The 72,089-nt window shown below is 38.6% G+C and overlaps 1 protein-coding gene and 1 long non-coding RNA gene across 2 annotated transcripts; one reads left to right on the forward strand and one right to left on the reverse strand.

Moving 5' to 3' along the window:
* Positions 1–28,038: 28,038 nt before the first annotated feature.
* LOC131648963 (uncharacterized) lies at positions 28,039–29,847 on the reverse strand. Its single transcript, XM_058918697.1, has 2 exons — positions 28,692–29,847; positions 28,039–28,535 (listed from the first exon to the last, which is right to left on the reverse strand). The coding sequence occupies exons 1-2, from the start codon at positions 29,845–29,847 to the stop codon at positions 28,039–28,041; spliced, it is 1,653 nt and encodes a 550-aa protein (XP_058774680.1).
* Positions 29,848–32,288: 2,441 nt separating this feature from the next.
* Positions 32,289–34,186, forward strand: LOC131646125 (uncharacterized). The gene is made up of 3 exons (XR_009297299.1): positions 32,289–32,616; positions 33,746–33,838; positions 33,923–34,186. It is a non-coding gene; the product is annotated as an uncharacterized LOC131646125 (long non-coding RNA).
* Positions 34,187–72,089: the final 37,903 nt, after the last annotated feature.

Consider the following 72,089-nt stretch of genomic DNA (forward strand, 5'->3'; position numbering starts at 1 on the left):
CAGGATGTAGAGATGCTCTGGGACATTCAACAATGTTCTGATACAATCTAGCATGCAATGATTCAAGAATAAATTCAAAGCTCTGAAGCTGTCCTATGGAAGCAAGAAGCAGAAGCTCTGAATGTTCTGAAGTTCTAGACATATGTGAACGTCTCAACTGAAATGGAAAATACTCAGGGAAGTCCTTTATTTATAATTTTCTTCCAGTATTTATTTCAGGGGGAGATTATTTATCTCAGGGGGAGATTATTCATCTCAGGGGGAGATTGTTATTTTCAGGGGAAGACATATTCACACACTATGTTTATATGCTTATGCTATAACTGTGTATTTGTCTTTAGCCATCTGATATTCTGATTGCAAATTCATATCAATTATATATGTTTTTGTCATCATCAAAAAGGGGGAGATTGTTAGAACAAGAATTGTTCTTATCAATATTCTTAGTTTTGATGATAACAATGTATATGAATTTTGCTTGAGATAATGTGGTACTCTAATCCTATGCAATTTCCATTTCAGGAAATATATAAAGAGTATGCACAAAATCAGCGCAAGAAGCACTGACTCAGAAGGTTCAGCATGCAACATCAGAACATGGTCTGGCAAGACATCAGAAGATGGTCAAGCAGAATCAGAACATGGTCTATTGAAGCATCAGAAGAACTTGAGATCAGAAGCAGAAGCACTGAAGTTCTCATGGTATCACGCTAGAAGCACTTCAAGGTCAGAAGACAAGAAGATGCTCTGCACTAAGCTGCTATGACTCTGATATATTCCAACGTTGTATCTATAAAGATCAGATCAGAAGCAAGTACAAGATGGCAGGCTACGCTGACTGACAAAAGGAACGTTAGAAGCTATTAAAGGCAAAGTCAGTTAAAGCAGGAAAAGCAAGGCTCGAGGTAGTTGACAAAAGAGTGAAACATTAAATGCAATGTTGTACGGATCACGCAACGCATTAAATGCTCCCAACGGTCATCTTCTCAAACGTCTATAAATAGAAGTTCTGATGAGAAGTTGAAGACAACACTTTGCGAAAACATACAGAAATGCTGTCAAATTCAAAAGCTCTCAAACTTCATCTTCAACCTCACTTCATTACTGTTGTAATATCTTAGTGAGACTAAGCTTAAACTTTAAGAGAAATATCACAGTTGTGATTATAGCTTTTAAGAGGCATTGTATAACTCTTGTAAGAATTTGTTTACATTCATTTGTAAAGAACTAGAGGAGATCAAGTTGTGATCGGATTCTCTAGAAAGTCTTAGAGGGTATCTAAGCATTGTGTTCCTAGAGTGATCAGGTTGTGACCAGAATGCTCTAGAAGACTTAGAGGGTATCTAAGTGGAAAACCATTGTAATCTTGTGTGATTAGTGGATTAAATCCTCAGGTGAGGTAAATCACTCAAGGGGGTGGACTGGAGTAGTTTCGTTAACAACGAACCAAGATAAAAATATTGTGTTCATTGTTTTTATCTTAAGAATTTTTAAAGTCACACTTATTCAACCCCCCCCCCCCTTTCTAAGTGTTTTTCTATCCTTTAATTTCTTCGCCTAATAGATGTTTAAGGGGCTCCAAAAAAATCTGCCATACGGCCTATTTGTGAAGATATCTTTGGGTATGTTTCTACATTATCCTGGTTAGTCTTGGCAATGTTTGTTATTAAAGGAGAAATAATTGAACCCATTTCTCGAGCAAGGACACCCACCATATTGTGATTTCTAGCATCCATCTCAGGCCTAAATGCTTATTGATTATTTGTGGTTAAGGTAGGCATTTTGCCTGATGGTCCTGGGTTTTGTACAATTCGACCTACTGAACCGGCGTTAGGCGAAAATGTTGACGTGCCAGGTTGAGTGTAGGTAGGTCCTGGACCTTGTAATCCTTCCATATACGATGGTGGCATTCCATAAGGGAACCAAGGTCTCCAACTCTCGAATGATGATGATGGCCTTGGGGTCTTAATTGACTTGCAAAATTTGTCGAAAAATGTGGTATTTCTGTTGTGCCCGTAAAGGGAGGCACGGTAGTCAAACTAGAGACTAGCATTGTCCCTGTTGGCCCTGATGTATTTTCGGGCATGGCCTGAGAACTATTCGCGGCTGCAGAGCCTGTCGAAGTTGGTATCTCCTGTGACTCTGGCATAAAAGTCGAAACATTTGTAGTATTTGCCGCTACAGTTCCTAACCCTTGTGGGGGATCTTGATTTCCCCTTCCACTGATCGAATTGACAATTTTCTTGTTGTACCTTTGTTTAGGAATCGGTTGCTCACTGTTGGTTAATTTACCGCTCCTAAGGTTCATACAAGGTCTTGATATATTCTAAACAAAAACAAACGACAAATTAATGACAAACTGTTTGACACTGTCCCACTGGGCGTGCCAATTTGCTTACGGTGATTTCCGGTAAACAACCGCTAGTCCTCCAAACTATAAATATACTTTGGTTACTCGCAGGATCGACTAGATTGATCCTTGGACATAGTCAAATAGTTTTCTTTCGAGATAATTTGGTTCATGTTCGTTGGTCTTTTGTTTTGCTTAGAAAACTTGTTTATGGTATGAACATATAAATGACTTGCGAAAATAAACTAACAAAATACACAACCGAAAGTAAACTGTTTATGAACCTAAATGTAACTTTGACAAGAATGTAACAGAAATGTAAACTTCAGAAATGTAAAGTGCAAGAATGTAAAGACTTATTGAAGAAAGTAAAGAAACTTAAATTAAAAGAAAGACTAGGCAAAAAAGTAAAGGAAATTTAAAGATACTTTGATTTTGTAAATAGAAATACGAACATATTTAAAGTGTGGTGTCATACGTACATTTCTCAGCGAACTCTTTCTCTTAACACTTGATACTTGAGTGATTTGTACAAAATGAACACACTGGATCCTGATACTAAGACCCTTATTTATACTAATTCGACCCTAACGGTCCTACACTAGCGAAATGCCACGTTGCTCACATGCATGCGTTTCGAATCCCTGGGGCGTCATCTGTCCTCGTTAGGTTATACAGAATATTTCGAATTTCAAATCCTCCCGCCTGAATCCTCTTTCGATACGTGGCAACGTGTTCTTTAGTGAGAATGCAACGAAATACTACAAGTTTCAGTACTTTTGTATTTCAGAAAAACACTTAAGTCTCGAAGATAACCTATCTCGATTCAGCTTCGATTTCAGCCATCTTCATCATAAATAACATTCTCGGTAACGGCCATTGAAAGCCAATTTTCTTCAAACTCTAACTCTTCGAGAAACATATTCTCCAGTCGAAATCTCCAGCTAACAGTTGATACATTTCATTTCTGTGTACAATTGGCCAACCATCATCATTAAAGTCATTAAAACGTGGATGAGAAATGGAGTGGTAATTTGGTGAAAAGAAAAGTGGTAATTGTTGCTTGGAGTACTTGTTGCAAAATCCTAAAGGAAGGTAGCGATGGTATAAAGTCAATCAAAACTTTCAACCATGTCTCAAACCTGCATATCTGTTGAAATTCTTTTCAAGCAAATAATAGTTGGTCCTCTATCCTAGCAGCTAGAGTCAGAAGAGATAATTGTACCATTAAATATTCTATCAAGTACTCCATTTGGAGCAACATCAAGGATTTCTTCAGCATTGTTAAAGACAATTCTAATTGGTTGGTTGGCAATGGCAAGCTCACTGACTTTTTGCTTGACCCTTGGCTTGATAAACCTTTAGCTCTCAAGTTCAAAATTCCATAAAACTCATACAAGGTGAGTAATTTCTTTAAAAAAAGATTTTGGAACATCCTTGTGAACTTGTTAACTATTTTCCCTAATCTGCAAGCTTTGGTTTCCAAGGTTCACACTGCTGATAGAGATATGGAGGACTTGATTACCTGGTCAGCTTATGAGAATGACCTCCTTAGCTTGAAACAAGCTTATAATGTCTTGGATAAACCTAAGTTATGTGCTTATTGGTATGTTTTCCCTAGAACAGCAACATACCTCCCTTCAGATCTTTGCTTATTTGGAGATTCCTTCACATAATAATCCCCACATATGATAATATGGTTATTCGTGGCTTTGCCTTTCCGTCCATGTGTGATTTGTGCAGAGTCCATGTTGAGTCCTCAAATCACTTATTCTTTGATTGTGCTTTTGTTAAGAACATTTGGAGTTGGTTCAAAGCTACTTTTGACATTTAATCTAACATAGTGAATTTCTTGGACTGTAAGTCAGTTATTATGGGTTGCTAGAAACTTTATAAGCTAGATATGAAGATAAGAAAACTCATTGTAAAAGTTGCATCTCCAACATATTTATTCAAGTTAAGCTTGCAAGAAACCTAACCTCTAAATCTTCCATCTCCAATTTCATTTTGTTGAAAAAAAAAATTTTAATTAAAATAAAAATACCTAACCTCTAATTCTTGGTCTTCAAAATCTTTGAGACGGCCGTGACCGTTATTGTATTGTTTTCGTTAATGTATTGCTTCTTTTGCTTAAAAATAAAATAAAAATTATAAGACAAATGATATTATGTATAATATAAAATAATATTTAATTTTTAAATTTATCATCTTTTACACGATATGATGATGACTGAAATGGATTTTATTTTACTCCACACATATTGCACAAGAACTATTTATATCCTATTGAAGTTCTTAAGTTATGGAAGATATATGTGATACGCATTATTGATATAGAAATGGAATGTTGTGTGTTCTCTTTTTGTTTGTGCAGTGTCTTGATGGCATGACTTACATCACCCTCGTCAACATTATGATGGGTCCTCTTTGTAGGGACTAGAGTTCCAATCACACTAATATGTAACCAAAGTTGATTGGAGAGCAGAGGTTGATGGGTCAATTTGTTGCAAGCTGGTTCCTGCGTTGTATACTTCTTATCATAGTATATAGAATTAGAATTGGTCCTATGAAATGTTTATGTCGACAATTAACACCCCCAATATTGATACAATACCGTGTACTAGTATGGTTTGTTTAACTTTTTATCTCGTATCTTTGGATTGTGCATCTGTATATGTATTTTATAGATAATTGTGTAAAATCTTTTACATAAATATTTAATATTTTAGTAAAGAAATTGGATATGTAGGATGTCTTGGGCTCTTGTGTAGGGGTCGTTAGAATGGATTATATATATATATATATATATATATATATATATATATATATATATATATATATATATATATATATATATATATATATATATATATATATATATATATATATATATATATATATATATATATATATATATATATATATATATATATATATATATATATATATATATATATATATATATATATATATATATATATATATATATATATATATATATATATATATATATAAAAACTACCTCGTCTTTATTTCATTGATCAATGATCATCATGATTACTTTATCTCTTTTTTGATGAATTATTCTATCTTTGATTCTCAAACACAATAAATCAACTTGGGAAATTAAGATCCCCAAAAATTATATGAACTAATCTCGGATCATGTCTGTTGAGCAATTCAAGGATATATAATGATCAAGAATATGATGAAGAAAGTATTTTGTGATAAGGTGAGTTTAATAATAACAAAAACTTGATAATAAAATAGACAGTTGTTTTTTCTATTAACTCGAAAAATTATTTTTATAAAAACTGAATATTCGGGCAATTGCACAGACTTATTAATTTTTTTTATGTGTGAATAGTTAATTTAGTATTAATTTTTTTTATAAAAACTGAATATTCGGGCAATTGCACAGACTTATTTCTCGAGTCAAGAGGATCACGGATTCATTTCTCGAGTCAAGAGGACCACAATAAGTGAAAAAATCCTTCCTAAAAAAATTTTAAATTGCTGTGTTTCTAAAATTTGATTTGAACACACGATTTCTGATTAAGTTGTATGAGATATCTTATTATATTATGCAAGTGGTTTTGAATTTAATATTAATTATGAGTAGACAAAATATTAGATATATCAATGTGATATATTATTTTTGACCTCTTTTTTCAATTTTGAATCAGAAAGGAAGACTTTCAAAGGAGAAAAAATAAAAGAAAATTTTTTTTAAAGAATGATAGATAATTATTTATTATTAATATACTTTTAGTTTTAAAACAAAATTATAACAATATTGATTAAATTCGAAAATTTTATCTAAACTTTTCTTCAATATACTTTTATTTTTGAAGAACTAAAAAAATTATTTTGAAATAAAATTTTGAAGGATTTTAAATAGTTTATATAAACATTTTAAATTCAATTTTATTTTACTATAATACTTTGAAAATCAAAATTATATTGATGATAAAAAAATTATTTATTATTCTCTAACAAAATTCTCTTTTAAAACTACCCCGTTTTGAAACTATCATTTTTCTTTTCCTCTAAACATACAAACACAATCTAAATATTTTGAAGGAGATGAAATGTCTTAGTTTCAATAGAGAGGTAGTGGTTCCCGGATATACGATTTAAAATATGGGTATAATTACTATTATAAATTTTGCTGTAAAGTTTGAACTAGAAAAATTGATGGAAGACTCAATTTTGACTTGAAAAAGTTCAAGTTAAGGATCACTATGTTAGATTTGGGCTTTAACAAAGCTATTTAACAGTGGTTATATGTGATTACTTCTCTGACCTTTGTGATGGAGAAGCATTCTATCAAAATTTAAAAATGCACTCTTAATTTTAGTAGTACATTTTCGAACGCATTAATTTTACATTAAAACACGTTTTAAGTTAGACACACCTTTATTTTCTTAAAAATTAGTCTAGAAGTGTATCTATAGACACACCTTTTTAATGATTTTGTTCATTTAACAACTCAATGACAAATACGGAAGTGTAATTTTGTATTTTTTTAAGCGGAAGTTTGAAAAAAGATATCACCTTGCATGTATTTTTTATCTCAATGACTATTCTAGATGTGCATTTCCAAAAATGTCAAGTGGGAAATTTAATAAAACACCACCTTGCATGTTTGCTTCACTCATGATCGAAAACACCATTTCATGTTCAACCCTACCTAAACCTCCTTCCATATGCAATCAACTTTTCTACTTGAAAACAACATTTGTGTCTTTTTTCACATCAAAATAAACAATAAAAGCTGGAATTTAAGGTAATGTATGTGTATTTTCTTCTTCATTACTTACATCAATCTAGTTTTAGGTCGGAAATACACTTTTGAATTTATGATTAATGTCATCCGAAACTAAATTTCTAGATTTGTTCAGAGTTAAATTTGCTCAGTTTTTGAATATTTTTTGTTATGATTGGCCTTAGATATGGTGCATCCTAATGTTGCCCACAAACTTATTGTGTTTACGAATGTCAAACCGCTTAATGCCAAGGTAGATGTGGATAAACAATTTACAAATGAACATGAGCTTGTTGTTTGTTATCATATACTTCAATGGATCCACATGGAGGCTACCTAATTGGTGTTCGGCACTGTAATCGGAAGGTAAGATATTGGTTCAGATAGAAGACATGTGTTTTGACACTAAGATGTGAAAGAAGTGGAAAGTACATAAATTTTATCCGGAAGTTGAAACAGGAATATACCGGTTCAAGGAAATGTGAGTTTCCTTTTAAGTTGCATGCATAACTTATGGTGAATAATACATGGATATTTAATGTGATTTGTGCTATAAATAACCATGACATGTGTCGCAAGTTAGATGGTCATTCTATTGCATGTCGCCTTAATGATGAAGAGAAGAGAATTGTTTCTGGGATGAAATTGGACATGGTAAAGCCAAAAAATATACTTGCCACTTTGAAATGGAAAAGACCTCAAAATATCTCAAATATCAAACAAATATACAATGTTCGGGTCCGAAACAACAAGGCGATAAGAGAGGTTAGAATTAAAATGCAATAATTTTCTAAGCTTTTGGATGATAACCACTATTTATCTATGTAGAAAGTGTGTGAGGATGGAGAAACCATTGAAGATATAATTTGAGTTATCCTTATTCCATAAAGTTGTTCAACATATTTCTCACTGTACTCATTATTGATTCAACGTATAAGACTAACAATCACAGACTTCGACTATTGAAAATTGTTAGTGTTACTTCTACAGAAAAGACTTTTTTGGTTGGGTTTGCATTTTTGGAAAGTGAAAAAGATGACAATGTTACTTATGCATTAGAAATATGTTGGATCATTTTGAAGGACCAAGAGAACACGCCAATGGGCCTTGCCGCTGATCGTGATACCACAATAATGAATTCGGTTATAAAGGTGTTTCCTACAACATATGCGTTACTTTGTAGGTAATGTAACACCCCCAAATTTAGAATTTGTATTGTTTTGACGCATTGTGGAGGATAATTGGGAATGTCGATGTTTTGATGACGTTTGTTGAGGGTTAGAGGTATATGTCCTTGGGATGAGAGGGTAGTACCTTGGATTAAGTGGTATGTTGAGTTGATTAATTAAATATAGTTTAATTAGTAATATTATTGTTGGGTTAAATAATTAATTAGTTATGTTTACTAATTAATGGAGTATTTTATTATTAGAGAATAATAATAATAATAATAATAATAATAATAATAATAATAATAATAATAATAATAGAAATAATAGTATGGTGTAGAGACTATGAGGGCAAGGTAGTCGTTTGTGAAGTGTAAGTGAGAGCAAGATAGGAAGAGCATAGAAAGGGTCCAAGGGTTAACTAATGGAAAAGAGTTTAGTTGTTTCATTCTGTACGATCAAAGTTTAGAGAAGAGGAAAAGGAGGGAGAACTAGGGCAAGAAGAGGAGAAGGAAGAACCAACCATAGAAATTGGAAAGAGAATCAAGCTAGCCAATAATCTAAGGTAAGGGGAGTTATCGTAATTCTTATAATTGATCTAAGGTTTAGATAATTGTAGGTTGGGTTTGTGTTTGAGATTTTATAGTGAATTTGATCATATTGATGAACTACCATGATGGATATGATCTATGTGATGTATGATATTGTTGATTGTTATATTGGTGAATGATAACATGAACTAGGGTCAAATCCACCATTGTTGAGGATTTTAAGGTTTAGGGCTTGATGAAGAATGATGAACATGTGTGTTTTTTTATTAGAATGATTAATCCATGTTAGAAGTAGGTTAATAGAACTTAAATCGCAGAAAATTATTGATTAAAATCAATTTTTGGGCAAAGATTTGGGTCTGGTATGATGCAGGTCGCACAGAAGTTTTCTGCAGAATTTTAGAGCTCGCTCTGAAAAATAATTTCCAGAAGAGGGCGTGCTTATTGCAATATATTGGTGCTTAGTGCGGTCCCCAAAAATGAAAATTTATATTTATGAAAAACGATTTCAGAATATGGTAACTTATATTTTATTATAATTTCTGAGAATTTTCTGGAATTTACCGTGCACGTTTGGGTAGGTAAGGAGGCATTTTGTATGTAATTCGGTACGGTGAATCCTTGTGTTTTGTGCTTGAGTTTGGTGAATGTTGTTGTGTTGATTGGTAACATGATTAATTGATGTCTTTGTGTTGTGTTGACTATGATGTTTATGAATTTTGTATAATTGGAAATGATTATGCTTTGATATAACATAATGTATGCTTTCTATGATGAGTTGAATTCGTTATGCCAAGGATGATTATATGATGATATTTGTATGATGATGATTATATGATGGAGAATGTGTGATGTTTGAAACAACTGATATTAAGCATGCCTTAATGCACATAAATGCTATGTGGAATATGTATTGTAATGATGATTTGTGTAATTGAGATGACGACATGACGTTGCTGAATACAAGAATAATGATGCCATTTTGACTAGTCGTGGTCATTGATTTGTGTGATGTTAAGCATCATGCATTCATAGCATGTTGTAGGACGAAAGTCCAGTGATGTTGTAGGATGAAAGTCCAGTGATGTTGTAGGACCTTTGGTCCAGTGTTGGCCTTAATCTCATTGTGCACATTAAATATGTTTTATGTTAGGCTCCGGTTCCAAGTGAGAATAAATCCTATGATGGGAATCTTTGGAGGTCAATGACAGAGTTGTCAATGATTAATTGGTACCACATGCATGAGTCAATGATGTTGCATTGCATTCTTTGTGACATTGCATGATTTAATTATATTTGATTAATTGTGAATTTAATGATGTTTGATTTATTATGAATTGAATGATGTTTGATTAATTGTGAATTGAATGATGTTTGATTTACTGTGAATTGAATGATGTTTGATTAATTGTGAGGTGAATGATAAATTAAATGGTGTATATGATTGAATAATATGATGATGTTGTAAATGGATGATAATGTGCTGGTGTGAGTAAATATGAGTATGAAACACTGTCGGTACTTGAGTTTTTTTATAACTATTCATTTTCAGGAGTTGGTTTGAACTAAGTGGGGGAGAGGCATTTGCTTCTCTGAGATGTTTCTATGGTGAAGTGTTGGTTCGGTGTGCCGATGATTTCAAGAATGCAAGTGTTGTTGAACCGAAGTTGTTTTCGAACCCGAAGAGAGTACAGATTTGTGATTCTTGCTTGTCGGTCAAGTTGGAATATCTTTGAGGGAGAAAGATCGGGTATTGTTGATGTTTGCTTCTAGAAGGATAGAGAGAAATGTGACGGCTAGTGGTATGCTAATTATGTGTATTACCTGATGTTTTTCCTGAATATATCTGCGGCTTACCTCTAGAGCGTGGATTTGAGTTCGGTGACAGTGGAAGACTAATGTTTTTATCGGCTAAGCGAGCGGATGATTTGTGAAGGATGGAGTGATGGTGGTTATGGTGTTGCTTGGTTGGATGCTAGGAGTAAGGAAGTATTTAGTAAGTTACATGTTGTATGTGAATTTCTATGATGTACTTCCAGATGACATAAGTGGTAGACCTCCAGAGCGTGAGCTAGAGTTTTCATAGAGTTAGTACCTAGTACGAGATTGATGTTGATGGCTCCTTATAGGACGTCGGCGTCAGGAGTGGTTGAGTTGAGGTAACAACTGAAAGGAGTATTTGAGAAACAATTTGTTTGACCAGGTGTTTCTTTGTAGGGTGCTCCTATGTTGTCGTTAAGAAGAAGAACGGATGTGTGAGAATATGTGTGGACTCCAAGCAGTTGGACAAGGCGACTATTGAGATTGAGTATCCACTTCGAGGGACTGATGATTTGATGAACCATCTAGTAGACAAGTATGTCTTTAGTGTAATTGAATTGAAGTCGGGTTACTTTCAGATTCAGGTGAAGAGTGAAGATAGTTAATTGGAAGTTTATAGAACACGATGTAGGCATTATGAATACTTGGGTCACTTTATTGCAGTGTTTATCATCAACCGGAGGTGGGGATGGTATTATTGAGATTGTGATTGGAATCAAATACGAATGTGAAGGCACTTAACAATTTGTATATTATCATTTGTTGAGTTAGGAGGCACTTAATAATTGCTCGATGCTAGGAAAGTGTGAAGTAGACCATATGATGTGTTTGGGTGATGATGTCTCGTCGTTGAGATCAAATGAGAAGAAATTATGGAAACATTTGTAAACCTCAAATGAAGATTTTTGGACCATGAAGGACGATAAATAAAATATATCTATCTTGATATGTTTCGACAACGGCGCTGACAGTTACAATCAATGGAAAGTGATTCAAGAGAGATTTTTGAAAGTCGATGACAACATGAAACTCCACATCAAAGAACAAATGAGAAATATTGCCTATCCAAAAACCATATATTTGAAACCATCGTCACAACCAGTAAAAATAAAAGGTTCTCCTAAGGTCAAACCAACACCGAGTGACAATTCAACGATGGGGTCTCCTTCCTAGTTTGAACATGTTGACACACTTTTCTGGATTCTCCAAATTCAGAACCTCAAAAAAGCATTTTCAAAGGTGCTCGCATTAGCAATACATCTCTTACACCACCTTTAACAAAAAATCAAACACATTGAAGAAATGTCGGTTTTTATACACAAATACATTGAACGGATTATAAATGTTGATGGTGACGACAATTGTGGTTATCGAACTATTTTAGTTTTGCCTAGTAAATAAGATAAGAATCATACATTTATCATCTAACATATTGTTAAATAGTTGAATGCGCATAAAGAATCATACACAATGATATACAGGAAAAAAGAACATTTTAATGCAATCCATGAATCTCTTATTCCTTGCGTTAGCAGACCGGCGTCGGAGGAAAAGTAGATGTGCTTCCCTAAAATGGGCCATCTTATAACAAGTGCATATAATAAAGTGTGTAATGATCTGATAACATACAGGTTCTCGAAAAAAATTCTACTTCAAAGTGACCCACCTTAAAATTCAACCATCGCATTATGTGTATTAGATGGCTTTCAAAATCATTACAGTTTGTTCAAGTTTATTTGAAACCGAAATGCCCTATACCTCGGACATCACCGGAGTGGACAGCTCATTCAAAAAAGGAAGTTGAAACTTGGCCGAATCATTTTTTGGATAGGATGGAAGAATCCAACAAGTTGAGCGAGATTGAAAGAAAATTAAATAAATAAAAGTCAAAGACGAAACCAGTTATAGATGTAGATTTAGGTGGCTACACATGTTTTAATTCATTTTAGTTTTTTTTATCTAACAATGTATTTAGGTGATGACACATCTTTTGTATGTAATGTTGGATTGATATTGTCATACCCCAATTTTTATCCTAAGATATTGTTTCTGTAGAACACTTTTGATTACCTGCCAGAAGAAGATTCCAGCGAGGTCACATAGAAGTTTGTGATTTGTAGCTATAGGGATTTATGCAGCATAGCTGATGCAAGCTCAAGAAAGTATGTGTCTTGCTTATATCTCAGTTGGGAGCCCTATTTATAGATGCTTGAGCTGTGATTTCTCTCATTGATGGAGGAACCTTGGATTCTCTCCATAATGCACGAACTACCGTAACTCCCACCGTTTTGGTCTTTAAAGAACTGTAACTTCCATAACGGTGAATACCCTTATCGTGAAGGCGTCGGTTACGGACATCCTGGGTTGATGACGTCGGGCTTGTTTGGTTCCTACGTCCTCCAGGCTATATGGACTATCGGGCTTGGCTGAGTGTTCGAGTAGGCTTGTGGAATCCCTCCGTGGTGGTGGGTGATACCAGACTGATATCTTTTTTGGATCTGCCCTATCCTTTTGCTTTGGACCGGCTTGCCTGATCGGCTCAATCACTCCAAATATGTACAAGCCCCTCGAGCTATAGTTCCATAGGGGCACATAGTTCAGTTCGAATAATCTATTTTGGGTCGGTTTGGCAAGTCGGACTCCCTTTGTTCATCCAACGGTCGAAACTTTTTTCTCTTAGCGTGCGTCAGTAAGTTTCTCCTTCTAAATGCCTAATTAAATCTAAATGTGCCCCTAATGATGAGCATTTATGGGGAACATAAACCTACTTTATTAGCCCAGCTTGATTATTTCAAAAACATAAGCGTTCGCTCTTCTTTTCTTCCATTTTCACGACTACAAGGTTCCCCAACGTAGATTTGTGCAGGAATGTTTTTGTTTCCACTCTCTTCATCAGGTAACCTCCTTTCTCTTATTCTTCTGTTCTTTAGCATGGTCATTATTAGGGAATGTGATGAGTCGGGGAATGTCATTGTTCCCCATACTACCGAAGAGAGAAAGGCTCTCTGGAAGCAATGTATGGAACCGTTCAAAGACCATAAGAGTAGGGTTCACTTTAATCAAATCATACATGAAGTGTATGGAGACCTCTATGAATCCTTTAGTGATACTGATTCAGATTCTGGGTCGTCAGGTTCAGTAGAAATTCTTATGGAGATGGGAGGATCCTTTATTGATACGGAGGTGCTAAAGTATAAGAAGAGTTGTCGCACGCTCGCGAAAAAATGAACAGAGTCGCCACCAATATATTTATCCCATAAGGGAAAGGAATATCAGACAACCTGGAAAAGGAAGGAATAGGGTCTTGCGACCAGAGAATCAAGGTACGGGAGTCGGTTACGCAAGGGGAAGGTATTAGCACCCCTCGCGCCCATCGTACTCGATGGTATCCACCTATGTTTGTTTCTATCTAATGGGTGTATCTATGTCTATGTCTACATGCGAATGAATGCAAAAGAAAATACGGGGAAAAGAAGGAAATATTTACAATTGTGCTCGTTCAAGCCCCGCGACTTGATGCCTACGTATCCTTTTCAGGAATCAGAGCGCCGTAGTTCGGCTCCATAGTTTTTGTTTGTTTTTGTGTTTTTTAGTTGGGCGGAGTTAACGCTCGCGCTCTTGCATAAGGGGACAGCCTAGGATGCAATGGAGCGGAGATAACGATGCCCTTAAGAGAAAGAGATGAGAGAGACTTTGAGCGTTTCGAGGAAATCCCTTAAGCAAGGGAAACTCGAGTTACTCTTTGGTTGGTGTTTTTTAGAAGTTGGGAAGTTACGCCTGAATGGGACCCTTAAGCAAGGGAGATCCAAGCACTCGAACATTACCTTAAGCAAGGGATGTTCAAGCTTCCATTCCCTTTTTAAGAATTTTCACTTTGATTATTAGTGTTTGAAGTATTTTCTTTGTATTTTTTAAAGGGATTTTAATCAAGCATTTATTAGATGTTTTAGGTTGAAAAGGAAAAGAAACTAGCCTAAGTAAACTAGCCTAATATGAATGGGAATTTCTACCTAATATTATCATGGTTTCTACCTAAGGTTAGGATTTAAAAGAAGCATGAAAAATAAAGCGCTAAGTGGAGTATATGAAAATAGTACAAGAGCATGAGATAGAACAAGTCAAAATATAGCACAAAAGTGAATTAAAAGTACTATTATTTTTATGTTGATTTTTATGAAAGAAAATGAATCAAGTAGAAGACTAAAAAACAAATAGCCTAAAACTAATATATTTGTGATTATTATTTTTATATGTCAAAAAATTGGATTAAAGTCTAAAAAAAACGATAGTAGAAAAATTAGTATTTTTATCATCTAAAAGAAATAATCAAAAAAACTAATTAACATCTAAATTGTTAATGAAAAATAAAAGGAAACAGGGGGGTGAATACTGAAATTGATGGTGTGAAGAGCAATTGGCGCTGGGCCCAAAGGGACTGGCCCAGTAGAGTTGTTTTTTTGTTCAGATTTGCTTGCAAAAAAAACCGGTGTGATGGGCCTTCAGGGGGCGTATCAGAAATTCGTGGCCCAAAGATTATTTGTGGTTGTTTACTGTTCAGCCAAAATGGAAGGGAGTGTGATTGGGCTTAGGGGGCGTAGATGCATAATTCACGGCCCAAGATTCATTCATATTTTGACCCAATTAGCTAAAAAAAACTGATTAACAAAGCGCAGCGTTTTGAACTAGGATATCACTTTGTGACCCTTCAGCTTCCTTTCAACCTAACCTTCTCTCCCTCGTACGATTTCCGGCGACGAAGCGCCACCGTAAACCACCATCCCTAACTTTTTCAAACATCAAAACTTAAACTCGAATCCTACTTTATCTCTAATCCTAAACGCGAGTATGAACCTGGATTTCAACTAATCTCCCTCACTCAACGGGATCGAAGAAGGAAATCGGAAACCCTAAGAATTGGGGCTTCATCATTCAAACGCAATTACATGGAATTGAAGCATACAGAGTACTGATAGAATTATAGACGGACATACGGGAGTTAAGGAATGCTTAAACGGAACCTGTCACGTCGACCTGAGCTTCCGGTGCGGTGGCGGAGATTCCCGACCATCGCGAACTCAAGTAAATAAGTCTTATCCTCTCTCTTTCGTTTATTGCGCTGTGTATTCCTCTTCTGCTATATCTTCCTTCTTCTTTTGCTTTTTCTCGATTCTTTATGAGCTTCTGATTGAGAATTCGTGAGAGAGCGAGTTGTTGTCGCTGATGAGTTGTTGAGTGCAGAGATAGTTGTTTGCTACGTGAGAGCATGTGAGTTGAGGGAGTGGCTGAAGCTCAACCGATTGGAGTTTCAACGAGAAACACCAACGGCTTCCGAAGTGTGAGCGTATGGTAGAAAGAGGTTGGGATTTGGAGGGGATGGAAGGAGATAGAAGATGAAGGTTGGAGAGTTGCAGAGAAGATTGAGAGAGAGGTTGAAGATGGAGGGGTGAAGAAGTTGAAAAGGAAGATGATGGAGATGAGAATTGGATGGAGAATGAAGGTGAAAAATGGCGTGAACCTCAGCTTTTAGGGTGATGATCCTGTTATATAGAGATTGAGGTTCTGAGATTCAGTTAGGGAGTGAGGGATTGTTAGCCATTGGATCAGAAAGAATCGGTTAGGAGATTGAGGGTGAGGATTTAGTCGGTTAGAGCTGTTTAGAGAATTTGTTATTTCTGTTTTTGATTCGGTTACAATCTGTTAAAAGGTGGTTATGAAACTGTTATAGAGAGTTGGGAAGTGAAACTGTTAGGTTAGTTATGAAGTGGTTAGTTTGTAACTGAATTGGTTTTTTGACAGTTGAGGGTTAATTATCACAGGTATGGATTCTGTTATAGTGAAGTTAGTTTTGGTTTTCTGTTAGAGTTAGTTGGAGTGGTTTGACAGTTAGGTTAGGACTGTTAATTTAGAGAAAAGGTTATTTTTTTGTGTATGTCTTGGTACGATCTTTTCGCAACAGGTTCCCTCTTAATGAAATATGGCGGCAGCAAGTGTATGTGATTTGAACTGATGAGCTGAATGATGTAGTATCTATTTTGAGTAGTTTCCTTCTCATTTTCTGAACTGGTACAGGGCTTTAGGATGGTGTAAACTGAATGTGGTTACAAGTTGCTAGTGTAGGCTGTTATGAATATGAACTTTGGTTTTTTTCTCTTCTTTTTCTGAGTGTCCCTTTAACTGATATAATGCCTGTTTTTATATTCTGATGCAGGGCCTTTATCTTGAATGAATTTTGAGCATTAAAAGCTACAAGGCTTGAAGCTTGAAGTCTGAAGATGTGTGATGCATAAGAGGATAACTCATGGTATGGACCCGTTTCGAACTGATATTGCAATCTCTGATTTTCTGTCATGTTTCGATGAAGAGTGGAACGGCTCTGTGGTCGTAGGTTCTGGCTGGAGAGCAAAAGGAGAGCTCGCAAACGAATGGAACCTAATGTTCGGAGGATGGTGAACTTACAGATTGGGGCAAAAAGTCTTGAAGAATAGGTTTTAGTGTTTGTGTAGTATTGTATGGCTCGGTTTAGCCTTAGTGATGACATGTACGCAGGGCTGCCATTGGCTTGTGAATGTATGTGTTTTGCTGTACTGTGATATGTTTGTGACTGTGTGAACATTTGGTCTCTTGTAAAGAATCATGGTTTAGAATGAAAGTGGTGATGTCTAGAGATTAGGAACAGAAAGCCAAAATATTTTTGTGTAATAATTTTTGTAGTTTGATTTTTGTAATGGATATGGTTTTGATATAATTGAATGGAATTTTCAGTAATGTATTTTTCGTGTACGATTTTGTGTGATGAGGTTGTAATGATAATAACTTTGAATTGGAGTTTGGTATTGAATTTGAAACAACACATGATGTCATGCCTTGGCTTTGGGTTCAACAATGCAGTTTGCTCCTTTTTGCAATAATTTGAATTTCAAAGTCTTCTTTTCCTTTTCCTCTTTTGAATTTGAATATTGAATCTCATAACATCCATGAGATGACAACTCAAGGTAGTTTACTATGTTCTTTATCCAAAAAGTCGACCACACATGACCGACTTTGACTAAGAATTGGCAATTTCGCATATAATCTCCACATGTCTCTCTTCATCAATGTATCAGTGACCACACTTGTGCTTGAGATAGAAATCTTTAAGGCTTAAGTCAAGGGACTCAATTGTATGACTATATTTCCTTTCCAAACAAGCACATTAAGAAACTCAATCCATTTATTCTTCGACCCTTTAAAATCAAACCAAACACTTGTAATAGAAGCAATCTCCCCGAGAGAGTCAAAGTCTTGAAATATTGTATGACCATTGTAACAAAAGACTTGATGAAGTGTGCACGAGCCCGAAACCCTAATTAAAGAGTCTCGATTCAAATAACTAGGGAAATAAACCCTAGTCCATGACAAATGATCCCATGCTTTGTGTATGTTTATTTAATGCATGAATGCGAGGTCATGTTAATGCCCTAATGGAGGTATGCAGATGAACGCGATGCTTAAGTCAGTTAAAAATTAAGGGTAGGACAAATTTGGGGTATGACAGCTGCCCCTATTTAATCGTCTTAAACCTGAAGGTGAGATTGGCGTTAGCCTTTCGAACATTCGAGGTAGAAGAAGATTAAATATCAAAGTACCTAAAATTTGTCCTAAAGAGAAGATGGTGTAAGAGTTATCCTTATTTTTTCTTTTGGTTTTGATATCTGCTGGGGAAAGAGATTTTTTTTTTCTGGTGGAAAAGTTTATGGTGAGTAATGGTTGAATGGTGATAGCTTGTAACGTGGTAACGATGCCAATACAAGGTTTTCAAAGACAATGGTTGTATGAAACAAAGACTGAAAGGAAATAGATCTCGTGCGATCTACGACTCAACATTGACTCGACAACGGGAGAGGATCTCGTGTGATCTTCGGGGCAGAAAGGAAATAGACCTCGTGCGATCTACGACTCAACATCATGAGACAACAGGAGAGGTAAGGAAAAGGTCTCGTGCGACCTTATGACCTATCATGGGGAGAAGACCTCGTGCGACCTTCGAAAACCGAAAGATATAGATCTCGTACGATCTACGACTCGACATCGGGAGAGGATCTCGTACGATCTTCAGGACAGAATAGACCTCGTGCGATCTACGACTCAACATCGACTCGACATCAGGAGAGGATCTCGTACGATCTTCAGGACAGAAAGGAAATAGACCTCGTGCGATCTACGACTCAACATCGACTCGACATCAGGAGAGGATCTCGTACGATCTTCAGGACAGAAAGGAAATAGACCTTGTGCGATCTACGACTCAACATCGACTCGACATCAGGAGAGGATCTCGTACGATCGTCAGGACAGAAAGGAAATAGACCTCGTGCGATCTACGACTCAACATCGGGAGAAGACCTCGTACGATCTTCAAGACTGGAAGGAAAAGAGATCTCGTGCGACCTATGACTCAACATCGACTCGACAACAGGAGAGGTAAGGAAAAGATCTCGTGCGACCTTATGACCTATCATTGGGAGAAGACCTCGTGCGACCTTCGAAAACAGGAAGATATAGATTTCGTACGATCTACGACTCGACATCGGAGAAGATCTCGTACGACCTTCAGGACGAAAAGGGGATAGATCTCGTGCGACCTACGACTCAACATCGCCTCGGCATCAGAAGGAGGAAAACAGAAAGACTTCGTGTCTGACATTTGTCAGGAATTGAGGACACCTTGTATCGGCACCACAGCTTAAAAGTGTTTGTAGTATGATAGCAGATATCAGGCAAAGTTTGTACAGGTAACAACTTTGAGAGGATGGGTCATTGTTCCGATTCAACATTGGCTCCTATTATCTGGCTATTATTCCGTATGCATGTCTGAGTTTTTATGGCGTAATGATCCATTGTAATGGATATGCTACGCTTTTGAGGATGCAATGCTATATGCAATGGATTATATATGCAAAGAGTGCCAAATAAAGGCCCTTGGTGGAACAGAATAGTAGGATCATTGGGGTCCGTTGCTTGTGATCTTGAGACGCCGTTATGGGTGGGCGTTGGAAACTTCATAATGCCAAAGATTATTGGCAACTGTGTGGAGGATTAGAACATGACTCTGTTGGGGAGGAAGTGACTTTGCTCGACTTTCCTTACATCCCATACTGCTTGGGGAAACGTGAGTTTTAAGGGACCCTTCTTTGTCTGCCATATGGAGGAGGGACATGGATCTCTTTAGGTGCCCCGTGCCTACCAGTACTGATGAGTTACACGCTTGAACTTTCACGCGGGATGATGACGACCTTTGTGGCATGTCATAAGCCAAAATGACGGCTAGAACCTGCAACCTGCACAAAAAACAACGTTTGGATGCAAATGGTGCCCCTTAGAGCACTTTTATGTTTATGTAACATCATGTTTCGTTTTGATTTTGTGATTATTATTCCCCATGCTTTCAATGCAATGTTTAATAACGAATTAAATCACACCTCGCATGCGAAAAAATGAAAAGCAGGAAAGAACACTTTTTATCAAAAGATCATTTTATTGATGGAACGCCTATGAATAGGCTTCTGTACAAGGAAGCAACTCCTAAATGAGGTAGTTGCGAAAGGAAAATAAAATTCAAAAAGCAAAATGGCAAAGAGAAATGCTCGAATTTCCATCAAAACTGACATTGCTACAGTTCCCATACCCTCGATCCTCTCAATGCTTTGCTTCAGAAGGGTAATGGTTGGATTGATCTGTCCGTTCTGCCAAGGGCGTATAGTGGTCTTTGTGAAAGATATTCAGACTGCAGCCTCTCGCTTTAGATCCCTAACTTTTGCCTGGACCGCCCTTTCGGGTTTTCAATCCAGCGGGATACTCCTTTTTTGCCTAAGTCGCCCTTTCGGGTTTTCAACTTAGCGGGTTATTCTCTTTTTTTTTCTTTTTTTTTTTGTTTTATCCCTAATTTTTGCCCAAACCCTTTTGGTTTGCCGGGATGCCCTTATTTTTGCCTAGGTACGTCGACCTAGCGGGTCTTTTATGCGTAGTATTTTTTGACTGAGTCTGAATTGACTGGAAGCGGAACGTCTTCCCCATCCATCTTTGTCAGGATTAAAGCACCACCTGAAAATGCTTTCTTCACAATGTATGGTCCCTCATAGTTGGGAGTCCATTTGCCCCTTGGATCAGTGTGAATTGGCAAGATCTTCCTTACGACCAGGTCACCTGTGTGGAACTCTCGAGGCTGAATCTTCTTGTCATACGCTTTCTTGATCCTCTTTTGGTACAACTGGCCATGGCAGATAGCAGATAAGCGTTTCTCCTCAATCAGATTAAGATGGTCAAGCCTCGTTTGAACCCATTCTGTTTCATCAAGTTTGGCGTCCATCAAGACCCTCAACGAAGGAATTTCCACTTCTACAGGAAGTACGGCCTCCATGCCATAGACAAGAGAAAAGGGGGTTGCCCCAGTTGAAGTACGAACCGAAGTTCTATAGCCATGCAAAGCAAACGGTAACATTTCATGCCAGTCTTTATACGTTCTAACCATCTTCTGGACGATCTTCTTTATATTCTTGTTAGCAGCTTCGACTGCGCCATTCATCTTTGGCCGATAGGGTGATGAATTGTGATGTTCAATCTTGAACTCTTCACACAACTCTGCCATCATCTTGTTATTAAGATTGGACCCGTTATCAGTGATGATCTTGTTTGGAACCCCATATCGGCATATGATTTCTTTCTTGATAAAGCGAGTGACGACTTGCTTGGTTACGTTCTTGTAAGACGCAGCTTCAACCCATTTGGTGAAGTAGTCGATAGCAACAAGAATAAATCTGTGCCCATTTGAAGCTTGTGGCTCTATCCGTCCAATCATGTCTATGCCCCACATAGCAAAGGGCCAAGGCGATGTCAGAACGTTCAAAGGAGTTGGAGGAACATGAATTCTATCAACATACACTTGGCATTTGTGGCACTTCTTCACGTATACATAACAATCACTTTCAATTGTCATCCAGTAATATCCCGCTCGCAAGATCTTTTTGGCCATAGAGTGCCCACTGGAATGAGTTCCAAAAGATCCTTCATGAATTTCCCACATGATCAATTCTGCTTCGTGTCTATCCACGCATCTGAGCAAAACCGAATCATAGTTTCTTTTGTACAGGACGTCTCCTGACAAGAAGAATTTGGATGCTAACCTTCGAAGCGTTCGCTTATCACCAATCGTAGCATCTTCGGGATACTCTTGCTTCTCAACATACCTCTTGATGTCGTAATACCATGGCTTTTCATCATACACCCCTTCAGTAGTAAGACAATGAGCAGGGAATACATGGGCAGGCTCTTTGTAATGGAGGATCCTTATATCTGGCACTTCTTTAGGGGAGCTAACTCTGAACATAGCTGCCAAAGTAGCCAAAGCATCTGCCAATTGATTCTCCTCTCGTGGGATATGATCGAAAGTGATTTCCTCGAAAGCGGGCAACAACTCCAAGATATAGTCCTTGTAAGGAACTAAGTTGGGGTGTCGCGTCTCCCAATCACCTCTTACTTGATGTATGACCAACGCAGAATCCCCGTAAACCTCAAGGATCTTGATCCTCATATCAATGGCTGCTTCGAGGCCCATTATGCAAGCTTCGTACTCTGCGACATTGTTTGTGCAATTAAAGCATATTCTAGCTGTGAAAGGGATATGAGTTTGACGAGGAGAAGTCAAAACTGCCCCAATACCATGGCCCATAGCATTTGATGCACCATCGAACGTGAGAGTCTATCGCTCTCCTGGTTCGGGTCCTTCATTATCATCCAGTTTCATGATATCTTCATCAGGAAAGTCAAACTTCATTGACTGATACTCTTCTAATGGCTGATGAGCAAGATGATCTGCAAGGACACTTCCTTTGATTGCCTTCTGTGTGACATACTGGATGTCGTATTCTGATAAAAGCATTTGCCACCGGGCTAATCTTCCTGTAAGGGCCGGTTTTTCAAAGATGTACTTTATCGGGTCCATTTTGGAGATCAATAGAGTGGTGTGAGTCAGCATGTACTGCCTCAGTCGGCGAGCAGCCCATACCAAAGCACAGCAAGTTTTCTCGAGTAGTGAGTAACGGGATTCACAATCGGTAAACTTTTTGCTCAGGTAATAAATGGCGCACTCTTTTCGACCAGACTCGTCATGCTGGCCCAGCACACATCCCATAGATCCTTCAAGCACAGTTAAGTACATAAGAAGCGGTCTTCCCGGAACCGGAGGCATGAGGATTGGTGGCTCTTGGAGATACTGTTTGATCCTTTCGAAGGCTTCTTGACAATGATCATCCCAACGGATATCTTGATTCTTGCGCAGCAACTTAAAGATGGGTTCACAGGTGTCAGTGAGATGAGAAATGAACCTGGCTATGTAATTCAATCTCCCAAGGAACCCCCGGACTTCTTTTTCATTCTTCGGTGCTGGCATGTTCTGTATGGCTCTTACTTTATCAGGGTCGACCTCAATCCCTCGTTGGCTCACGATGAATCCAAGTAACTTTCCAGATCGTACCCCAAAAGTACACTTATTTGGATTAAGCCTCAACTTGAATTTTCGCAAACGAGCAAACAATTTCTCAAGATATACCAAGTGTTCCTCCTCAGTTTGGGATTTTGCAATCATATCATCGACGTACACCTCAATCTCTTTATGGATCATGTCATGGAAGAGAGTCACCATTGCTCGTTGATACGTCGCACCAGCATTCTTAAGACCAAAAGGCATCACTTTATAACAATACGTACCCCATGGAGTAGTAAAGGTAGTCTTGGTCATATCTTCGGGAGCCATCTTTATTTGATTATAGCCAGAAAAACCATCCATGAAGGAGAACACCGAATACTGAGCAGTGTTGTCGACTAGCACATCAATATGAGGTAGAGGGAAATCATCCTTTGGACTTGCCCTATTCAAATCTCGGTAGTCAACACACATGCGTACCTTTCCGTCTTTCTTAGGAACAGGTACGATGTTTGCAATCCAAGGAGGATATTCACATACAGATAGGAAACCAGCCTTCAACTGTTTTTCAACTTCCTCCTTGATTTTCAAAGCCATATCAGGTCGGGTTCTTCGTGGTTTTTGCTTTACAGGTGGACATTCTGGTTTGAGCGGTAGCCTGTGCATAACTATATCCGTGTCTAGTCCAGGCATGTCTTCATATGACCAGGCGAAGATATCAACATATTCTCGGAGCAACTCGATCAACCTTCTCTTCACATCACTTTGCAAAGCGGCACCTATCTTGACCTCTCTCTTTGCTTCTTCTGTACCGAGGTTGATGATTTCTATGGCTTCCTGGTGCGGCTGAATGGATTTCTCCTCTTGTCTCAAAAGTCTTGCCAATTCCTCAGGGATTTCACAATCTTTCCCACTATCCTCATCAGCTTGGTCAATTGGATTCTCAAGGATATCAGGACGTGGAACTGTAACATTATCATTTTTGATGGAATTCGAGCCAGATCTGCACGATGGATGATTTATGCCTTAGAATGCAACACATAAAAAAGGAAAAAAGGAAAGCTTTGCCATTTTTGAAAAAGTTTTTAAAGTAAAAACAAAATGAAAGAAATGGAACAGTAATTGCATGCGAAGATATGATTTTCATTCAATATTAAACAAATTGAAACAACATGGGGGCCCTTCTTTATACAGGTGGTCAAAATGCTTAGGGCGAAGCATATGACTTATCGAAACAAGAAAATTACATCTCCATAAAAGTGACTCTGGGAATGTCCGAGATAGTCCAATTGTTGAGCTTCTGTCCAGGCGCAACGTGGCAAATGAATCTGGAGAGATCTTCTTCATCATCATCATCCACGGCGAGAACCTGACTTCTAGAACTGGTGCTTGCACTGACGAACACTTGAGAAATGGGGGGATCTCCTTCTTTCCAGGAGTTATGCTGAGCTGAGTAGAAGAAGATGGTTGATACCCAAGGCCATACTTGTCTCGCTTCTCATGAACATCAATCAGCTTGCCCCAGGGACTATAGGGAGTACCAGCTTCCAAGAAGGCCTTAGCATCATTTAAAGACGAGAGGGGTGCTCCGAGTTCCTTCTTATTCTCAACCACGGGGAGTTTATCAACCGACACAATCTCTAAGGCTTGAAAAGGTGTCTCTTGTATCTCTCCCTCCACTTCAACATAACGGTATGATGCCAGATTATTGACTATCAAATCCTCTTCACTAGTGATCACAACAATCTTGTCATTCACAACAAATTTCAAACACTGATGGAGGGTAGATGTCACAGCCCCAGCGGCATGGATCCAAGGACGACCCAAGAGGCAAGTGTATGAAGGACGTATATCCATAACATAGAAGGCAATATAGAACATGTGAGGGCCAATCAAGACAGGCAGATCAATTTCCCCTTCTACGGACCTTCTAGAACCATCAAACGCTCTGACACTCATAGTGCATGGTCTCATCATAATCCCATCCATACTCAGCTTAAACAAAGTGGTCTTGGGCATCACATTAAGAGAAGAACCTGTATCAATCAGAACTCGAGACAACACAGCATCCAGACACTTGACGGAGATATGCAACGCTTTGTTGTGTGCTCTACCCTCAGGTGGAAGTTCATCATCAGAAAAACCCAAACAATTACCAGCAGCAATGTTGGTCACAACCCCTTCAAACTGAGGCACGGTAATGTCTTGAGTCACGTGAGCGGAAGCCAGAACTTTCATCAGAGCATCACGATGAGCTTCAGAATGCACCAAGAGAGACAAGATGGAGATCTTGGCTTGAGTCTGATCAAGTTGATCAATCACTTTGTAATCACTCTTCTTAATGATTTTCAAGAGTTGCTCGGCATCTTGTGCATTACGTGTTACAGGAGGATCAACAGCAACTTGCTTTCCTTTCGCTTGTGCACTAGCCTCTTTATTGGTCTCTTTAGGAGGCGGAGGAGGGGCAGCAAAGATCCGACCACTACGGGTAATGCCACTAGTGCCAGTTATATTAGTGATGCTCGAATTACCCACTGGAGGACAATCATATTTCTTCCCTCGGATATACACAGCATTATAACTCCAAGGAACAGCCTTGGAATTGCTCACAGAAAAGGGAACGAGAGATGAGGTTGAAAGGGCCAAAGAGGCGTCTGGAACCTGAATGACCAACGGAGTTCTCGGAGCTTGAATAACCAAAGGAGTACTCGGAGTATGAATGACCAAAGAAGTGTCCTGAGTCTTTGATACTTCAGCAGGATAGTAAGGGATCTCTAAAGTGGCCACATCTTCACCAGGAACAACCCTCTCCACCCTAAGAACGCCTTCATCCATCAGCTTTTGGATTTCCTCTCTTAATCTAGCACATTCCTCCGGATTAGAAGAACATTGCAAACAGTAGTCATGTAGCTCACACAAAACCTTTTGTTGCATAAGATGTTCTCTGACAACTGCTAGCGGCATCTTAACCTCATTAACATCATTTACCAGGGTCTGATCATCACACAACTCAATAGCATTGGTCGCACCAGCATGCGGAGGCATAGGGTTATTCTGCACATTGGGACCAGTAGGAGCGAATGAGATAAGCTTGTCATCAAGAAGATCCTGAACTTTCAACTTGAATGCTCTACACTTCTCAATAGTGTGGCCCGGAGCCCCTGAATGGAATTCACATCGAGCATTAACATCATAACCAGGAGGGAGAGGACTAGGTGGAGGTCCAAGTTCACGGAGTTGTACCAATTGACCAGCAAGCAACTGAGGGAGGAGTTGGGCATATGACATCGGAACCGGATCGATACGCCTATCTTGGAATCTTGTTCTTTGTGGGCCCCTTTGACCTTGAGGTCTAGGGTTCTGTTGACGATTCTGAGGAGCAGCAGCTTGTTGTTGTGGTACGAAAGGCTGTTGGGGTGCCATCCATGGTTGTGGGAGAGCAGCAGCATACGCTTGAGGGACATATGGACCAGGAATCGCATAAGGCATCGGATAATAAGGGGGTGGAACAGCAGAATATGCAGGAGCCCGACCTTGGTCAACAGAAGCGGTGCTAGTCTCACCTTCCTTCTTCTTCACAAACCCAGAATACGGTTTCTTACCATTACCACTTGAGGTGCTAGGACTAGTAACACCTTGAATGGTACCAGCTTTGACACAGTTCTCAACCCTCTCACCGATGATAACCACATCCGAAAAGGAAGGAGAAGTATTACTAACCATGTGCTGAAGATACGGCCCCTTCAGAGTTCCCATAAACAGATCAATCAATTCACAGTCCAATAGAGGAGGTTGGACACGGGCAGCAAGCTCACGCCACCTCTGAGCGTACTCCTTAAAGGACTCTTCAGATTTCTGTGACATATTTTGCAGCTGTGCACGGCTAAGAGCCATAGCAGTATTGTAGTGGTATTGTTTTAAGAAGGCATCAACAAGTTCTCCCCAAGTACTGACATTAGACCTCTCAAGTTTCATATACCACTCCAACGGGGCTCGAGTGAGACTGTCCTGAAAGAAATGCATCAATAGTGGTTCATTCTCAGCATGAGCGGCCATCTTACGGCAGTAGGAGCGAATGTGAGTCTCTGGGCAGGTAACTCCCTTGTACTTATCAAAATCTGGCACCTTGAACTTCGGGGGAATAACAATCCCCGGTACCAAGCACATAGCAGCAGTGTCGAAACTCGAAGTTTTGGCAACCTCAACAGCCTTAAGACGTTCTTCAAGAGCTTGGTACATCTTAGCAGTCTCAGTCAACTCAGCAGTAAGATCATGTTCAAGATCAATAACCTCATGGTGGTCGTCCACTACTTTAAGTGTCTCATTGATAGGAGTCTCCTTAGTTTTCACCCCTCCATCAACAGAATTGGTAGGAGTATCTTTGATCAACCCAGCAACGCTCTTTCTGAGCTCTTCCTGTCCTTGGACAACGACATGGAGAGTCTCCATAAGTTGGGTCATTCTTTCCCCCATAACATCCATATCCCTATGAAGGGCAGCTTGATTCTGTTCAAATTGGTCCATGATTCTCTTCTCGTTGTTTCTGGTGCGGTAAGGATGTAAGAAAGTCAGCTTCGTCGTCGGAAAAGAAATCTGTTGTTGGAAGGGACCCCAATTAGAATCCGATAAAAAACCTGTAAATGCAATATGATATGAGCGCATGGGTGCATGTGTGCATGTGTGCATGTTTTATTATTTTCAAGACTTTTTGGCTTTGCCTCAAACCAACAACACCAGATAATGGAAGAAATAATGAAGTATAACCAAGATAAGCACAACCAAGATAAGCAAACATAATTGATTAATTCTGCAACCAAGTTCTTGAAGTACAAAATATTCTGCTCCCATGAGCCAACAATACAGAAATAAAATCAGGAATCCCATCCAACAGGTCTGGTGGTGATTCTACAACAAAATCAGCATTAAGCAGGGTCCTCCATATTCACATGACGGAGGGGGCTCTCTCCGATGTTCTTATCACTCCAAGTCTTCATTTCTTCAAAGAGCTTCTTGGTCTCAACACGGGTGGGCCTCTTAATGATCTCTTGAATCAGCAGGTCTTTTCTGAAATGCATTGTTTCCATGTGACGATTCTTCACCTCCCAATACCTAGCTTCCTCTTGAACTTGGGCATTACTCTGGTCTTTTTCTCTTATCTGGCCCTTCAGCTTTCGGATCTCTTCATAACATTTCTCTATGGTATTCTGGCGATCCAACAAGAGTTTGTCTACTTTCTTGCGACGAGATTTCTCTGAATTGGCATTTTCAGTCTGAATCTGGAGTCTTTTAGTCAAATCTGCCAACTGAGCCTCGTAATGTTCCTTTATCTTCTTCTCTTGAGTTTCCGTAAATTTAGGGTCTATAGTCACCCTTGGCCTTTTCTGAGAAGTACTTCCTCTAGCATACAATTCTTCAAGCTCTATTTCTCTCATTTTCAACTTATGAAGAGCAGAAAGCTTCTCTTGCCTATCAGTATTCATCTTAACTTGCATTGTTTCCATTTGTTCAGTCAATTTCCGATTCTGCTCAACAGTTTGATTATAACGAGGCATGGAGACAATGTTGGGTTGTTCACCAGCAGGGGGGTACAAAGGATCCTTAGGAGGGAAAGGCATCCCTTGGGTATTGGCCACTGTCTTGACCCACTCAGTATAGTCTCCATAAGTTGCATTGTCTCTCTGTCCAAAATGCTTCTTATCTCTCCAACAAATACTCTTCCAGGCTTGCACAGCTTCTGCCATTTGTCCGATGTTGGTGGCCGCATGATAGAAAATGTTCTCAGCAATCTCAGTTTGCTCAGGAGGATTGATAAAAGCATATCCATAAGTTCTCCTAGCCAAGACGGGATTATAATTGATCCCACCTCTGATACCCATGAGAGGTACATTGTTGAACTTTCCACAACTCATAACAACTTCCATGTTATCCAAAGATCTATTATACCAGACAATGTCCTTGGCCCTAAGCCCCATAATCCTTTCAGCCCATTTAGATGTGTGCCTACTATCAACGAAAGCTCCACGCTCAGGCAAATGTGATCTGAACCAACGGTATAGCAACGGAGCACAACATCTGACCAAACCTCTCTTCTGACTATTCTTGTGATGGATTGAGTGATAAACATCCCCCAGAAGTGTAGGAACAGGATTCTGCAGAATGAATATGTGAATGGCACTCATATCCACAAAGTCAGGCACGTTTGAAAACATCATGATACCATAGATACTCAGGGCCAAGATAGCCCTAAAAGTGTCCCATTTTTTTGCTTCAGCAGCATCACACCCTCTTTTAACCAGAAACTCCATGCGAAAACCATGACAACCTCCTTTCTTGGAGAGATTTGCATCGACAACCGACTTGCTCAAATAAAGAGCCTTGGAGATTTCAATGGAAGTGGGAGCCTCCATGGTGCCATAGTATGGAACTTCTCCCTTCTTGATCGGAACACCGAGGAAAAGAGAATATTCCTCCAGTGTGGGAACCAAAAGATAGTTGGGGAACGTGAAGCAACGGAGGGAAGGATTATAGAACTGAAGCAAGGTATGAACTCCCTCTTGCTCGTACTTGGTGAACGGCATCTTGAGAAGACTCAGAATATACCCATATTTCTCGCGGAACTTGGTTGACTCATCCGGCGTGATCTTTTTTGCTAAACACTCAAGAGAATCCAGATTCGGATTTGGAAACGTATAGGAAATGTTGCGACTACCAGTCTTCAATGGTGGAGCCATGTGTTGGTCGGAGACAAAGCCAAATTTTCCTGAAAATAAATGAACATGCGTGTCAAATGATATGGTGGAATGCATTTCATTGGGAGAATCCTAAGGTCTTTTCATTATTTCTTTTCTTTTTCTTTTCTTTTTCTTTTCTCTTTTCTTTTCTTTTCTTTTTTTGCAAAAAGTGTACATTTCGTCACTATTTTGGAAATAGACTTTAGGATTCTCCACGAATGAAGTGAGGTGGATGCAATAACATGATGTGTCATGTGTGTGATGCAGTGAGAGACTGAATGTCCCTCGCAGCTCTGAATAACTGGGTAACACTGAATGTAGCAGGTTCAAAATTTCGGCTTCAGATTGCAAAATGGAAATCAAGGTATGATGAAGGCTAGTATCCTGTCCCACCCCAAACTCACAGGTATGAATTCTAGACACGGACAGGTGGTCCCTAATGGTCACCAGGGTCTACAGTTCCCATGGGGTACAAAGTGTTTGAGGCAACAAGCGTGCCAGACACAGTGTTCCATGAAAGAACCTCGCCCAGTTGTGGTACCCCATGTTAATCTCAGCCATAGCAAGCGCTACGGGAGTCAACATGAGCATCCATGCTAATCCTATGTGTCACTTGGCCTGGGTAGTGGGCCTTTTACCTCAAAAACCCCCCACCTGCAAAACAGAACAGAAGACCCCAGGGAACACAAAGTATAATCCATATGCATGATGTGCAAACAGAAATAAACATGATATGCAGGCAAAGAATAAGCATGCAAACATATATACAAGGTATAGACATAAAAATAAACAAAGAAACACCCAATAAAAGAAACAAACAAACGCAGGCTAGGATCGACTCGCTAAGAATGGACCCGCAATAGGTCTAGCAACATCCCCAGCAGAGTCGCCAGCTGTCGCACGCTCGCGAAACAATGAACAGAGTCGCCACCAATATATTTATCCCATAAGGGAAAGGAATATCAGACAACCTGGAAAAGGAAGGAATAGGGTCTTGCGACCAGAGAATCAAGGTACGGGAGTCGGTTACGCAAGGGGAAGGTATTAGCACCCCTCGCGCCCATCGTACTCGATGGTATCCACCTATGTTTGTTTCTATCTAATGGGTGTATCTATGTCTATGTCTACATGCGAATGAATGCAAAAGAAAATACGGGGAAAAGAAGGAAATATTTACAATTGTGCTCGTTCAAGCCTCGCGACTTGATGCCTACGTATCCTTTTCAGGAATCAGAGCGCCGTAGTTCGGCTCCATAGTTTTTGTTTGTTTTTGTGTTTTTTAGTTGGGCGGAGTTAACGCTCGCGCTCTTGCATAAGGGGACAGCCTAGGATGCAATGGAGCGGAGATAACGATGCCCTTAAGAGAAAGAGATGAGAGAGACTTTGAGCGTTTCGAGGAAATCCCTTAAGCAAGGGAAACTCGAGTTACTCTTTGGTTTGTGTTTTTTAGAAGTTGGGAACTTACGCCTGAATGGGACCCTTAAGCAAGGGAGATCCAAGCACTCGAACATTCCCTTAAGCAAGGGATGTTCAAGCTTCCATTCCCTTTTTAAGAATTTTCACTTTGATTATTAGTGTTTTAAGTATTTTCTTTGTATTTTTTAAAGGGATTTTAATCAAGCATTTATTAGATGTTTTAGGTTGAAAAGGAAAAGAAACTAGCCTAAGTAAACTAGCCTAATATGAATGGGAATTTCTACCTAATATTATCATGGTTTCTACCTAAGGTTAGGATTTAAAAGAAGCATGATAAATAAAGCGCTAAGTGGAGTATTTGAAAATAGTACAAGAGCATGAGATAGAACAAGTCAAAATATAGCACAAAAGTGAATTAAAAGTACTATTATTTTTATGTTGATTTTTATGAAAGAAAATGAATCAAGTAGAAGACTAAAAAACAAATAGCCTAAAACTAATATATTTGTGATTATTATTTTTATATGTCAAAAAATTGGATTAAAGTCTAAAAAAAATGATAGTAGAAAAATTAGTATTTTTATCATCTAAAAGAAATAATCAAAAAAACTAATTAACATCTAAATTGTTAATGAAAAATAAAAGGAAACAGGGGGGTGAATACTGAAATTGATGGTGTGAAGAGCAATTGGCGCTGGGCCCAAAGGGACTGGCCCAGTAGAGTTGTTTTTTTGTTCAGATTTGCTTGCAAAAAAAACCGGTGTGATGGGCCTTCAGGGGGCGTATCAGAAATTCGTGGCCCAAAGATTATTTGTGGTTGTTTACTGTTCAGCCAAAATGGAAGGGAGTGTGATTGGGCTTAGGGGGCGTAGATGCATAATTCACGGCCCAAGATTCATTCATATTTTGACCCAATTAGCTAAAAAAAACTGATTAACAAAGCGCAGCGTTTTGAACTAGGATATCACTTTGTGACCCTTCAGCTTCCTTTCAACCTAACCTTCTCTCCCTCGTACGATTTCCGGCGACGAAGCGCCACCGTAAACCACCATCCCTAACTTTTTCAAACATCAAAACTTAAACTCGAATCCTACTTTATCTCTAATCCTAAACGCGAGTATGAACCTGGATTTCAACTAATCTCCCTCACTCAACGGGATCGAAGAAGGAAATCGGAAACCCTAAGAATTGGGGCTTCATCATTCAAACGCAATTACATGGAATTGAAGCATACAGAGTACTGATAGAATTATAGACAGACATACGGGAGTTAAGGAATGCTTAAACGGAACCTGTCACGTCGACCTGAGCTTCCGGTGCGGTGGCGGAGATTCCCGACCATCGCGAACTCAGGTAAATAAGTCTTATCCTCTCTCTTTCGTTTATTGCGCTGTGTATTCCTCTTCTGCTATATCTTCCTTCTTCTTTTGCTTTTTCTCGATTCTTTATGAGCTTCTGATTGAGAATTCGTGAGAGAGCGAGTTGTTGTCGCTAATGAGTTGTTGAGTGCAGAGATAGTTGTTTGCTACGTGAGAGCATGTGAGTTGAGGGAGTGGCTGAAGCTCAACCGATTGGAGTTTCAACGAGAAACACCAACGGCTTCCGAAGTGTGAGCGTATGGTAGAAAGAGGTTGGGATTTGGAGGGGATGGAAGGAGATAGAAGATGAAGGTTGGAGAGTTGCAGAGAAGATTGAGAGAGAGGTTGAAGATGGAGGGGTGAAGAAGTTGAAAAGGAAGATGATGGAGATGAGAATTGGATGGAGAATGAAGGTGAAAAATGGCGTGAACCTCAGCTTTTAGGGTGATGATCCTGTTATATAGAGATTGAGGTTCTGAGATTCAGTTAGGGAGTGAGGGATTGTTAGCCATTGGATCAGAGAGAATCAGTTAGGAGATTGAGGGTGAGGATTTAGTCGGTTAGAGCTGTTTAGAGAGTTTATTATTTCTATTTTTGATTCGGTTACAATCTGTTAAAAGGTGGTTATGAAACTGTTATAGAGAGTTGGGAAGTGAAACTGTTAGGTTAGTTATGAAGTGGTTAGTTTGTAACTGAATTGGTTTTTTGACAGTTGAGGGTTAATTATCACAGGTATGGATTCTGTTATAGTGAAGTTAGTTTTGGTTTTCTGTTAGAGTTAGTTGGAGTGGTTTGATAGTTAGGTTAGGACTGTTAATTTAGAGAAAAGGTTAATGTATTGTGTATGTCTTGGTACGATCTTTTCGCAACAGGTTCCCTCTTAATGAAATATGGCGGCAGCAAGTGTATGTGATTTGAACTGATGAGCTGAATGATGTAGTATCTATTTTGAGTAGTTTCCTTCTCATTTTCTGAACTGGTACAGGGCTTTAGGATGGTGTAAACTGAATGTGGTTACAAGTTGCTAGTGTAGGCTGTTATGAATATGAACTTTGGTTTTTTTCTCTTCTTTTTCTGAGTGTCCCTTTAACTGATATAATGCCTGTTTTTATATTCTGATGCAGGGCCTTTATCTTGAATGAATTTTGAGCATTAAAAGCTACAAGGCTTGAAGCTTGAAGTCTGAAGATGTGTGATGCATAAGAGGATGACTCATGGTATGGACCCGTTTCGAACTGATATTGCAATCTCTGATTTTCTGTCATGTTTCGATGAAGAGTGGAACGGCTTTGTGGTCGTAGGTTCTGGCTGGAGAGCAAAAGGAGAGCTCGCAAACGAATGGAACCTAATGTTCGGAGGATGGTGAACTTACAGATTGGGGCAAAAAGTCTTGAAGAATAGGTTTTAGTGTTTGTGTAGTATTGTATGGCTCGGTTTAGCCTTAGTGATGACATGTACGCAGGGCTGCCATTGGCTTGTGAATGTATGTGTTTTGCTGTACTGTGATGTGTTTGTGACTGTGTGAACATTTGGTCTCTTGTAAAGAATCATGGTTTAGAATGAAAATGGTGATGTCTAGAGATTAGGAACAGAAAGCCAAAATATTTTTGTGTAATAATTTTTGTAGTTTGATTTTTGTAATGGATATGGTTTTGATATAATTGAATGGAATTTTCAGTAATGTATTTTTCGTGTACGATTTTGTGTGATGAGGTTGTAATGATAATAACTTTGAATTGGAGTTTGGTATTGAATTTGAAACAACACATGATGTCATGCCTTGGTGTTATACCCCAAAATTTGCCCACATATTTTTCAAGAAAACTCCAATCTGAAAATTAAGGGTCTCATATAATCATGGATTTTTATTTCAACAAATATCCTGACATATGAAATACTTAGTTTTTAGAATTTTTCTTATACAGTAATTTGGCTTGCAGTTGAATTTATTCTTACGCAAACGCCAAATACTGTTTATTACTTCACACATGCTATTTATTTATTTACAGATAAATAGTACTGACACAATTGGTACAGAGTTAAATCTTTTTGCAGGCGCAGAATCAGGAAACTCAGACTGTACTGGTAACAAGTAGATTATTATTATCTTTTGTTTCCCACTAATTTTTGTACTATATTCCATTATTTGCAAAAATCTTTTCAAATCTCTTTTTCAATAATCAAATCTCTCCTTTTTCCAACACTATCATACACTTTCTTTCAAATCTTACTTCCACTCAAATTTTCCTTTTGTACGGAATCACATCATTCCCCAACGTCTCTTTCCTTCTTTCCATTCTATAAATACCTCTCATTTTCTTCCATAAAATCTCACATCAAATTCCAACTCATCTTTCAAATTCCTATCTCATATCTATTTTCTCTTCTTCCCTGACAAGAATGGCAAAGTGGATAGAGACACTGTTTCTTACAGTCATCACCATTGCTACGGTGATCATGACTTTCTTCTGCCTGCATAGTCCTGAAGAGTGTGGACCTGCAATGGTTGCACTCCCAATCATCTACATGTTATTGTTCATAGCATGGGTCATTAATCGTCATTCTTAAAATTTGCCGTATTTCTTATTTCTTAAATGTACCGTTTATTCGTCGTACTGTTCAATATAGTATGTGATATTTGTACTGTCAGTATTAAATGTTGTACTATCTGTCATAATATTGCTTAATTACTAAGATAATATTTTGTGTGTTTTCTGCCTTTCAAATATTCCTATTTCTGTGCATTAAATGATTTTCAGGGTTATTATCGGTAATTTTGCTCGCATACAGTACAAATTAGTTATTTATTATGTCTGTGTTTTTCTAACAAGTCATGTAAATAAACTTTCATTTTTCACATAAAACAAAAAGCAAAAACAACAAAAAAGAAAATTAACTTTGACTGTTGATTTTTCACTCTAACTGCTGTTTCAATACCAGAACAGTCAGTTGACAGCCAAACTGCTGGCAGTACAATTCTCAGTGTTTTGTACCATCAATCAAATCAATCTTTCACAATTCAAAATTCCAAGATTTTTGTTCTAGAAGTCTTCTGAATATCACGCGATTAGCAGAGACTCAACACTGCACAAAAATCAGGTACGCTTAACTGTCTCCTACACAAACAGTCCCTAATCAGGGTTTTTCTTGTTTTTACAGGAGCAACAAGTTTTTGAGAGATCAAATGGATTTCATACACATCCATATATCTCAAAGTACCATCATACAAATTTTCAAACTTCAATTCATTCAGACGCACCGTCAGCAGCTCAAACAGTCAACAGACGACCCGTTTGACCAAAAAAGTCAACAGACAGTCAAAAATGAAATTTTTTGTCAAAGTCCATATTTTGTCAAAGGATTCATCATTTGATCATTGGATGATCATAATTCATCAAGGAAAGATCAAAAATCAACAAAACCCTAAGATTCAAAATTAGGGTTTTTGCCTGAAAAGTCAACTCAACTTTGACTGATCATAACTCTCTCATCCTTCATCCAAAAAATTCAAACCAAAGCTTTTTTTGAAGGAAATTCAATTATCTTTCAAATGCCATTGATCCCATGGTCATTGGATTCACCATTTGAAAAATATGATCAAAGACATTACAGGTCATTTTCAAAGTCAACAAAAAGACACTTTTTTCAAAAGGACACACAAGGAGCTTCAAAAATCATTTTTACATGAGACCAAAGGCATTGGTTAGAGGACTCTTTGAGGTTTCCAAAAAGTGCAAGATCTCCTTCATATGACAAAAATTGAAGGATTTACACCTTGTTGAAGTTGGCTAAATTTTGGGAAAATGCATGAAATCAACATTGCTCAAAAATGTATTTTTTCCAAATGGGGCCAAGTTTTCAGCATTCAAACATCATTGCCATGTTACTATGGGCCTCCCACGACCAAGACTAAGCCCATACCTTTTTTATCCAAAAGGCATTTGAAACCACATATGAGCAATTTCAGAGCAATTGAAAAGTGATCGAAAAACAAGTGAGCTAAGCAAACTTAAGAGCCCATGGATAACCATGGATACAAAGGGTGCTAACACCTTCCCTTTGTATAACCTACCCCCTTACCCAGAATTTCTTAAAGGTCTTTTTCTGTTTCTTTTATAAACCTTTCCTTAATTGGATAAAATAAAAGGTCGGTGGCGACTCTGTGAATTTTCAAAAAAATGCGAAAGCATTAAGCGACAAAAAAGAGTCAGTTCACGTATCTCTACAGATCAGAGGTATGGCCCGGAATTAAAAAAAATCGGAGGTCCACAGAACTGGCGACTCTGCTGGGGAATACTTTCAAAAAAAAATGTTTTCAAAAGGGGTTACCTTAAGAGAATAGATCACTTCGATGTTTTCAATTGATTGACTTGATTGCTCTATTTTTCAAAGGCTTGCTTGGGTATTTTGCTTGTGTGAAAGATTCTAACCCGAATCTCGAGATACCTTAAGTATATGACAATAGACCAAGGAAACTGTACGGCATGTACCGATACGGTTGATCTGGTAGTCATCGTTAGTGCGATACTTTGGTTTATACTGATGTCCCTTGAAAACGATCAAGGAGTATATTAGGCTTCCGAAATGTCATTAAACACTAATTTGTCTTAGAACCTTTTTAGTTGAACTTGACTTGTGGCCTATTAAGTGGCTAGCTTTGAAATTGATCGAAGTTAGTTATCCTCGAGGAATATTTTGATCGGCCGCTCGAGCGCCGTATTGAGATGTTACTTCCAAGGATCATAGAACCCGAATACTATTCTAGGACAGGTTTTAACCAACTCAACTTCAGTGGGGAGGGTATCACCTATCAGCTCCATGCAAGCCTTTAAACCTAAGGCTATTGTTTGATTTGTTTTTGTGTGCCACATGTTTGCATCATAAGCATATCATTTTTTGCACCAAACACTTCAAGGATCAAAGAGTTTACCTTTGTTTTTGCAGGTAATGGCTCCCGCCACCAAAGATTACATCCGAATCAACATCTCAACGGTACCGTCTGAACTAAAAGACTTAGTGTCAGAATTCCCCAGGAATGTTCAATTCACTGAAAGGCATGGTCACCTACTCCATTTGGTTACCTCAAAATTTGAAGAAGACATGATACGGGTCCTGTTCCAGTTCTTTGACCCTGAACATCATTGCTTTACCTTTCCTGATTACCAGTTGGTACCCACTTTGGAAGAATTCTCTGAACTAATGGGATTGCCTGTTCGAAATCAATTACCTTTCACTGGTTTAGAAAGGATTCCAAAACCTGAAGTCATTGCTGCTGCTTTACATCTGCGGAAATCAGAAATCGAGTCCAATTGGGAAACAAAGAGTGGAGTTAAGGGTTTACTTGCCAAGTTCTTATTGGAAAAGGCTCGACTACTGCTAGAAAACAAAAGTTATCCAGCTTTTGAGGAAGTTATGGCACTTTTGATCTATGGGTTGGTTTTATTCCCAAATCCCGACCAGTTCATAAGTGTACACATCATCAACCTTTTCCTAATCCGTAACCCGGTACCAACATTGCTGGGAGACATTCTACATTCTCTACACACTCGTACCATGAAGAAACGAGGAACTCTCATGTGCTGTATACCACTACTGGCTAGGTGGTTTACATTTCATCTTCCCCGATCAGTGTTGAGAAATGAACAAAGAATGCATTGGTCTCGCAGGATTATGTCTTTGTCTCATTCAGATATCCGGTGGAACAACTTCTTTCAAAGAGACATTACTATCATTGATCATTGTGGAGAGTACCCTAATGTGCCACTCCTTGGCATCAAAGGAGGCATCACTTACAATCCCTCTTTAGCTCTACGCCAATTCGGATATGCAAGGAGCAACGGTCCTCATGACATGATTATCCATGGCATTGTGTTTGATTACGAGAATGATTCTCATAGACACCGACGAAGGTTCATACATGCATGGGGCAGTGTCTATAGAATAGAAAGCAAAACTCTGGGGCAATGGAATTCTATTCCTATGGAACCCTACCTCAGATGGGTCCGCACTCATGCTCAGAAACTCCTTATGCCATATCCTGCTGTTCTACCTGTGACTATTGAACCAGAGGTCGAAGGATATGAACCTCAAGTTATTCTACACCCGGACATGCCAACTGACCTAGAAGAGTTGCAAAAATCTTGGGTTCAACTCAAAGAGGAAAGAGACACCTTCAAATCATACTGTCAGGACTATGAGAGAAGGATATTGGAGCTCACCGGACAGCTTCAAGAAGAACAGCAGATCAACACATTCCTGGGGGCAAAGAGAAAGCGTCCACGGGAGACCTGAAGGATCATTTATTTTATTTCTGTCTTGTAAGCCCAAATGAGGCAAAGAAAAAAGAAGCAAAAAAAAAAAAAAAAAAAAAAAAGAAATAAATTGATTAACTAACGTTTGTTTCTTCTTTAACAAATCTAAACTCTAAGATCCTTGAAACATTGCACACACATTTCACTTCATGCATTGCATATACATTTCATACATTGCATTCATATACATTGCATATACATTTCATACATTGCATACACATGGCATCCAGTCATACACATTGCATAACAGGTTCACATGACGGATTTCTCATCTTCTCGCTGTTTATTTCAGTCAGAAGAGATGGAATCCGAAATGAGCATCAAGAATCTCGAAGCACAGAATGCCCAAGTTCAAGTGGCAATTCTGGAACTGGCAAAGGGGCAGCAAGAACTGAAAGCCCTGATAATCAAGAAGAAAAAGAAGCCCAAAGGATCTGTAGGTGTGAGTCACCTGAGAAGAAAGATCAAAATTCCAGTCAAAAAGTTCACAAAGCCACCGATCCCTGAAACAGTCGGTGATGATGAACAAGAAGACAATCAAAGCAACCAGGGTTCTGCTAAACCCTCTCTCTCTTCAAATGAAGAAAATGATCATTCTGGGGACGAACCGGATGATGAAAAATACCAACAGCTGGAAGACCGTATGAAAGCTATGGAGATACAAAAAATACCTGGCTTAGATTTCAATGATCTGGGGCTCATCTCGGATGTTGTTATCCCTCCAAAATTCAAAGTTCCTGTCTTTGCAAAATATGATGGAGTTTCTTGCCCGAAACTACATCTGAGATCCTATGTGAGGAAGATACAACCTCATACAACGGATAACAAATTGTGGATTCACTTCTTCCAAGAAAGTCTGTCGGGTACACAACTCGAGTGGTACTACCAGCTGGAAAATACCAAGGTTCATACTTGGGAAGAATTAGCTGCTGCTTTTTACAAACAGTACCAATACAATGCTGATCTTGCGCCAACCCGTACTCAACTAAGGGGCATGTCTATGGGACCAAAAGAAAGTTTCAAAGGATATGCACAAAAGTGGAGAGATATGGCTGGAAGGGTTCAACCACCCTTATCTGATCGCGAACTAGTTGACATGTTCATGGGCACTTTAACTGGCCCTTTCTATAGCCATTTGCTGGGAAGCTCATCATCAGGTTTCACTGACCTGATACTGACCGGAGAACGTGTCGAAAGTGGCATTCAAAATGGAAAAATTCAAATAGGTTCCACCTCTGGTACTACAAAAAGGCCCATCAGTGGGAGAAATGAGGTCAATGCAACTCAAATTCAGAAAAGTCGCAAAAGTGAGCAGCATCAATCTGTAGGGGCAGTTCTGATCTCCGCATCTGCACCTCAAAAAGATCAACAGCCAAAATATACGCATCGACCAGATGCACCAAGAAGAAATTTCACCAAAATCAACATGCCAATTTCTCAGGCATTGCAGCACTTGCTAAAAGCAGATCTGATCACCTTAAGAGGTCCTCCAAGGAATGTCAACACTTCCTCTCCGAATTATCGCCCTGATGCGACATGTGCCTATCACTCAAACTGTCCAGGACATGACGCAGATCACTGCTGGGCCCTGAAAAATAAAATACAAGATATGATAGATGCTGGTGAAATTGAGTTCGATCCTCCAGAAACTCCAAATGTCATCACAGCACCTATGCCAAAGCATGACAAAACTGTCAACGCTATCCTGGACACTGTTTACATCTATGATGTGAACGAATTATCAACTCCACTCTGCGAAGTCAAAGGAAAGCTAATCCGAGCTGGTTACTTCCCAGGGTGTGACCCCGACTGCTTTTACTGCTCCTGCCTGCCCAATGGTTGTGAAAATCTGAGGATGGGAATTCAAAAATGGATGGATCGCCGTATCATTATGTTTGAGAGGCTCCCTTCTATGGACGTGCTGTGCGAAGTCTTTGCAAACGGGATAAGAATAGAGGATGCCTCAGTGATCTCCAGCTTACCATTCAAAATCTCTGCCAAGGCTCCATTCAAAATTTCTGCTACACTCAAAGTGGCATCAGTAGTCATTGCTAGTCCAACTCCATTTCCATACTCCTCAGACAAAGCTGTCCCATGGGGATATGACACTAATGTTTACATTCATGGAGTTAAGCAGGGTACCTCGACTGAAGAGACCGCAAAGTTAACTACTCCAACTGTGGGTAATATTGTGGGTACCAGCAAGATCACGAGAAGTGGAAGAATCTTTTCACCAGAAATTTCTCCAAATGTTGCTGCTGGTCCAGTCCGAGTCCCAGTTCCTAATCAAAATGTCAACGCTCGAGGCAAAGAGCCACAAGTTGAACAAATTCAAACCCCGGTGGAGATCACTGCTGAGGATCCATCAAAGCAAGAAATGGAGGAAATATTGAAAATCATCTGCAAGAGTGATTACAATATTGTTGAGCAACTGGGGCACACTGCTTCAAAAATCTCAATGCTATCTCTGCTAAAATATTCAGAAGCTCATGCCAAAGCTCTGATGAAGTTCCTGAAAGCTGCGCATGTGCCTCAAGAGATCTCAGTCGACCAATTTGAGAATTGTGTTGCCAATCTAACCGTGAGCAATGGTCTCGGTTTCTCTGATGTGGATCTAACCCCTGCTGGAAAAAATCACAACAAAGCCTTACATATCTCCATTGAATGTAATGGCACCACTCTATCTCATGTGCTAGTAGATAACGGTTCTTCTCTGAACGTGTTACCGAAAACAGTACTAGAAAAGCTTGACTTCGAAGGAATTGTGTTACAACCAAGTGATGTTGTGGTAAGAGCCTTTGACGGGTCAACCAGAACGGTATACGGAAAAGTGAATCTCCCAATCAGAGTGGGTTCTCAAATCTTTGATTCTATCTTTTACGTAATGGAAATTCACCCAGCCTACTCCTGTTTACTTGGACGCCCTTGGATACATGGGGCAAACGCTGTAACTTCTACCCTGCATCAGAAGTTAAAATATCCAGTAAAAGGAAAGATTGTCACAGTCTATGGCGAAGAGGAATATGTGGTTAGTCACCTAAGCAATTCCAAATATGTCGAGTTGGAGGACGAATTCATCGAAACTCCATGCCAATCATTTGAGGTGGTCTCTCCAGATGTCTCTACCACCAAGCATATTCCTGCTACTCCAACTACAACTATGGCTTCTCTCAAAGATGCCAAAGCCATGATTGAACAGGGTGATTGCACAGTATGGGGACAGCTTCCCGATATACCCTACAAATCTGACAAGCTAGGTCTGGGCTATGATAGTGAAAATCAAAAGAATGATCAAAGTCCTCGTTCTGGAGGATTAATGTCACACTTCGTCAGCCAAGAAGTAAACGCTATTGAAGATGAAGGAGTGTTCTTGAACCATATCATTCAGCCATATCCAGATGAAATTCCACCCATTTCCATGGGAATGTGGGATGCTGTGGGAGAACCAAACGGCGGGTATAATTATCAGTATGCCGAACCTCAGAATTCTTATATTGCTATGGAGGACCTTACCCCGACTGGATGGGGTGATGAAGTTGGAAATGATCAAATTTTCACAAGTCCCGCCACTGAGCAATATCAAAATCCACCCAAAGAAGTATGGGACACGCTAGGAGAACCCAGCGGCAAATATGACTATATGGTGAAATATTCCGCTCCTCCGAGCTCACAAATTGCCATGGAGGACATTGTCCCAACTGGATGGGATGAACATTACGATGACAATTTCGCTCTTGAAAAAGCCAGGGAAATACCAAATAACGAGGGTTGCTTTCTGTCAGCATACACTCCTCACCAAGATGCACAAGTCTCTATTCAAGACATCATCCCGACTTCATGGGACGGCCTTATCGAGCATCTCGCTCAGCCAACAGAGATATCTCAGCCTGGGCTCTCGTATCCAGCAGAGTATATCCCTTATCCCGAAGGATCACCGGCTCATTTTCCCACTAATGAAATCAATGCTGTGGAAGATGAAAAAGACAACTGCAACTGGAACAGCTGGGTACCCCCTGCTCACAACAGTGGATTGAACAACTGGAAAGCTGAGGATGTGATCTCCTTTGACCAGGAGTAAATGCCATTTCCTGTTTTCTTTGTGTATAATGTGCAAAGATAAAAGTGGTTCCTGAACAATCGAACCATGAGCTTGAAAGCCGTGTGCCTTAGCACACTGGTCCTTCTATAAGGGCTTATCATATCATGATCATGTGCATTCAATAAAATCATGGGACGCTTGCATATTTAAATTTTGTGATCCTTTTTCCTTCTTTCTTCGCTTTCTAATAGCTATGTTTTTTCTTCACACATACTCACATAATTAACTTGCAGATTCACATACACTCTGGATCCAGTCAACAACGATTCTGCTATTGCCCGTCATGACTTTGAAAATCCGATCTACCAAACTGAGGACGAAAGTGAGGAAGATTGTGAAGTGCCAAGAGAACTTGCAAGGCTGCTAGAACAAGAAGACAAGGCCATACAGCCTCACGAGGAGCCAATTGAGGTCATCAACTTGGGCAGCAACGAAGAAAAGAAAGAAGTCAAAATAGGGGCTGATTTAGAACACAGCGTCAAGCAAAGACTGATTCAAATGCTGCGAGACTACGTCGAGATATTCGCCTGGTCCTATGAGGATATGCCAGGCCTTGACACGGACATCGTAGTTCATCGCCTACCAATCAAAGAAGGTAGCATTCCAGTCAAACAGAAACTACGAAGGAGTAGGCCTGATATGTCAAAAAAGATCAAAGACGAGGTTGAAAAACAGTTCAATGCCGGATTCCTAAAAGTTGTAAGTTATCCTCCTTGGATAGCTAACATCGTCCCTGTACCTAAAAAAGACGGGAAAGTCAGAATGTGCGTGGACTACAGAGATCTGAACCGGGCAAGTCCCAAAGATGATTTCCCTTTACCACACATCGATGTACTGGTTGACAATACCGCACAATGCAAGGTATTCTCCTTTATGGACGGATTCTCAGGGTACAATCAAATCAAGATGGCACCCGAAGACATGGAAAAAACAACCTTCACAACACCCTGGGGAACCTTTTGTTACAAAGTAATGCCCTTTGGTCTGAAAAACGCAGGAGCAACCTATCAACGTGCAATGGTAGCGCTATTTCATGATATGATTCATCAAGAAATAGAGGTGTATGTCGATGACATGATTGCAAAATCCAACACCGAGGAAGAACATTTGGGTCATTTACACAAGTTGTTTGACAGACTCAAGAAATACAAGTTGCGACTGAACCCAAATAAGTGTACCTTTGGAGTAAGATCCGGCAAACTCTTAGGTTTCATCGTCAGCAGCAAAGGTATTGAGGTTGATCCCGCCAAGGTTAAAGCCATTCAAGAAATGCCTATACCTCGTACCGAGAAACAAGTCAGAGGATTCTTGGGACGTCTGAATTACATCGCCCGATTTATTGCCCACATGACTACTACTTGTGTGCCGATCTTCAAACTGTTGAAGAAAGATCAAGTGGAAAGGTGGAATGACAAATGCCAGTTAGCCTTTGACAAAATCAAAGAATATCTCCAAAAACCTCCAATCTTGTTGCCACCTGTGGAAGGCAGACCTCTGATAATGTACCTAACTGTGTTAGAAGACTCAATGGGGTGTGTACTAGGACAACATGACGAATCCGGCCGAAAGGAGCACGCAATCTACTATCTTAGCAAAAAGTTTACCGATTGTGAAACAAGATACTCACTACTCGAAAAAACTTGTTGTGCCTTAGCTTGGGCAGCTCGCCGACTAAGACAGTACATGCTAAATCACACCACTTTCCTAATCTCCAAGATGGATCCCATCAAATACGTGTTCGAAAAACCTGCTCTCTCTGGAAGAATAGCGAGATGGCAAATGATCTTAACAGAATATGACATTCAATACACTTCACAAAAAGCAATCAAAGGAAGTGTGGTAGCTGATCATCTGGCTCATCAAGCAGTGGATGATTATCAAGCATTGAACTTTGACTTCCCAGACGAAGACATTATGCTAGTCAATGACTACAAACAACCAGGACCAGAAGAAGGACCCGGGCCAGGATCCCGGTGGACTATGGTTTTTGACGGAGCTTCTAATGCACTTGGCAATGGCATCGGAGCTGTGATCATTTCCCCCGCAGGAGGTCATACACCATTCACTGCCAGGTTATGCTTCAATTGCACTAACAATATAGCCGAATACGAAGCATGTATTCTGGGTCTCAAAGCTGCAATCGATCTAAGAATCAAATTCCTGGAAGTCTACGGAGACTCGGCCTTGGTAATCTACCAAGTCAAAGGGGAATGGGACACGAAGCACCCAAATCTAATTCCTTACAAAGAATATGTGCTGAGTTTGATTCTTTACTTCGAAGAAATCACTTTCGAACACATCCCACGCGAGGAAAATCAACTAGCTGATGCTTTAGCTACCATGTCATCCATGTTCAAAGTCAGGTGGGACAACGAGGCGCCTATGATCACCATCTACAGGCAAGATGAACCATCCTATTGCAATGAGATCAATACCGAAGGAACCGAGGAAAAACCATGGTTCCATGAGGTAAAAAGATATCTCGAAGCTCAGGAGTACCCTGAAGGGGCATCCATTAATGACAGAAAGTTTCTAAGGAGATTTGCTGCCAAATTCTTTCTAAGCAATGGAACCCTATACAAACGCAACCATGACTCGACTTTACTTCGCTGTGTAAACAAGAAGGAAGCAGAACAGATCATGGAAGAAATACACAATGGTGCCTTCGGTACTCATTCCAGTGGACATACAATGGCTAAAAAGATCCTTAGAGCAGGTTATTACTGGTCTACCATGGAAACAGACTGCCATCATCACTCCCGAACATGTCACAAATGCCAGATATACGCTGACAAAGTACATGTACCTCCAGTTCCATTAAGCGTCCTGACGGCTCCTTGGCCTTTTGCAATGTGGGGTATTGATATGATTGGAGAAATCAAACCTACTGCCTCCAACGGACATCGCTTTATCCTGGTCGCTATTGACTACTTCACAAAGTGGGTAGAAGCAGCTTCATTTGCTTCTGTCACCAAAAATGTGGTGGCCCGGTTCATCAAATACAATCTCATTTGTCGGTATGGCATCCCTGAACGGATTATCACGGACAATGGCACAAATCTAAACAACAGAATGATTACTGAACTTTGCACACAGTTCAAGATCAAACATCATAATTCCTCTCCATATCGACCAAAGATGAACGGCGCGGTGGAAGCTGCCAACAAGAACATCAAGAAAATCATACAAAAAATGACAGTAACCTACAAAGACTGGCATGAGATGTTACCTTTTGCTCTTCATGGTTATCGCACATCTGCGCGTACTTCAACAGGGGCAACTCCATTCTCCTTAGTCTATGGTATGGAGGCAGTTCTTCCAATTGAAATTCAGATTCCTTCCCTAAGGATTATGAAAGAAGCCAATCTAGACGAAGACGATTGGATTCAAACACGGTTGGACCAGATAAACTTGATTGATGAGAAAAGGCTCGCAGCTATTTGTCATGGTCAGCTATACCAAAAGCGTATGATCAAAGCCTTCAACAAAAAAGTCAAAAGTCAAGCATACCAAACTGGTGGCTTGGTTGTCAAACGCATCATCTTACCACAAGGTGATCCCAGAGGCAAATGGACTCCCACCTACGAGGGACCATTCATAATCAAGAAAATATTCTCCGGCGGCGCCATGTTGCTTACCACCATGGATGGCGAGGATTTCCCACACCCTGTGAATGCTGACATAGTCAAAAAATACTTCTCTTAAAAAAAAAAAAAAAAAAAAAAAACAGCTCGCTAAGTTGAAAACCTGAAAGGGCAACTTAGGCAAAAATGAGCGTCTCGGTGGATTGAAAACCCGAAAGGGCGGTCCAGGCAAAAATTAGAGACTAAACAAATACTATCCCGGTAGGCTGAAAACCTGAAAGGGCGGCCTAGGCAAAAGTTAGGGAATGAAGCATACAACTGTGTTCCGTTCAGCTGCCTACTCACCATCAAGATTCAACACCTCAAAGACACCGATCAGTCTAATCACTTTCTTCCAACAAGTGAGGGATGAGATGCTCGAAGACAGATTGGCAATAGCAGAGTTGAAACTTGACTGGATCATTTTCACATAGCTATTTATCTTCATAAATATTTTTCAAAACTTTCTGACAGTTTCCTACTTCTAGGATTGTTGTCTCCCTGTGCTAACCCGCCTATCATGGCTCTTTTCAATGCAGCTCTTTCAAAAATCACTATTTTCATTTTTTCTGTTTAAATACGTAAGCATCCCAATGATAATTTTGAATGAACATATGCATTTGAATATGATTGATGTTTACCAGGAAAAACAGGAATGGCATTCAGGAAATGTCCCGATCATCTGGACATCATTCCATCAGAAGGAAATCACCAAGAGAAACGCATTTCTCAGCAAATTCCTCAAAAAGATTTTCTCTTCAAAAGAAGTCTTATTCCCCAGCAGGTTTGTTCCAGATTACTATCTTCAGAAGGTGTGATCCCCGCACCCGGACTTGGTCAGATAGTGCATCGGAGGATTATGCATCTTCCTCATTCCCATTTGAAAGGGCATCAGAACTTCCAGTTACCTTTGGTTCCCCAAGCAGTAGTCAAAGATCCTTCAACGGGATACCCGGGTTCTCAAAGAATTTCCCCAGACGAGGGTACTCAAGCAAGACAAAAGATCATCAACGATCACAATACATTCATGTCCAGCTGACTAGTGGGAATTTATTTTTCCAATTAGAAGCTTGACATCACATTCATACATTCATTCATACATTCATACATACATCATACATCATACATCATACATCATACATATTCATACACAACATAACATGCATATTTCTCCGGGAATATCTCACATTTACATGCATCATAAACATTGCATATCACTAACTTGATTTTTCAGGTAGGCAGATATCTTCAACAAAGATGTTCTCAATCACATGCCGTGTTCACCTGAATTCCATGAACGGTTCTCTCAGATATAATCAAGCCGAAGATTCATTCTGATCACTTACCAACTCAAAAACAAGCATCACAGATCAAAGTCGATACCTCAGACGGTTCCAAAACGATCTAACATCACAGATCTAAAGCGATACCTCAGACGGTTCCAGAACGATCTAACATTGCAGATCTAAAGCGATACCTCAGACGGTTCCAGAACGATCTAGCATTGCAGATCTAAAGCGATACCTCAGACGGTTCCAAAACGATCTAACATTGCAGATCTAAAGCGATACCTCAGACGGTTCCAGAACGATCTAACGTTGCAGATCTAAAGCGATACCTCAGACGGTTCCAGAACGATCTAACGTTGCAGATCTAAAGCGATACCTCAGACGGTTCCAGAACGATCTAACGTTGCAGATCTAAAGCGATACCTCAGACGGTTCCAAAACGATCTAACATTGCAGATCTAAAGCGATACCTCAGACGGTTCCACAATGATCAACTTCCAAAATCTAAATCGGAAAAACTTTGGACAAGTTCCGTAACGATTATCTTCCAAGACTTAAAGCGGTAACCTTGGACGGTTCCGAAACAGTCAACACAAAGACTTTCAAATCCTTCATCAAGATATAATCAATGGATTCATTCTGATGAACAAACCCTCAACCCATTTACCAGGTGGCATCTGAAAGCCCATCTCAGGTAATGTTTCAATCTGCCAACAACATTTCGCAGACGACATTCAAATGCAACTTCCAACATCTCTTCTGATCAAGGTAAGTGCAAATTTTCAGGGCATCTAAATATTCAATCATCTTCTACCTTCAGATTTCAGACAATCTCTTCAGGTTTAAGAAGATTGAATAGGGGCAACTGTTATACCCCAAAATTTGCCCACATATTTTTCAAGAAAACTCCAATCTGAAAATTAAGGGTCTCATATAATCATGGATTTTTATTTCAACAAATATCCTGACATATGAAATACTTAGTTTTTAGAATTTTTCTTATACAGTAATTTGGCTTGCAGTTGAATTTATTCTTACGCAAACGCCAAATACTGTTTATTACTTCACACATGCTATTTATTTATTTACAGATAAATAGTACTGACACAATTGGTACAGAGTTAAATCTTTTTGCAGGCGCAGAATCAGGAAACTCAGACTGTACTGGTAACAAGTAGATTATTATTATCTTTTGTTTCCCACTAATTTTTGTACTATATTCCATTATTTGCAAAAATCTTTTCAAATCTCTTTTTCAAAAATCAAATCTCTCCTTTTTCCAACACTATCATACACTTTCTTTCAAATCTTACTTCCACTCAAATTTTCCTTTTGTACGGAATCACATCATTCCCCAACGTCTCTTTCCTTCTTTCCATTCTATAAATACCTCTCATTTTCTTCCATAAAATCTCACATCAAATTCCAACTCATCTTTCAAATTCCTATCTCATATCTATTTTCTCTTCTTCCCTGACAAGAATGGCAAAGTGGATAGAGACACTGTTTCTTACAGTCATCACCATTGCTACGGTGATCATGACTTTCTTCTGCCTGCATAGTCCTGAAGAGTGTGGACCTGCAATGGTTGCACTCCCAATCATCTACATGTTATTGTTCATAGCATGGGTCATTAATCGTCATTCTTAAAATTTGCCGTATTTCTTATTTCTTAAATGTACCGTTTATTCGTCGTACTGTTCAATATAGTATGTGATATTTGTACTGTCAGTATTAAATGTTGTACTATTTGTCATAATATTGCTTAATTACTAAGATAATATTTTGTGTGTTTTCTGCCAGTCAAATATTCCTATTTCTGTGCATTAAATGATTTTCAGGGTTATTATCGGTAATTTTGCCCGCATACCGTAAATATTAGTTATTTATTATGTCTGTGTTTTTCTAACAAGTCATGTAAATAAACTTTCATTTTTCACATAAAACAAAAACAAAAACAACAAAAAAGAAAATTAACTTTGACTGTTGATTTTTCACTCTAACTGCTACATCAATACCTGAACAGTCAGTTGACAGCCAAACTGCTGGCAGTACAATTCTCAGTGTTTTGTACCATCAATCAAATCAATCTTTCACAATTCAAAATTCCAAGATTTTTGTTCTAGAAGTCTTCTGAATATCACGCGATTAGCAGAGACTCAACACTGCACAAAAATCAGGTACGCTTAACTGTCTCCTACACAAACAGTCCCTAATCAGGGTTTTTCTTGTTTTTACAGGAGCAACAAGTTTTTGAGAGCTCAAATGGATTTCATACACATCCATATATCTCAAAGTACCATCATACAAATTTTCAAACTTCAATTCACTCAGACGCACCGTCAGCAGCTCAAACAGTCAACAGACGACCCGTTTGACCAAAAAAGTCAACAGACAGTCAAAAATGAAATTTTTTGTCAAAGTCCATATTTTGTCAAAGGATTCATCATTTGATCATTGGATGATCATAATTCATCAAGGAAAGATCAAAAATCAACAAAACCCTAAGATTCAAAATTAGGGTTTTTGCCTGAAAAGTCAACTCAACTTTGACTGATCATAACTCTCTCATCCTTCATCCAAAAAATTCAAACCAAAGCTTGTTTTGAAGGAAATTCAATTATCTTTCAAATGCCATTGATCCCATGGTCATTGGATTCACCATTTGAAAAATATGATCAAAGACATTACAGGTCATTTTCAAAGTCAACAAAAAGACACTTTTTTCAAAAGGACACACAAGGAGCTTCAAAAATCATTTTGACATGAGACCAAAGGCATTGGTTAGAGGACTCTTTGAGGTTTCCAAAAAGTGCAAGATCTCCTTCATATGACAAAAATTGAAGGATTTACACCTTGTTGAAGTTGGCTAAATTTTGGGAAAATGCATGAAATCAACATTGCTCAAAAATGTATTTTTTCCAAATGGGGCCAAGTTTTCAGCATTCAAACATCATTGCCATGTTACTATGGGCCTCCCACGACCAAGACTAAGCCCATACCTTTTTTATCCATTTTTTGCATGATTTTATCTTACTTTAAGATTAAAATTAAAAGGAAAATGCATGGATAATGGTAGCTTAACTTCCAAGCATGACTCACCCCTAAGGAATCTTCATCTTCTGCAGAGAATTGAAGGGCAAGGCAGGTGCATTGAAGGAGAGCAAGACTTGGTCAATTTTTCAAAGGTTTTTTATATTAAAAAACCAAAGTTTCAACAAAGGCATTTGAAACCACATATGAGCAATTTCAGAGCAATTGAAAAGTGATCGAAAAACAAGTGAGCTAAGCAAACTTAAGAGCCCATGGATAACCATGGATACAAAGGGTGCTAACACCTTCCCTTTGTATAACCTACCCCCTTACCCAGAATTTCTTAAAGGTCTTTTTTCTGTTTCTTTTATAAACCTTTCCTTAATTGGATAAAATAAAAGGTCGGTGGCGACTCTATGAATTTTCAAAAAAATGCGAAAGCATTAAGCGACAAAAAAGAGTCAGTTCACGTATCTCTACAGATCAGAGGTATGGCCCGGAATTAAAAAAAATCGGAGGTCCACACTTGGCTTTGGGTTCAACAATGCAGTTTGCTCCTTTTTGCAATAATTTGAATTTCAAAGTCTTCTTTTCCTTTTCCTCTTTTGAATTTGAATATTGAATCTCATAACATCCATGAGATGACAACTCAAGGTAGTTTACTATGTTCTTTGTCCAAAAAGTCGACCACACATGACCGACTTTGACTAAGAATTGGCAATTTCGCATATAATCTCCACATGTCTCTCTTCATCAATGTATCAGTGACCACACTTGTGCTTGAGATAGAAATCTTTAAGGCTTAAGTCAAGGGACTCAATTGTATGACTATATTTCCTTTCCAAACAAGCACATTAAGAAACTCAATCCATTTATTCTTCGACCCTTTAAAATCAAACCAAACACTTGTAATAGAAGCAATCTCCCCGAGAGAGTCAAAGTCTTGAAATATTGTATGACCATTGTAACAAAAGACTTGATGAAGTGTGCACGAGCCCGAAACCCTAATTAAAGAGTCTCGATTCAAATAACTAGGGAAATAAACCCTAGTCCATGACAAATGATCCCATGCTTTGTGTATGTTTATTTAATACATGAATGTGAGGTCATGTTAATGCCCTAATGGAGGTATGCAGATGAACGCGATGCTTAAGTCAGTTAAAAATTAAGGGTAGGACAAATTTGGGGTATGACAAGAGTTCGCTGACTCGAGAAGACATACATAAACTCCAGGACAAGAGAGACATTTCGTCCACTGCGATGAAGAAGACGTGGTTTTGGAGTTGTGTGAGGAGGGAGAAGTCGTGTGCCTCTTCCGTCCGAAGAGTGTTGATAACGAGTTTTTCTATTTTTATTTGAGTCCTTTGGATGATTTTCAGATTCAACTTTCGTTTACTGATTTTAAGGTCGAGCTTCTATTCTCCCCGAATGCATCCCTAGTTCAGATCCGGCCTAACGGATGGGGATTCATCAAAGCCTTCGAATTCATATGCGACGCCCTGCTTATTAACCAAACCCTGGGTATCTTCTTTTCCCTCTTTGAGTCGAAAAGGGCCGATATAGGGAGCTGGATGAGTATCAATGGGTCCCTAGGTAGGAATTTCCTCCAGCTTTCATTTCAAACTACAAAGAATTAAAGAACCGATTTGTCCGTATAAAAGGGGGTGAGAAATGCCCAGAAGTTTTATGTCCGTCTGGTGGGGGACGGCGCTTTCCTCTTTATTGGACCGAGGACCCTATCCCTATCGTTGGCTATGACTATGATAAATTGAATGCTGATGAGGTCCAAGCTTTTTCTTTTTTGGACTCCTCTTCCTTGATGAAAACCAAGGACTTCAATGGAGAACTCGGATGGCTCAGTGACACTCCTGTCTTTTTTAGGCATTGTTTTTATATCTGCCAAGCCTTGTGGACTATTTATTTACCTCATAGCTTAAATTGGTTTGCTTTTTGTGCAGCAAAAATGACATCCGCCAACATCAAGGAGCGGCGGAAATTGATGGCTGAAGATTGGATGAAGCGTTCCGCTACCCCGTCTACGCTACAGTCAGATCCTTCTAGTCTTCAGACCCGGGTTGTGCGTAGGAAGCGGCCTCAAACTGATAGAGGGGGCGACAATTACCGGCTCCGAACGTCCTTATTCCTCTGTGCCTAACTTTTGACCAAAATGGCCAGTATTATTGATTAGGCCGTGAGCAACATGATGCAAGGGACCGGGCAAAGTAGTCACCGATCTCGGTCGAGCCCCGAGTTCAAGTTTTGGGACAACAGTTTTGACGGGTTGAGGTTCCTCTACGATCATCTGAACATCAAGGGGGACGTTTCTAAGGCAAAATCGATTGGCCCTCGATAACTGACCACCAATTTGGTTCCCATTTAATGCGGAGTTCTGTGATGGTTCGTGCCCTTTTCGAGGCCGGTGATGATGATGACAAGGCTAAGTGTCACCTGTCCCAAGAGGTTACTGAGTTGTATGAGGCACTGAAGGTTCAGTCTGAGAGGCTTGATGAAGCAGGTCGGCAATCTAGTCAGAAGGCCGAAAAGCTTAAGAAGGCAGGGGAAGAAGTTGAGCGGTTAAAGAAAGATAACGAGGATTTGCATAAGGAAAACGAAGGGCTCATATTTTCGTTAAAGGAGTTTTAGCTCGAGGTTTTATCTGCTGATAATGAGAGTTTTGTTAGGTAGAAAGCACAAGCTCTAGTTTTGCAACCTGATCTTAATGTTGATGCGATATATTTCTTCAAGGTTATAAGAGAGGGTAAGTTGGTGGATCTAGAGTCCGACGTCCCTGAGACCGAGGACCTTCCCGAGAAGGAGTCCCCGGTTGGGCATATCAATGATGATCATGCAGACCAGCCCGGCCAATGATGCTTAAATTTATTTGTTATTGTTACATTTTTTCGTTCCTTTGTTTGTAAACTTTGAAGCCCATGGTGGCGTGTACAATGATCTCGGTGGTCTTTGGTTTTATGCTTTTGCGATTTTGCTAATTTAAATGCCTCGTCTGGAGTTTACGTTTCATCCGAGTAGTCACTAGCCGCAACCCGGCTCGAGACTGGGTTTCTGTGCACCGTCCTTGCTAAAACCTAGGTATTTAAATACTTTTTGGTATTACCTATGTTTGCGCCTCATCTTATATAAGGGGAAGTTAAAGAACTTATGCTCCTAAGATCTTCCTATCTTTTTAACCATGGATAAGACCAAAGGTGAAAAAATCTCTAGCGTCTTGAAGCTACGTGATACGAGAAGGAAAAAAGGGGTTGCTGCGGAATCCTCTAGGGAGCCAAAACACTCCATTGGGGATGCTTCTCGCTCTGAAAAGAGTCAGGGCATGAAGACTAGGTCACATTCTTTGAAGGCCGTGGAGGCAGTTATGGAGCGTGATTCTGATTTCGTGGCTGATGAATATTGGGACGAAGATTGGCGTGAATACCTCCGTTTGGAGGATCACAAATTTATTGACTAGAAACAATGTCGTTCTTCTTGTATTTACATTTTGGTGTTTGTTTCGTTTAATCATGAATAAAGAGTTTTCGTGTCACCTTGTTGTTTTTGTACTAACTCATATGTGTTTTGATTTCCCTAGTAAGGCTTTATGTATTGCGTGGCTTAGCTTCAAACGGGAAACTCATGTGACATGCTGGAACATTCCGGCTCTAAATTTTGCATGCGACCGGGGTGTCGACATCCGATTGACGGGCTTGGTCCTCCGTTGCCTTGGTTAAAACCGCAGTGACAATGTATGTTGTGGTTACTATGGAAAGGTCCAGGATGGCTTTACTGTCTTAATCAAAGTAGTCATGATGACGTTTACTTTGACATTTGTGGCAAGGTCGGTGATGGCTTTGTTGTCTTGATTAAAGCAGTCGCGATGACGTTCACCTTTATAGTTGCGAAAGGGTCTGCGATGGCCTGTCGTTTTGATCAAAGCAGTTGCGATGATGTTCTCTTTGACGGTTGCAAAAAGGTCTACGATGGCCTTGCCATCTTGATCGAAGAAGACGCGATGAATTTCACTCCAACAATTGCGAAAGGGTCCGTGATGACCCATTCGTCTTGATCAAAGCAGTCGCGATGAATTTCACTTTGACGGTTGCGACAAGGTCCACGATGGCTTAGTCGTCTTGATCAAAGCAGTCGCGATGACGTTCACTTTGACGATTGTGACAAGGTCCGCGATGGCCTTGCCTTCTTGATCAAAGCAGTCGCGATGACATTCACTTTGACAGTTGTGACAAGGTCCGCGATGGCCTTGCCGTCTTGATCGAAGCAGTTGCGATGACGTTCACTCCGACAGCTGCGAAAGGGTCCACGATGTCCCGGTCGTCTTGATCAAAGAAGTGGTGTTGACGTTCACTTTGACGGTTGCGACAAGGTCCACGATGGCCTTGCCGTCTTTATCAAAGCAGTCGCGATGACGTTCACTCCGACAGTTGCAAAAGGTTCCGCGATGGCCCAATCATCTTGATCAAAGCAGTCACGATGACGTTCACTTTGACAGTTTGCGACAAGGTCCGCGATGGCCTTGCCGACTTCGTCGAAGAAGTCGCGATGACGTTCACTTTGACAGTTGCGACAAGGTCTGCAATGGCCTTGCCGACTTCTCGCCCAAACTGATCCTTCACCCTCTGATCTCTTCGTTGGTGCTTGTTATTCAATTTCTTTAATCAAAAATCATCGTTCGTTGTTAATCGAGATATTGGAGGTGCCTCATTAAAAAACCTAAATAGGAAAAAGAGCACATCCTCCATTCCCGCCTTATTACAAACTTCGACTAGCTCATGACACTATAGCAACTTATTTTACATCCAGATCCTAAAACAAACTAAAAAATTAAAAGTTAGGCCTTGTTTCGTGTTGTCCCTACTCCTTGCCTTCTTGCAGTTTCCTGAACCCTTCTAAGGCGTGCCGGAGAGGGATTCTCTTGAACATCCTTCTCGGGGTTTATTGACTTCTTTCGGGTATGACCTCTTCCTCGTTGCCTTTGAATGTGTCGGGCTCTTCTTGCCTGCAGATGAAGAAAAAGAATTGCTCACATAAGTTGACAACTTACCTTGCTGGATCAGGGCTTCTATCTCCTTCTCGAGTTGTATGGAGTCTTCCGCGTGATGGCCCCTCATACGATGAAATGAGCACCACGGCTCCTTCCCATTGTTCGTCGCCTTCTTGTGATCCCGGGGTGGTTTTATTACAAGACCCATATGGTCTACCTCTCGTAGGATGTCTGTCCTTCTTGAATTGAGGGGAGTGAATGACCGCTCTCTTTTTCCGCGATGTGTCTGGGTTCACTCTCGCATGTCTTGTTGTTGTGTAATGGGTTATTTCTCCCTCCGAAGTACATCTCCGTCCGGCTTGAAGGAATTCCTTGGGATGCAGGGGTGATATCTCTCCTCGCTACTTTCTCTTTCGAGTACGCTATAATAGAAAAGGTCTATTGACTCCTTCGCGACAGTGTTTTGCATTTTTATTGACGGCCCTTTCAAACCGCCAAACTGAGCATTTTCGTGGGAAACCCCAACAGTACGCATTATCCTTTCGTTGAAAGAAGCCTTGTACTCCGGGGCATGTCCAGCAAGCCCCGAGCAATTGGTGAGCGGAGTGCTGATAGGCATTTCCCTTTGCTTGCGTATCGGAAAGGATTGATTCATCTTCCATACCAAATCGGGATATCCTGAGACAGAAGCAACCGAGTGTGGTGGCTTGGTCGTTGATGGCCCGGATGTGCTGTCTGGGGTCCGTCATGCCGTTGAAAATAGGCAAAGGAGGAAGTTTAAAGTCTTTCGGGATCCCATATGCCCACATGGCATCCGACAGAGGCTGGAAATAAGGTGATTCATGTGTGATACCACTCTCCTTAGGCATTTCCGAAACACTGTAATGACTCATTATGGTGCTTCAAAGCTTCTGTCATGGTCAGCATGTGGGCGACGCTAGAAAGGGTGCTTTCCTCCATGGTGAGTTGTTTGGTTTTTCTTTGGTGTCAAAGTTATGTGGATTTATGTGTGTGGCTTGGGAAAGTTTTACCTAGGCCCCACTCTGAGCGCCAAATGTTCCTGTAGAACACTTTTGATTAACTCCTAGAAGAAGATTCCAGCAAGGTCACACAGGAGTTTGCAATTTGTAACTATAGGGATTTAAGCAGCAAAGCTGATGCGAGCTCAAGAAAATATGTGTCTTGCTTATCCCTCAATTGGGAGCCCTATTTATAGTTGCTGGAGCTATTATTGCTCTTATTGATGGAGGAACCTTGGATTCCCTCCATAATGCGCGAACTATCATAACTCCCTCTGTTTTGGTCTTTAAAGAACTATAACTTCCATAACAGGAAGACCTTTATCGTGAAGGCAACGGTTACGGACATTCTGGGTTGATGATGCCGGGCTCGTTTGGTTCCTGCGTCTGTCGGGCTATAGGGACTACCGAGTTTGGCTGAGTATCCGAGCCGGCTTGTGGAATCCCTCTGTGCTGGTGGGTGATACCAGACTGAAACCTTTTTGGATCTGTCCTATCCTTCTGCTTTGGGCCGTCTTGCCTGATCGGCTCAATCACTCCAAATATGTACATATACCACCTATCATTTATCAATATCTTTGTCACCAATCATTCATTATCATTCATTTGCATGTGACTTTTGTTAATATCTTTGCCCAAGGGGGTGTTTTCTTTGTTAAATTTCAGGTATGCATCAAAGCATGGGCACGATGGTTTGACTCAAGGAATTAGGGTTTATGGCCAAAGTTTTGTGTTGACCAAAACACCTCTTTGTTCACTTGTTAACTTGTGTTACAAGCCATGACTTTGGTTTTCTCAACAAAAGTTGACGCTATATGCATGGTTGTCTCAGTCCAGATTAGGATTTCTCCCTAATCATTCAATTATGGTTGTATACTGATTATAAGGGTTTTGTTGTTGGACTTTGAACTGAACTCTAATCCACTGGTTAATTTCTTGGAAAGGAGGATAGTGCATAATATCATGGTTTCTTGTTGACTTAATTCTCAATCAAGGGATTATTACTTTGATTCATCATCCTAGTGGAGGAAGCTTGGAGACGGATCTATTACCTTGTGACCTAGGTCTTTGATTTTCATTTGATTAAGACAATTCAAGTCCTTTCATCAAGATGCTTCATGTATGCATTTGAGATGGAGCATTGGAGGCCTAATTTTCCTTTGAAATTAGGGTTTTATTCATCAAGTTTTGGTTCAAAATTCATTTTAAGAATCAATTGATCACCACTTTTTCATTCACATTTTGTTAGATGATCCTGATTTGTGTCTTTGTTAAAATCATTGTTTTACATTAGAAAAGCCGAGCTTATGTTCCAATCTGCAAGAATGGCAAACATGGTTCAAGTTTTAAGTGATCAAAACTTTTTCCATCATTCATTTTCAAAGACTTGCATATGAAGCAAATGCCTTTCTCATTCAAAATCCAAGTGACTAAGTAAAAATTCATACAAAGATTCAAAGGTACTCTTTTTACAAGCAATTTACAAAAGAGAATTCACTTGAATTGTAAAGGAAACTCGAATTCCTAAAACCTAATTCAAAAGTTACAATTTTCTTCAAATACACGTGGATTTCTCTTGATACCTTCATGTTCCAATCAAGTTCCTTTAACAAAGCTTCATTATCTTCCATGAAAAAACCTTCAATCAAAAATAAAGGCAAGAGTTAGTAAAGATAAAAGTCAGGAACATATAACATTGAAAATCAAGGGCAACATAGCTCAAACAATTGTCCATAAAACTTTGCAGCAAAAAATGTGATTATGCAGGCCCATTAACAATTGATCCAAGACACAAAGATCAAGCCAAAATTCAAATATCATAATATGACAAAAAAACTGAAAAAGTGAAGAATTGCAAGAAAATGGCAAGACATTGTACTGCTACACAAAAGGAAGCCTGCAACCTTCCCCAAACAAATTCCAAACCTAACAATTTCTATCAAACCCTAGAAATTCCATCAAAACTTATTCACTATAAGATATCTCATTATTTCATTCATTAAAGGGGGGAGCCACAAAATTCAGAGAAACTCTCCTCCCAAACCATCGCCTCAATACCCTCTAATCTCTCATTTTGAGACCAAATAAATCACAGAGAAATTATGCCAAACCTTTGCCTCACTGCAACTCAAAACCTCTGCTAAAATCCTTATTCAATTCACTCCATCAGTCCTTCATAACCTAAACCTCATAAGCACACACAAGCTATCTTATCACCTTCTAAAATCTCAACATACACTCATCCTCACCATTACTCATAGATACAGCAACACAAAACGCAAGCCTTCATACAAATACCATAAACTAACCTCTTATTTCATTTTATCAGAACCTCCTCGTGTTGCAGAAACCACAACACAAATAACCTTCAATTCTCAAACTGTAACGCACCAAAACCAAATCACACGCTCCATATAGCTCACTCGATAGTACTGTTGAACTTTGTATCTTTCTTTGTTAACTCTCATTTCCGTTTATACCTGTAACTTATAATCACTGAATCAGTAATGAATTAGGGTCTGTTGGGGTCTGATTGGGGTTAGGGTTCCTTATTGTTTGATTAAGTGCTTGTATCATGATTTTGTTTGTTGCTTGATCTAGAGAGTACTTGAGTGTTTTTATAACTATTTGTTTGCAGGAGTTGGTTTGAAACAAGTGGGGGAGAATCGTTTTCTTCTCTGAGATGTTTCTGTTGTAAAGTGTTGGTTCAGTGTGCCGCTGATTTCAAGAATGCAAGTGTTGTTGAATCGAAGTTGTTTCCGAACCCAAAGAGAGTACAGATTTGTGATTCTTGTCTGTCGGTCAAGTTGCGATATCTTTGAGGGAGAACGATCAGGTATTGTTGATGTTAGCTTCTTGAAGGATAGAAAACAATGTGACGCCTAGTGGTATGCCAGTGATGTGTATTACCTGATGTTTTTTCAGAAGATATCTGCGGCTTACCTCCAGAGCATGGATTTGAGTTTGGTGACAGTGGAAGACTGATATTTTTATCGGCTAAGAGAGCGGATGATTTGTGAAGGATATATTGATGGTGTTTATGGTGTTTCTGGATTGGATACTAAGAGTAAATGAGTAGTTAATGAGTTGCATATGGTGTGTGAACTTCCAAGATGTACTGATGACATAAGTGATGTACCTCTAGAGCGTGAGGTAGCATTGTCATAGAGTTAGTACTTGGTACGAAACAGATGCCGGTGGCCCCTTATATGACATCATCGTCAGGATTGCTTGAGTTGAGGAAACAAGTGAAAGGATTGCTTGAGAAGAAGTTTGTTTGATCAGGTGTTTCTCTGTAGGGTGCTCCTATGTTGCCTTTAAGAAGAAGAATGGATGTATGAGAATATGTGTGGACTCCAAGCAGTTGGACAAGGAAACTATTGAGATTGAGTATCCACTTCGAGGGATTGATGATTTGATGAACCATCTAATAGACGAGTAAGTCTTTAGTGTAATTAAATTGAAGTCGGGTTATTTTTAGATTCAGGTGAAGAGTGAAGATAGTTAATTGGAAGTTTATAGAGCGCAGTGTAGGCATTATGAATACTTGAGTCAGTTCGTTGCAATGTTTACTAAGAACATTATGATTGATTTAAATCAGGATATAGACATGTTGGATGTTGAGATTTAAATTACGGTATCAAAAGGGATGAAACCTTATAATGAGTTGTCAAGGTGTAAATTATAGTTTAAGGAAGTGAGTTTTCTCGAGCATGCTATTTTGAGTAATGGTATCTGCGAATCCACCTAAGGTAGATGCAGTTCTATGTTGAGAGGCTTTGAAATTGGTTACGAAGACTAGAAGCTTTTTGGGCTTAATTGGTTATTAACGCAATCTGTTTAAGACGAGATCAAATGTGATATGTTGTTAACGAATGAGTTAAAGGAATGAGATGTTAGTATTATGAGGGATGTGAATTTATTGAAGGAAGCGCATGGAAATGCGAATTATGTTGTTTGATAATGATTAGAGTGGTGATAGATTTTGAGGGAAAGAGAGGTAATGGGAAGAGAAAAATAAACTCAAGGAATATTAGAATCATGTTTGAAATGGAAAAGTATTGACTTGTGTCAGGGAGAAATTGGGGAGTTACCATCACCAACCGGAGGTGGGGATGGTATTATTGAGATTGCGATTGGAATGAAATACAAATGTGGGAATATAAGGACCTTGCTGTGGAGATGTTTAAAGGAAGACTAAAGAGTTATGAATACTATGAAAGTCCTCTGCATGGATAGTAATTTCGATTGGAGCGAAAGGATAATAATATAATTGGTATATTATCATTTGTTGAGTTAGGAGGCATTTTAATGCTTTTATGACAGTGTTTTATAATTAAAAAAATATTCCTTTTTTCACGTACTTTTTTTAAAAAAAATATGTGAAATGCAACAGTGTTTTTTATATAAAGACATTCTTTTTTTATATGTGATTTTCTTAAAGAAAGTATATGGAGAAAATGACAACATTTTTTTATAAAAATCGCTATTGATTTTCATCATAAAATCTTTGGCTTACCTCAAATTCTAATTTCATTAATACAAATTCATAAAAGGGATTCTAGCGGCGGCGAGTACAAGTAGGTATGAAAATGAGGTGGAGGAGACACAGTTTTCACCTTCCTCGTACCTAAACTTTGTTAGAACAACATTTGGTTCCGCAATATGTCTTTGAGTTTTTATGATAACAATGAGTATGTTTGTAATGAACAATTTTGGTACTCTAATGTTTGTTGCTTTGAGATTTTAACAACCAAGTTCTATATATAATGAAAGGCGTGGCCAATACATTAGAAGATATCAAGTTTTGCATCCGCGCTACACAAGTTCTGATGAACAGTAGCAAAACGCTTTAGAAGCATCTGAAGTTATCATTCTGATACAAAGTCTGAAGATATCAATCTCAAGACCAAGTGCTAAAAGACTCTGAAGACATAGTTCTAAAGACTTGAAGTTTGAAGATTTAAGTTTTTGAAGACAAATAGTTTTGAAGACCAAGTGCTGAAGACTCTGAAGACGTGGTTCTGAAGACTATGAAGACTTAAAATTTTGAAGATCCAAAGCTTATTTTCTTTTCTTCCAACTCATGTTGTGAGCCTATGAAGTTCAAGAAGATTATAAGATAATGTTATGTAGTACGAGGTACAAGGTACAGACAAATGTTTCGTTCCACTACTGAGAAAGGACGGGCGTTGCATACTATCTTGTCTCCCACTACGTTCAAGCCTCCAATCTTATGGAAGTTCCAGAATTATCCTCTAACGGATATATTATTATATTGGCTATATAAAGGGCTATATTCATGATCATATCCATTCTTGAAATATTGTTCATAGCTTTATACTCTTAAGTCTAGAATTAGAAGTATATAGTTTACACTCAGCTTGTGTAGAAGCACTCATAATGTAAATAAACTCTAATTCAAACGGTTGTTTGATGGTGCCTCAAGAGACCTGTTGGTCAGTAGTCTTGGGAAGTTTAGGACTAGAGAGTCTTAAAAGTTGTTAGTCACTTGCGGTTGCTTGTGCAGAGCTAGTCACCGGCGGTTGCCCGTGCAGTGTCAGTCAGTTGTGGTTGCTTGTGCAAAGTTGTTAGTCACTTGCGGGTAGCTTGTGCATTGTATTGTGAGTCACTGGCGGTTTCCCGTGCAATTGTAATCAGTTTGGATAAAATGGATTAAGACCTCGATTGAGAGAGGCGAAACCACCTTGGCGGGTGGATTAGACTAGCTTGGGAATTTCTCAAGTGACCTAGTATAAACATACCTTGTTCTTTGCTGCTTGTACTTTATAGTTATTATCAAGAGTAAACAGTTTGTTGTCTAAAGAGGGGAGTTGTTTTTTATTAAAGTTTTTTAAAAAAACCTTATTCAAACCCCCCCTTCTAGTGTTTTTCACACTTTCAGTAGGCATCAGAGCTCCGGTTCTGAGTGGTGATAAAGAGTTTGAATCTTTATCAGGAACTTAACAGTGTTCAGTACTAATCCAGATTGTGTAAAAAACAATGTCTTCCTCCATAGGTACTCCTACCAATAATGTTACTATTGAGAATAACGATAGAGAGCTTTATAGTGCTAAACCTCCTATGTTTGATGGAGAAAAGTTTGACTATTGGAAGGATAGAATTGAAACATATTTCATGGAATTTGACTTTGATCTTTGGGATCTGGTAGTTGATGGCTACACATATCCACTAGATGCAAATGATGTCAAGATTGCAAGAAGTGTAATAACAAATGACCAAAAGAAAGCTTATAAGAATTATTTCAAAGCTAGGTCTATTTTGTTATCCGATATTTTTCAAGTTTAGTATGAGAAGATCAATGATAAAGAGACTGCTAAGTCCATATTTAATTCTCTCAAAATGACTCATGAAGGCAACACTCAAGTTAAGGAGACAAAGGCTCTGGCCCTAATCCAAAAATATGAAGCCTTCAAGATGGAAGAAGATGAATCTGTGGAAATGAAGTTTTCAAGATTCCAGATGCTTATTGTAGGACCTAAAGTTCTGGACAAGGGATACTCCACATTATATCATGTTAAGAATTATCAGAAGTCTGCCCACAAAATGAAGACCAATGGTAACTGCTTTGAAAGTGTCAAAGGATCTGAACAACACCATTCTTGAGGAACTGCTAAGTTCTTTAAGAAGTCATGAGATTGAGCTTCAACAAGATGAACCTCAGAGAAGAAGCAAATTCGTGGCTCTAAAATCTATATTTGAAAAGACAAAGGCTCTTCAAGTAGAAGAAGATTTAGAAGAATCTGAAGAAGACTCAGGCGGAGATGAACTTTCTCTAATATCCAGAAGACAAAATCAGCTATGGAAACATAGAAAGAGAAAGTTCCAAGGGTCAAGAAGATTAAAAGACATAAATGAATCATCGTCTGGCCAAAAGAAAGATTCTGGAAAAGAAGTTACATGTTACAAATGCAATGAGCCTGGACACTACAAGTATGATTGTCCGAAGCTTAGGAAAGAAAATAAACCTAAGAAAGATTTCAAAGCAAAGAAGGGTCTCATGGCAACATGGGATGATTCTAATCCAGAAGAAGAAGATTCTAATGAAGAACAATCCAACGTGGCACTCATGGATAAATTCAGCACAAGTGAAGTGATCCAGAGCAAGAACTAATAACTGAGGACGTTTCAGACTCTGATGATCAAGAAGAATGGCTGCTTGCAACATACGACGAGAGAAAGACGTATGTTCCAAAATTTGGAACTTAGGCCTGGAGACCATGTTGGTTTCAAAGGTAATCAGAAAGGCAAGATTACTGACTCTGAAACCAAAGGTAATAAGTGTCTGTTGTTAAGGATAATGTAGAAGCTCAAAAGGCTACATAATCTAAATCACAAAAACACATATTGTGGAAGAATTTATCTAGTTAAAACTGTTGTTGTTCCTTCAGAACAGAAGAAAGAATATTAGAATTACAACTTTTCAAAGTATGATGTTTGAAGATCTTGTTCAAAAATCTAAAGGTGTTCACGTAGTTGGAACCAGACGGGTGTTCGAAAACAAGCTCCATAAAGAAAAAGGACTGAGATTTAAATAAGTATGATGGGAAGTGAAATTCCTTCTGGGATTTCAAGTTAACCAAATATCAGAATCCATCTACATTCATCGGAAGCCAACATATTAAAAAGCTTCTGAAAAAGTTCAACATGCATTCTGAATAAATAATAGGTAAATAGAAAGGTATGACATAAGTTTTCTTTTACATTTAACACTTATATCTATTGTGATAACACTGTTGTCATTTTATCTTATTCAGAACCTCAATCATCAGAAGATGTTTCTATCAGAAAAGTCTCTGATTAGAGGAAAATCGTTTGATTTTCCAGACTCTGAGGATATTAAAATGTGTCACTTGGCATGGTTAATGCATGTATTTTAAGCCATACTCATCATTAATCCTACATAATGACACTCGGGCAGTGCCTTTTATTTTCTTGGAATTGATTAAAATCAAAATTATGACTATCATTTATTTCCCCTAATAATTGTACTTTTTATGTTTTATCTCTTTTCCAAATACTGTATACACACTCACACACAACCTCACTTCCCACTTCCACACATTGTCAGTTAGAAACTCTAAAACCCTAAACTAGTATTCTCTCAACCTTTCACCGTGTTCGTCATTCTTCTAAACAACGTCATCAACTTCATCATTTTCTCCAACAAACATCATCATGAATCATCAACAACAAGAAGCTCTTAAGTTTTCACAAGAATATGAATGAAGCATGAATTGTTCTGGGTCTTCAGCATCTACAGTTGCTCCTTCAACGACAGTTGTTATACCCCAAAATTTGCCCGCATCTTTTTTCAAAAAAAGAAGGCAACAGACTTCTGTCTAAAAATTGGGAGTTTCATATAATCTTGGATTTTATTTCATAAATATCCTGATTTTATGAATACTCAGTTTTTAGGATATTTTTTTATATATACGGTATTTTGGGTTCGCTGTTGAATTTATTCTTACACAAACGCCAAATACTGTTTATCACTTCACACGCTGTTTATTTGAGATTTATTTTCAGATAAATAATACTGACGCAATTGGTACAGAATTAAATTTTTGCAGGTACAGAGTCCGGGGATTCAAACTGTGCTGGTAACAATTAAATTATTTATTAGTTTTGTTTCCCACTAATTTTTGTACTATATTATTGTTTTCAAATCTCTTTCTTTCTTTTCAAATCTCTTTCTGTCAAATCAAATCCTAACTTTATTCTATACATCTTTCTTTTCAAACCCTACCATGTATTTTTTTCAAAACCTACTATCATTCAAACTTTCCTTTTTTGTACGGTACCACTTCATTCCCCAACGTCTCCATCCCTCTTTTCACTCTATAGATACCCCTCATTTTTTCCATAAAATCTCACATCAAATTTCACTCATCTCCCAAATTTCTATCATACTATGTCATAATTATTTTCTCTTCTTCCCCGGCAAAAATGGCAAAGTGGGCGGATACGTTTTTTCTTGTGGTCATCACTGTTTTTGTGGTGATCATGTCCTTTTTCTGTCTGCATAATCCTGAAATATGCGGACCTGGGATGCTTGCACTCCCGTACATCTATATATTGTTGTTTATAGCATGGGTTTTTAATCGTCATACTTAAAGTTTGTCGTATCTTTCGCTTTCAAATAACGTACCGTTCATTATATTTGTCGTACTGTTCGTTATATTATGTAATATTTGTACTGTCAGTATTAAATATTGTATTGTCTATTGTACTGTCACTTAATTATCGAGATAATATTATGTGCGTTTATTGCTAGTTAAATATTTATTTTTCTGTGCATTAAATCCTTCTCAAGATTATTATCAGTAATTTCGTTCGCGTACGGTATATTTTATTTATTTATTATGTTTGTGTTTTTCTAACAACTCATGTAAATAATTTTCACCATTAACACAACAAAAACAAAAAGAAAAAATTAACTTTAAAGTTTTCACTTTAACTGTTACGTTAATGCCCGGACAGCCAATTAACAGTCGAACCCGCTGACAGCACGATTCTCCGTGTTTGTACCATCAGTCAAACCAATCTTTTGCATTTCAAAATTCCAAGATTTTTGTTCTAGAAGTCTTCTGATAATCACATGATCAGCAGAGACTCAACACTGCACAAAAATCAGGTACGATTAACTGTCTCCTACACAAATAGTCCCTAACTAGGGTTTTTGTTTTCTTCAGGAGAACAAGTTTTTTGAGACCTCAAATGGATTTCATGGATCTCCATATGTCTCAAAGTACCACCAGACAAATTTTCAAACTTCGATTCGCTCGGACGCACAGTCAACAGCTCAAACAGTCAACAGACGACCAGTTTGACCGAAAAGTCAACAGACAGTCAAAAATGAAATTTTTTGTCAACATCCATATTTTGTCAAAAGATTCATCATTTGATCAATGGTTGATCATAATTCATCAAGAAAAGTTCAGAAATCGACAAAATTCTAAGTTTCAAAATTAGGGTTTTCTCCTAAAAAGTCAATTGAACTTTGACCGGCCATAACTCTCTCCTCGTTCATCCGAAAAATTCCAACCAAAGCTTATTTTGAAGGAAATTCAATTATATTTCAAATGAAATTGGTCCCATGGTCATTGGATTTACCATTTGGAAAATATGAGCTCAGACATTACAGGTCATTTTCAAAGTCAACAAAAAGCAGTTTTTTGTCAAAGCCCATAACATCAAGATAACTTCTCCAAATGCAAAAAAGCTTCCAAAGTAGCTTGTAGAGGACATCTTGAGGTTTCTAAAAAGTACAAGAACTTCTTCATATGATCAAAATTGAGGGAGTTATGCCTTGTTGAAGTTGGTCATTTTTTGGGAAAATGCATGAAACTAGCATTGATCAAAATTGTTTTTTTTTCAAAAGAGGCCAAGCATTCATGATCCAAACATGTTTCTAATGATGTTAAAGGGCTCCCACGACCAACATTAGGACCATGACATTTTTATTTCTTTTTTAATTTAATTTTATTTCATTTAAAGTTAAATTAAAAAAGAAATGGTTCAAGATAATGATTCAAGGCTTTTGTCCTTAGCTTGAGTCACCAAGTTTGATCCAAGTTCTGCAGCATAGAGGTACAGAAGACCTATGGCAAGAGGGGTGAATAAAATTAAAGCCATGGCCAAGAAATTCAAAGCTTTTATTATTAAAAAATTCAAAAGTTCAAAGACACTCAAAGCTTGTTAGCTTAAGTTTGCAGCACCTCTATTGCTTATAAATAGCTTAGAACACTTCAGCAAGAACACACACACAAATTCTGAACCAGAAAAATACTTGTATCAACTTGAAAATTTCAAAGAAATTTAAAATTCGAATTTTGAGTTTGAGCTAGATTCAATTGCAAATAATTGTCCAAACACGACCCTCAAGTGATTCTGAAACTATTCCAGTAGTTTCCATCAACCAAAACACCTTGAACCAAGCATCAAAAACCCACGGTTTGTTCAAACAAAAACCTACAAAGATATAATTATACATGCATATTTAACATGATGTAAACATATATTTGAGTTTGGTTCGTTGTTCTGATCGTTTCTGGATAGTTAATTAGGGTTTGGTCACATATTCACGAAGTTACCATTTTAGGGTTCTTGAGCTCTATTTTGGGGATTTTCGTTAGAGGCAAAATTAGACCAAGCTAAGGCCATGGTTATGATCAGAGAAACATTTGCAACAAAACCATGATCTCGCGCCAAATTTATTTTATGTCTAACCCCTATTCGTGTTGCACAGGTGTAGTAGATATAGGTCTTTTACACCACACTGTAAACGAGCGGTGTAAAAAGCCCATCTGATGAAGAAGACGAGACGTGGCTCCCTCCTATTGGCTAGAGGGCGCGCGCGTTTATTTTTTAAAATAATCTTTGATTCAGTGCTTTGCAGGTCCTGTACGTGGCATACTCCCTCGCTCTAGTCACCATCAGATGCATCTAGTTGTTTCATCCAACGCACACGTTTTGCTTGACCACACCATAGACCCTCCCATCAACCACACATGATCCATATTTAATATATTAACTATTTTATTTAATTTTCTTTGTAAAATTATTTAAAAATAGTTTAAAAAATCAGAAAAATATGCAAAAAAATATTTTAGGTTGATAAAATATTGTCTTAATTTTTGACACAAAAATATTTTATTTTTCTTAACAATTAAAATATTTTGTTTAATTAACCAATATATATTCATATATTTCCTTTTTAATTATTTCTAACCTATCAAAAAATCAAAAAAATATTTTCTTTTTATTAAATTAAGTTTATATATTATAAACTAATTTTGTACATATTTAGAATATTTTTTTTCTTTAAGTTTAATTTATGTGTATAATTATTTGTATAATTATGTATTAATTAACTTAACAATCTCCAAAACAATTTCAAAAATCACAAAAAAATTAATTTTATTTTAAAATTAATTAAAAAACAATTTGGACATGTTTTGGACTTAATTTTTTAGGTTTAAATTTTATTTCTAATTCTTAACCTTTTAATTAAATTAATTATGCATTAATTTTAATTAAAATCAACCATCAAAAAATCCAAAAATATTTTTCCTTTATCTTATTGCCATTTAAATTCATAGATAAGTGTATAGGTTGTCAAATTCATGTAAATAGCGTAGTTTACATTTCTCGCACAATCGATGTAATAGCGTAGATTTACTTTCCGCATTTTACATTCCCACAATTTAATTTATGTACATATAAAACTGTGTGTATGTCAAGAATAAAAATTGAAGCGCTAGATCACTAATCTCAAAGATAACATATCTGAAAATAAAACACAATCACACTTGCACCTCTTAGGGTAATCCCTCTGTTACTCTTTTCAAAATCAATTCTACTGTTTCAAATACAATTCAAATTTTTCTTCTGTATCCAGTCAAGGAAAATTTTCTAAAGAAATAGGAAAGAACCTTATAAACTTAGGGTATACCTCCTAATTGCTTGCTCAATCAAAAACAACAAAAGTTCTTACACATCACTGTTTTTTTTAAAACAAACCTTCAAAAAGACTACACTTTGTATATATCCAAACAAGGATCATTACGAAGTTAAAAATCCTTTTTCAAACCATCAAAACATCTTTCGAAAGATAAATACTTTGTATACATCCGCACAAGGATCATTACAAAGTTAACTCTTTACAAAATATTTAAAACCACATACAAGCATTTCAAAGCAAGACAAACGATTCAAACAAGTGAGCTAAGCAATTAAGAGCCCATGGATAACCATGGATACAAAGGGTGCTAACACCTTCCCTTTGTATAACCTACCCCCGAACCCAAAATCTCTTTAAGGTCTTTTTCTGTTTCTTTTATAAACCTTTCCTTAATTGGATAAAATAAAAGTCGGTGGCGACTCTCTGATTTTCACAACTCAAAAATAAAAGAAGAGTCAGTTTGCATCCCACAAAAAAACCGAGGCGACAACAGTCATTTCTCCTTTGTCTTTAATTGTTCATGTTTCCTCATCAACTGTTCATCCCAGTTCTTCAACTGCACCCGTTATTGATGAAAATCATGTCACTCAGAAACCCAGTCAAATTCACTGCAACATTCATATACAAAAGCTAACTGTTCTTCGTGAAAATTTGGTGGATTTTGATAATCTTGCTGCTAATGGTCATGACATCATACCTATACTACACATTCACGGTTGGGAACACTTCTTTGAGAGATTGCACGGTCCTGTGTTTGAGAATCTGGTAAAGGTTTTCTGGGTTCAAGCAGACTGTGACAACCTGCATATTGTTTCTCATGTTCTTGGTAAGAAGATTGTAATCACTGAGAAGTCAATTGCAGACCTTCTGGGTATGGAACATCTGGTCGGGAAAAGAGTCTACGGAATGGATAAGAAATCTCTATTTGTAAAGGGACCTTTGAGCAAAACTATTTACAAGACATATTCTTCAAATAAGGAAGAATACAAGACTATGAATTTGTTCGACGAACTCAGAATCTGTCACAAAATCATTCTAGGCTGCATCAATCCAAGACCCCTGCAAGTTCATCAGATTATTTCAATGTTGATCAGAAGTATACGATGTACTATATGATGAAAAATTTGAAGCTTTGTCTTCCCTTCATTATATTTAGCTATTTGAGAGATTCAATCACAAAGACAAGGAAGTATGTTAGTTCAACAAAGAAGATGCCAACATACATTCCATATGGGCGACTCCTATCTGATATATTCATTGAAAGTGGATTGATCAAGTATCTGACTGAAGAAGCTAAGTTCATAGAAGATCTGGAACCAGGCATCGGGGAATCCCTTAATGCTAAAACTCTCAGATCTATGAGAATGATCAAGGATATCAGAAATACTCCCTTCATGGTTCCTGCCATCAACACAGCTGAGAAAAGATATCTTTTTGAACATTTTCCTTTGTTCACCACAGGCGATAATCCAGTGTGTGTAGCTCAATATGTTGTAATGATGGCAGCAGAAGGAAACGAACTCTCTTACTTTAGATACGAAGACATGGATGAAGTTGACGCTCCTTACAATGATGCTATTGTTACTAAGAGGAAAATATTAGAAGCCAAGTAGGATGCTTCTGATGAGCCTGAAGTTAATGAGCCTAAAAGAAAGAAGAAGAAAAAAAAAAGAAGAATAAGGCTTCAGAGGTCAAAATTCCATCTATTTCAGACTCCTCAAGTAAGTATGCCTCAGGATCAATACTTGTTTCCAAAAGAGTTTCTAGCCTGATTAATTAATTATCATCCACCACAACACCACAAACATTTTGTTTACCACCCATTTCTTCAACCATTTCCTTTCAAGTTTCTTCTTTCTAAACCACTTCACTTGTCCTTATTTCACCTGATGTCATCAACATTCCTATCTCTGATAACCTTGTTACATCTTTAACACAAACATCACCAACAACCACATTACCTGTTTATGTTCATACAACAATTCCATCCTTCATTGTCCCAGTCTCTGAAGTTTCTCCTAATGATGAAATACTTATATCATCCAATGCATTAAACCTTCTCAAATTCGTTGTTTTCAACAAAGAAAGAGTTTCTGGTAATGAATCTCTTTCTAATACAGAATTACCTGAGAAGACTAACTCTAATACATTGAAGACTCCTCTGTCTGAACCCTTCATAACTCCTGAAATGTTTAATTTTTCAGCACAAAATCTTACAACATCAAATCTTACCTGCATCAACATCCTCTAAAATACCCACAACTAAAACCCACACAACTTCTGAACTTCTTGATCTTACCAATCAATTTGTAGAAATACAAACACCTACAACAACCCTTCCTTTGATCACATATGAACAAACTTCTTTCAAAACTCCCAAAACCTTGGATGAGTTTATCGATATGTTTAATAGAAAGGCTCAGAAAAATATTTCAAATATCAAAGGAGAAGCTAGCACCAGTACTGATTATCAGATCCTGGATGATTCTTGGAAGAATCTTCAGAAGTGGGTGTCATCTGAGTTTGAAAGAATGATAAGTTTCTTAGATTCCTTTAGGACTGTAAGTGTTCAGCTGGTGAAAGAAAAAGAAGAAGGAAAGGATCAAACTCCTTA

The sequence above is a fragment of the Vicia villosa genome, linkage group LG2 (assembly GCF_029867415.1).
Source record: "Vicia villosa cultivar HV-30 ecotype Madison, WI linkage group LG2, Vvil1.0, whole genome shotgun sequence".
Taxonomy (NCBI): Eukaryota; Viridiplantae; Streptophyta; class Magnoliopsida; order Fabales; family Fabaceae; genus Vicia; species Vicia villosa.

Coding starts and splice junctions, on each gene's coding strand:
- LOC131648963 (XM_058918697.1), bottom strand. CDS start 29,847: ATGGCTCCACCATTGAAGACTGGTAGTCGCAACATTTCCTATACGTTT. Junction 28,536..28,691: donor TCCTTTGTACCCCCCTGCTG/GTGAACAACCCA, acceptor TGAGAGAAATAG/AGCTTGAAGAATTGTATGCT.